Source organism: Hevea brasiliensis, chromosome 3 (genome assembly GCF_030052815.1).
Source record: "Hevea brasiliensis isolate MT/VB/25A 57/8 chromosome 3, ASM3005281v1, whole genome shotgun sequence".
In the NCBI taxonomy this organism is placed as follows: Eukaryota; Viridiplantae; Streptophyta; class Magnoliopsida; order Malpighiales; family Euphorbiaceae; genus Hevea; species Hevea brasiliensis.
Window position 1 is genome coordinate 11364758 of NC_079495.1, and position 68285 is coordinate 11433042.

The 68285-nt window shown below is 32.1% G+C and overlaps 3 protein-coding genes and 1 long non-coding RNA gene across 4 annotated transcripts; 3 read left to right on the forward strand and 1 right to left on the reverse strand.

The window, feature by feature from the left end:
- The first annotated feature begins 6696 nt into the window (after positions 1 to 6696).
- Positions 6697 to 28736, forward strand: LOC110654608 (ribosomal RNA-processing protein 12). Its single transcript, XM_058143866.1, has 18 exons — positions 6697 to 7299; positions 7413 to 7959; positions 9080 to 9331; positions 10409 to 10500; positions 10821 to 11031; positions 12692 to 12873; positions 13018 to 13245; positions 14678 to 14859; positions 15578 to 15671; positions 15770 to 15826; positions 15920 to 16054; positions 16746 to 16814; positions 17398 to 17511; positions 18445 to 18606; positions 18693 to 18821; positions 18975 to 19076; positions 27621 to 27700; positions 27886 to 28736. Exons 1-18 carry the CDS (start codon positions 6781 to 6783, stop codon positions 28256 to 28258), a joined length of 3528 nt encoding a protein of 1175 aa, XP_057999849.1. The 5' UTR covers positions 6697 to 6780; the 3' UTR covers positions 28259 to 28736.
- Positions 28737 to 34201: 5465 nt separating this feature from the next.
- LOC110645805 (AP2-like ethylene-responsive transcription factor At2g41710) lies at positions 34202 to 38389 on the forward strand. The gene is made up of 9 exons (XM_021799056.2): positions 34202 to 34573; positions 34804 to 34886; positions 34995 to 35003; positions 35096 to 35184; positions 35568 to 35641; positions 35714 to 35764; positions 36201 to 36262; positions 36473 to 37095; positions 38042 to 38389. The coding sequence occupies exons 1-9, from the start codon at positions 34335 to 34337 to the stop codon at positions 38093 to 38095; spliced, it is 1284 nt and encodes a 427-aa protein (XP_021654748.2). The 5' UTR covers positions 34202 to 34334; the 3' UTR covers positions 38096 to 38389.
- Positions 38390 to 38737: 348 nt separating this feature from the next.
- LOC131178627 (uncharacterized) lies at positions 38738 to 40577 on the forward strand. Its single transcript, XR_009147564.1, has 2 exons — positions 38738 to 39692; positions 39787 to 40577. It is a non-coding gene; the product is annotated as an uncharacterized LOC131178627 (long non-coding RNA).
- Positions 40578 to 48206: 7629 nt separating this feature from the next.
- LOC110645806 (pentatricopeptide repeat-containing protein At1g79540) lies at positions 48207 to 51268 on the reverse strand. The gene has a single exon (XM_021799057.2). The coding sequence runs from the start codon at positions 51038 to 51040 to the stop codon at positions 48668 to 48670; it is 2373 nt and encodes a 790-aa protein (XP_021654749.1). The 5' UTR covers positions 51041 to 51268; the 3' UTR covers positions 48207 to 48667.
- Between the last annotated feature and the right edge of the window lie 17017 nt (positions 51269 to 68285).

The following is a 68285-nucleotide window of genomic DNA, read 5'->3' on the forward strand; positions in this document are numbered from 1 at the left end:
GATATAATGAATAAATATATGAATTATGATAAAGGCAAAATTTATGTAGAAATGTATTTTAAAAATTTATACTTCTGTTAGGAATAGAATTGAAATGTTATTAATTATAATTGGAATTTGTCATGAAATAATGAAATCATAAAATATAATTTATTAATATTTAATGGTACTATGTGCCCATGTATTGTCTAGACACGTGTATCAGATTGGATAGATTGGCATGCCAATAGAGTATTGTTTTAGCAGTACTGCGTAAAGCTTTATGCCCGCACTCATGGCTTTATGCCCGCACTCATGGCTTTTATGCCCGATTATGTGTTATCATGGCTTTTTAGCCATATTGACTGCATATGTGGTTGACATTCCATGTCCCATGGTATGACGGCCCGAGGCACCGCGGTGTCCAGTGCCAACAACCCGTTATCCAGTTTAGTCAGCCTGTCATAGGTTACCTGGACAGTGTAAATTATTGAAATTATTTAAGAACATTAGTAATTAAAAATCTTAGAAAGTATTGAATGAAATGAGGAAGGAAGATTAGCAATGGAAACATAACTGAATCAAGTAGTACAAATGAAATTTTCAGAATTGTAAGAACCGAAAATACAATACTCCTAGAATTAATCTGTATATCGAATATTATTACTGTATAAACTCAGCACTTCCAAAGAGGGACAAAATAAAATATAAGATAGTTGATATTAGAAATATCATACTAAATTTAATTGATACCCGATGATCTAAATTATACTTTAGAATTATACTTCAGTCTTTCTTTATTTGTATATATTATTTTCTTATTATATTATTGCACCATTAAGCAGCAATGCTTAGCATGATGGATTATTTCCTTCGCGCAGGCGCTGAAGCTAAAACCCAGTGGACATTTGACTGGGATTTTTGGAGTCCAAATCTGCAGAAGTGTCAGAAGTGCTGAAGGTTGTCACCTCCTCAGCAATGCATGTAGATAGGACTCACAAAAGTTATTTTATGTATTTATAATTAGTTATTATGTTGAAATGTAAATTATGGAATTGTAATTAATTTGTATTTGTATATTATGTAAATTGTAAATTATGAACTTGTGTAATTAGTTTATAAATCATGTAAATTTATGTAATTTGAAAATTTTTACATATGAATTGAGTGTGAATGGAAATGTATGGAAATGATTATAAAATTGAAATATATGGATGAGATTAGAAATTTGAGATGATTATGAGAATGATTGATGATTAATTATGATTGTTAAATTTCAAGCAGGTGAATAGTGAAATATGCCAAATGATAATAGAAACAGGGAAAACTCCACTGGTTTCTCCTTAGAAAAATAATTGATATTAAAATATAACGAGAAAAAATTATTAAAAGAATAAACTAAAATAAGATAGGGAGTTCTAGCACCGAATGTAGCACCCATTGCTCGACTACACTGTAATCGGGTGAGGGGTGTTACATGACTCTTATATTTTTCAAGTCAGAAGGCATAGCTTTATCACAATAAGTGCCCTCCTCCATTATGAATGATGTTTTTTCCTCATCTTCTTTATCCATTGGGATTTGGTGATACCCTGACATAGCATTAAGAGAGGACAAATACTCAAAACCAGCCGTGGCATCCACAAGTTTATTAATATTTGAGAGGGGATAACTGTCCTTAGGACAGGCTTTGTTTAGGTTAGTGAAATCAATACACATGCAATATTTTCCATTGGCCTTTTTTATTAACACAGGATTGGCTAACCACTCTGGACAAATGACTTCTTTAGCAAATCCTGCTTCCACTAATTTTTCTACTTTTGAATGTTCTGGCCCCAAGGCCCTATTTTTCTATTTCACTGGCTTAGCCTTTGGATCAACATTGAGCTTGTGAGTCATGACTTCTGGATCTATTCCAGGCAAGTCCAAGGGTTTCCATGCAAATTCTTTAGTGTTGTCTTAGATCAAGCCTTTTACCACCCCCTTTGCCTTGTTAGACAAGTTGGCATTGAGGTAAAATAGTTTCTCAGGGTTTGTTCCATTTTCATGCAATGGAAAGGCTTTAAGTGGCTTTGTTGGTTCAATTCTTTATTCTTTTCCTTCATCTCGTACTTCTAGTACCTTGGTTCTAACATCCTCTTCCTTGTGAGCCCCCCTGTGGCCAGGTAGATTGCTTAAGCTTCTTCCTGCCTTCCTCTTACTGTGGTAATTCCTTGCTTTGTTGGGAACTTCATCATAAGATATTTGATGCTGGTGGCAACTTCGAAGTCATATAATTTCGGTTGCCCAAGGATTGCATTATATAACATAGGTAATTTAATAATTAAAAACGTTGCATACTATGTGCGAGCCAGGGGAGCATACCCTAGAGTTAAAGGTAATCGGATCTTTCCTTCCACGGGAACGGGGAATTCTCCTATTCCCTTAATAAGAGCTTAGCTTCAGGTCAAATGTTCATCCTTAATGTTCATCAGTTGCAAAACTCGGTGTGACAAGAGATTGACTTTGCTGCCATTGTCAATCAATACCTTTTGTACTTTGAAATTATGGATTATCGCTTCAATGACCAGGGCATCCTCATGAGGTGCTTCCATTCCTCAATTGTCTTCGATAGAAAAGGTCACTACTGCCTTTGGCTCTTGCTTGACTTGCATTACTTTAAATACCCTAATTCTTTGTTGGGCTTTTCTTTTTAGTCCTATTTTCTCATAAGTCGATGGCCCCCCAACTATCATGTGTATGGTCCCACTAGACCTATTATTCACGAGCATGGGCTGAGTGTCTCTTTTCCCTTTTTCTTTTCTTTTGGATGGGGCCTCTTCTTTTCTGACAAATCTTTTCATGTGCCCTTTCTTGATCAGTCGCTCTATTTCCTAGATCAATTGGTGGCAGTCGTTAGTATCATGCCCCTTAGACCTGTGGAAGAAGCATTACTTGGTTTGATCTCAGTCCTAGGGCTTTGATTTCATTTCTCTGGGCCATTTCACAAACTCTTGATCCTGCAAAGCCATTGGTACTTTAGCCTTTATTGCATTTAATGGGTCCGCCTTCGTTGATTGTGGGAACCCATCTCTCTTACTCTGATCTTTGGATGTATGATGGTGCTCTAGAGCTTCTCTGCTTCTTTTGGGTTACTATGGGAGTTAGCATCACCCGAGCCCTTCCTATGCTCCCTATAATGCCTTTCTCGATCTTCCTTTACGAATTTGCTAATAGCTACAACATCATCTTGGTAAATGTATCTCTCAGCTCTTTACATTAACTCTGCCAATGTTATTGGGGATTTCCTGCACAAGCTTCCAAAGAATTTTGACTACTAATTCCTTTATGTATGGCTTTTACTGCTTTAGACCCATCAAGATTGAGTATTTATAAGGCTTCGGAGTTGAACTAGGCTACATACTCCCGTATTGCCTCATCCCTTCTTTGTTTTATAGACTCTAAATAACTGGTTTTGCTCAAGGCTGGTACACTGGCTATAAACTTGCCTATAAATGTGTTAGCTAAATTAGGAAAAGATTTAATTGCTCTCTGTTCAAGGTTGTGCAACCAGTTCTGAGCTACTCCTGTCAAGGTGGTCGGAAACACATTGCATAGCAATGCGTCTTAGTGAGTTTGCAACTCCATGAAGGTTTTATAGTTGATGATGTGGTCCCTGGGATTTCCCACACCATCGTAGGGAGTCATGGTGGGCATCATGAATTTCTTGGGGATGACTTCTCGTTGGATCTCCATGGAAAAAGGGCATGTAGTCTTTAGGTGCATATTGTCAGACCCACCCTATTTTGGTTTTGAATTCTACTAGCACTTACTCTAGTAGCTTTTATAGCCTTTCATCAATATTGCCTTCCTCAACCATATCTCTTTTGACCATTCTAGCTCCTTTGGCGAGGCTTCTTTCCCTGTGGAAGCTGCGATAGTCCATCTATGCTTCTTCTTCCTCTTTTATAGTGCGGGTGTCTTCCATGAGCTAGGTGGGATCCATTGAAGAATAGCGTCTCCTTCGAGACTTCCATCTTAAATTATTTGATTTAGGACAGTTTGGCTTCTTATTCTCGCAAGCGGCTCCTCATTTTCTCCCACTCATTTCCTATGCTTGCTTTACTTGAGTAAGCATTGGCATAGTTAGCTTCTTCAAGTGGTGCTCGTATGTCAGATGTCGGGATGTAAAGAGGGATTAACCCTTTCTGTTGCATTGTTTGATTCAGCCAGGCGTTCATTTGGGATATCTGAAGAGACATTACCTAAAGATCATTATTGGTTAGGTGGGAAGCGTGGGGTTAGAGGTGGAAGTTACGTTGGCATTATTGACAGGGGGGTTCCAAATAAAGAGGCCCAAAAGCCTGGGATGGCAAATAGGCATTGGGTTGAGGGGGGAGGATTTGCTGGGTTGGCATTTTATTCTGTCATCATTTGGTAAGGAAAAGGGTTTTTTTGGTCTGCCATGTGGATCCCAATGGGTAAGTAGTTGCTGGGATTTTTTTTTTTTGAGAACTTTGGCAAAGCTTGCTTGGTTCCCACAGATGGCACCAATTTGATAATTCTCAGTTAGGCAAGCTTATGAGATGACAACACGTGTATGGGTTAATACGAATTGTCAGGTGAACTTGGGCTTAACTTTTCTACCTTACTATTGTTGGGTCTAAGAGAGGTTTTCTCGAGGATGGTTCAGTTGGGACATAATATGAGCTTGGAAGGAGATTTGATCTGCCTATGGGAGGAAGATCCATATTTATAGAGCTAGGAAACCAATGTTTACTCGATACGTGCAAAATGCGTGCAAATGGGTTGTCCCAATCACTGATGACTAGGTCATGGTTAAATCAAGTTATCTGATGAATCATGATGACTCTGACCATCTCCAGCTATGATAGAAAGGGTTAGTTAGTCAGTTAGAACTTACGAGTGGTTCATACGATTAGTTTTCCTTTCAAGGGTGGGTCTTCTGACTCCCTATCTTGGAAATGCTCTGACTCAAACCAGTTGGTAGGAGCATGAAATACTCGGATTCTTGCCTAGCTTCCATGCTCATATTTCCCTAAGTCATAATAACTATTTCCCTAGTCCGTTCTAATCATTATTTTGCTATTTAGTTGGCTGGGTGGTATCTTAATCATCTGTCCTAGGATTTTCTTAATAGATGTATCATGGCAATACTATTACCCCTTAGGGACTGCACTAGTGACTCTTCCAACGTTTTGCCAATACAATCCGATTGGCTCCATTGGAGCATGATTAGAGAAAGTGTCCTATTCAATCTAGGTATTGGGACTAAATTACTCCAAGACAACTTGGTAATGATTCGATTAGACCTAAATGATCGAAGCCGACCCCTTATGTATCTGGGTAGCATATTGAGAGTCTGAGGTCATTTTATATGAGTTCTGGAGCTCTCTTTCTATCTCACATTGGTCAAGTATCCTTAACACTTTGGTCTTCAGAGTCACATACATATATATCCCATTGTAGAGGCTATATACGTGTCTTTCATCCAAAGACCTATTCTAATTATAATGTATCAACGTATTTAAAAGATCAATACTTGCTCCATTCATTGATAGATTTGAGGTAGATAAATATCACTATTTCTAAATTAAGCGAAGTTGAAATTGCATTGTTGGAGATTTTTCTTTTAACAGACTATTATTGAACTAATCCATCCTTAGCTTCCTAGAGCTCATACTTATAGGCTTCAATGGAAATAATTTAAATTTTTGCGAGCTTCTTTCGAAAGTTGAAATATTTTTTTAATAAAATAAAATTTCAATTTAAACATGAAACAATTATTATTTTTTAGCCAATCAAATAGATTAAAAAAATAATTGTGAATAATATAACCAATAAAGTATATTTTCGAAAATCTCAATGTGACGTCCTTCATAATTTTATATATATTATAGATAAATAGATTATAGTTTATAGATAGATAAATATATATTATAAATTATTTATATTTTTTATTTTTTACTTATTAATTTCTTATTCTAATTAATTACTTATTATATAATTTTATATTTAATTGAATTTAAATATAAGTAGAATTAAGAATTTTAAATTTATAAGAATTATAAAATTAAGAATTTTAAATATATATAAATATTAAAATTAATTTAAATATTAAAAATATAATTATAATTAATTTAAAAATTAAAGGACATTTTTAGCAAAACTAATATTTCTTCCCTTCCCAGATTTATTTATAGTATAGATAAAGGCAATATTATATTTTTAAGTGTTTTTAATTACTAATTTGGATAAAAAAATTATTTCATTAAAACTTTGTTTGGGAAAAAATATTTGAAAAAGAAAAAAAAATTCAATTTTCAAACAATAATATTATTTTTGACATAATTTTTTTTAAATTAATTTTTTTTAAAAAAATTGAATTGTTTTACCTATTAATTTTTAAATATAATATTAATGAAAAAATAATTAAATTAAATTCTCTTAAAATTTTAATTTTCATAATGAAAAATATAGTTTATGGACGGATTCATTTAGATTTAACACAAATAGACTGACTTTGAGCAGAGAGATTCAAACTTGGGTTTAATATATTTTTAGTTACTCAACCATACACCATACCGGATTAGGCTCGCAGGCAAAGGGATTGATTTGTTAATTATGTTAAACTACAATGACTAAATTGTAATTTAATAACTTTTTCAAATTTTTGCTAAAAAAAATAAAACTAGTAATTTGCCGTTGAAGTCCCTCCCCATACCTTAAACCCTGCTCATTGTATCCCCAACAGCTTTCTTAAAACCCTGAACTCCTCAAAGAGAAAAAGGAAACACTGCCATGGAGACAAACCTTGACAGCCACTTAGCAGAAGAACCTGGACATGAACCAGAAATTTCATTCAAAGATGACTCCGATATCTGCCAACAACTATTATCCCGCTATTCCACCTCTAAAGCCCCGCACCACCGCCACCTCCTCGCCACCGCCGCCGCCATCCGCTCCATTCTCTCCGCTGAGGCCCTCCCCCGAAGTCCTACGGCGTACTTCGTTGCTGCGATCGATAACCTCTCCAATTCCGAAAACCTAGATTCCACAGCGTTTGCGGCGCTCTTGTCGTTTGTTTCGATCGTGGTGCCCTTGATTCCGAGCAAGGGGATTAAGGGCGATAAGGCGAGCGAGGCAGTGAAAGTTTTGGTGGGAGTGGCGGAGAGAGATGGGTTAGGAGCGGCAAGTGTGAGTGGCTTGGTCAAGTGTTTGGGGGTTTTGATTGTTGGGTTTTGTGATTTGGAGGATTGGGGCTCTGTTAAGGAAGGGTTTGAAACTGTGCTTAAATTCTCCATTGATAAGCGGCCTAAGGTACATACATTGCGTTAACTAATACAATTATCAAGGAATAGAGTGATTAATTGACAATGGGTGTGATTTGTTAGCTTTATTGGAAAATTTAGTTCTCTTGTTCCTTGCTTCAGGTCAGGAGGAGTGCTCAAGATTGCCTTGAGAAGGTTTTTAAGTCTCTTCGGTCTTCCCCTGTTATCAAGGAGTCGAGCAAATTGGTTCTGTCGATGCTCAAAAGTTACATGCCTATGGCACTTACAATGAGTGAGTTGAAGATTATTGAGGGGTCTAAAGATGAAACATTATCAAAACCTGGACATCTAGAGGGTCTCCATATACTGAATTTGCTGAAGCTTACTGTTCCATATCTCTCTGTCAAAATCAGTTCAAAAGTTCTGTCCGAAATACTTCAGCTCATGCATTCTCAGTTCACAGCACTTACAAGGCATATTTTTAAAATTTTTGAAGCATTTTTTGAGACTTCTGGAGAGCAAGTTATCGGCCCACAAATGGAAAACATTATAAAATCTCTTTCTCTATATGTGTCTTTTGGAGAGAAGAACCCAATGGACACTGTCATTTTTGGAGCAACTTTGTCAAAAATTGCTTTGGATAAACTTGATGCTGGAGGATCGAGATTGTGGGTAAGGAATGTACCTAAAGTTTGTGGTTCCATGGCAGGTATGCTTCTTGTTATTTTATTAAATCTAGATGTCTCTCTTTGCTTGTGTTTGTTTGTGTGCTTAAATATAATTCTTGTGAGATTGATTTGTTAATTGTCTTGCATTGTATTTTGTGCTTAATGGTGGGTCTCATATCATCTATTTTTTAAATATTACGTCATTTTCCTTTAATTTTGACCAACTCAACCCCGCCACCCCACACCCCAACACACACGCACCAAAAAAAAAAAAAACGTAATGCCTTAAGGAGTTGCTAGATTTACCATGCAATTTGTTTTAAATAGAGTTGAATGGTGAAAAATGATCCATATAGCCAACACCAACTAATTTGGGATTGAGGCTTAGTTGTTGTTGTTGAAGGTGCTTAATTTATTTTCAAAATAGTGTGCACTTGTTATTAGTAATTTTTACATGGTTCCAAATATTTTGTGTTTTTGTTGTTAATTTTTGGCGGGAGTTCAAATTCCATAATGTATCACCTTGACCATTCATGTTACCATCTGTTAAAAATCAAGGAGTTCCTTTTCAATTATATTTGCACAGACCATAGGGATTTAGTGGCATATCAAATTCCATAATGTATCACCTTGACCATTCTATGTTACCATCTGTTAAAAATCAAGAAGTTCCTTTTCTATGATATTTGCACAGACCATAGGGATTTAGTGGCATATTAATAACTTGATCAACATATCATTTGCAATCATTTCAATCTGCAATATTTGATCCTTAAAATCATGAAAATACTTCTTAAATTTAGTTTCATGTGAATTTACTCATATTTTTATAGATTTTAATTTTGTGTTAAGTGCCACTATTTCTTAAAAATGATGAAATAAGCATTTTAGGATTTAGCAGCTGTAAAGCGCAGACAGAAGTGTTTGATGGTAATTTTGATGTGATATTGCCCAATGAGCAACATGTAAAAGACAATGCTGCATTTAATCTTATTCTTTTTTCAGTTTCCTTTCATCTAGTCCCAGGTTTATGAGTTTTTTTTTTTTTTATGCAATGGAAATTTGTTGGCAATGATGATTTCTCCTGGTTTTGTACGCAAGATTGACATTTTGGCCATGCAATTTTAGACCCTCTGATTCATCATAATCATTCTGACATAGGTCTTTTGACTTGGGAGACTACCACTGCATCACAGGCTTCATGCATCATTAAAGAGATAATCAAACATTTTATGGATCAGAAAAAGCTCTTGCTTGATGAAAGCCAGTCATTTGAAGATGTAAGTCAAGAAAGCGAAGAAGCAGATATGATAAAATCGACATGTGCTATCTTTGAGAATACTCTGAGCTCATATGATGGAATTCCGAATGAGCATCTTTTGGAAGTCATATCTGCTTTATTCCTGAAGCTTCGTACGTGAAATTTGTTCTTTTGCTGATAGAATTTTTAAATGATTTTATTTTCTAATTTTATGACACAATTATGCTTGCTTCAAAGTTTCAAACTGCCTGACAATGTCTTAATGTCTTAGTAGTATTTTACAAAGAGGTGAACTTATATAATGCTGAGTATCTGGTGTGCACTATAAATTTCTTTATACTCTTCTGGGGTCTGAAATTTGTCAATTTTTAACTCTTAGATGGCCATTTTGCAATATTTGTGTGCTAGTGTGATTATGGAAGTGTCAGATTGCCAAAATTTGGGTTTAGTTAGAGATTATCTTCAGGCTGGTTATTATTTTATCATGTTTTTTGTTTTCTCTTTTAAACTATTTATGATGTGTTTTTAGTGTTCCTTTCTAAGTTATGGCACACATCATCAACTTGAGAGATGCCATGCATGTTCTTTTCATCTCTTGTAATGCTATAAAAATTTTGTTATGTTAAAACAGCAAAACAAAGAAATAATTTATAAAATGAGGGACCAACATTATTAGGTTCAAGTTCCCCTGAGTGCCATTTTTGAACCAAAATGTCCAAAGCTACATCCTCCTGCCCTGGTATTGTGAGTCCTTTGGAGATATATGGTTCAAATAAAAGCATTTGATTTTTGGATTCTATTTGATTGCTACTCGATTGCCTTTTCATGGTAATGATAGGAGATAAATCAAATGAGGTTTCTTCTTTTGAAGTTGATTTCTGGTATGACTGTATGATTAGATCATAACCAGAAGGAAATCCTAAAATAAGCCTCGACTTCATCAGTCCTCATTTTGAGCTTGCGATCCCCATGTGCCCTCTTGAAACCATCATTTCTGCTTCTACATGCCCATTTAAATGTAATGCAATGAAGTTTTTATCCATGTATTCTCCATTATTTACTTTATATTAAATTCTTAAATTTGGATTTGTGGAAAGAGATTTGACACATTCTGTTTTTCTTTTTTTTCTTTTTTTATTTTTTGGAGAGGGGGTGGGTGATGGGGGTTGGAGAGGGGAGGAGGTGGGGGGCTTAGAACCTCTGATACTTATTTGTATATTTTGTTGTAGGAGAGGGCTCATTTATCTTCATGAAGAATCTTGTTCTCAAGCTTGCCAACTTGATGAATCTTGTCAGCCAGCAGAAATCTGACACAGAACATGTAAGTGTTTGTAGTATTTGTTGGGAGCTACTACTCATAAGCCAAAGCTATCTCAAACATTACTTAAATCATTGTTGTGAAATGAAACTCATATCAGCTTTGAGTTGTTTGAAAGATGTTTAACATAATCATGTCATGTCACATTGATAGAGTATGTAGTAAGAGGAATCATGGTAAATGTGAGAAGCTTTATAATGTTTTCCTTTTCAATGTAGAGTTGGTCTATGTAGATATGTGTATTTATTTTGAGTGGATAGTATATAATATCCTCCAAATATCGTCTTCTGACTTGATTACTGTCCTTTTATTAAACTTTGCAGCTTCAGAATTGCATTGGATCTGCTGTAGTTGCCATGGGGCCGGAGAGAATCCTTACACTCATACCCATCTCTGTTCATGTTGATAACTTTACTTGTTCCAATGCCTGGTTGGTACCCATATTGAGGAAACACATTGTTGGAGCATCACTAGGGTATTACATGGAGCATATTGTGCCTCTTGCAAAATCCTTCTTGAAAGCCAGTCGTAAAGGTATATCCTGATATGTGAATATAGTTACTGGATTTGAATTAGGTGATAATTGTTGCTAGAAATCAAATTTACGAAGATTATATGCTAGGAACATAGATAGAAATGTATGTCTCTGTGTTCATACCATAGTTGTGAATCAAGAATTGAATTGAATAGAGAGATGTGGTAAACATTTTCAAAACAAATTAAAAATAATATATTTTCGTGCAAAAAAACTAAAATATATTAGTATATTTTAGTAAATATGGAATAATAATGTGGTTTGTAATTTAGTATAAAGTAATTTATTCTTATATAAATTAAACAATAAATGTTAAATACATAATTTATATAATTAATATTTACAAGTATTAAATAAATCATATAATATAATTATAACCATTGATTAATGAGTGGAAAATTTTATAATATATTTTTTAGAATAAAAATATTCTGTGGTATGTCTTTTTTACAATATAATAGTATATTACAGATGCTAGTGCAAAGTGTGAAGGGTGGGAAACTCCAGTAAAGTTGATCAAGAATAAAATAATATTAAAATTTTTGTGGCAAGAGAAAAAGGAACTAGCTGTAAGCAGTAGCTAACCTGTCAAACTTTAACACAGTAAAACAATAAAAGTAGAGAAACAGAGATGAGGAAAAGAAACACAGCAAATACCTTTTGAGATTTGGGTGGGTTGCGACTCACAAGCACACACATCGGTCTGATGTATCCCAAAAAGAAAAAAGAAATGCAACATTGGAGTGGGTTGCAATTCACAATCACACACTCCAGTAGCGCAACAATTTCTTCTGGGCAAGTGGAATAGGAGTAGAAGAAAAGACATGCACTCATCTTTTGTTTGCTTTAAGTCTAGGAAGTAAAAAAGTTGGAGGTTTTAGGTCTTCATAGTTATTTTGAGATTTTTTTTAACCTAATGGGTCTTGTATCCTTAAACCAAGAAAATCATTGGAATCAACTGATTTGCATCGATTCTATTGATTCACTATCGATTCGGACGATTTGGCGCCGATTCATATGTTTCTTCGATTCACCCCCTAGATTCGAATCATTGGAGGGGAGAATCAAACTGATTATTTGAATCGCAAATTGTACAATTTTAACAACACTGGTGCATACATGCTTGTGCATGCCACCTGCACTACCTACTTGCCACTTGCTAAATGTAGACAAGATCAGCCTTTTTACATAGTTGTGGTTTGTAAAGACACAATGTTTAGTGAGGAATTCTGGAGGCCTAGAAGCTTTGGTGAGGTTTGTTTTTCTACAAGCACACTTCTCATGTAATTTAATTGTTATCTGTGACAGAAGGTCAGGTGGCATCAAATTATCCAATCATCTCTACCACATGTCGATTTCTTGATTAGATACTGAAGAGTTTGATGCTTTTGTGATTTGGTCTGGTCTGAAATATCCATATGAATTAATGCAATGATTAGTTGGTGATCTGTAAACTATAGCTGATAGGTGTTTGGCATGTAATCGTATCTGGGCATATAACTTATTTGGATCTTAATTAGTCCAATGAGTTGTTTGAATGATAAAGCATTTTCAGTGGATCTTTCTGGTTTTTGTTCTACAATGATTTGCAGCGACATGAAGTTTGCCAATGTTAGTAATTTATTTAGTTCATTTATTTCATTTCTCTCTTTGGTCCAGTTAAAAAGTCAGCAGTTGGTGAAGATCTGCAGGCTTATGCCCATGGCCTTTGGGGATTGCTCCCTGCCTTTTGTCACTATCCTGTTGACACTCACAGAAAGTTTGGGTCTTTGGCTGAACTTCTTATCACCTTTCTGAAGGAAGACCCTTTCATGCATCAAAATGTTGCTGTAGCCTTACAGGTAATCATTCATTCCATTTCTGGTCAGAAGGACCAGGGCATTTATTTGTTGTCCTCCTAGTTCTGGCTAATTGTTTATCACTGTTATCATTTATTAAGCATTTCCTCATTTGCATTCGCTTTTTTTTTTTTTAATTTTTTTTAGGTTCTTGTCAGTCAAAATAGAAGTGCAATTATCTCTAGAAATAATGCTAGAGAATCTCATAGCAATGCAGTGAAGGATACTCTTTTGGAGTTTAGAAGCATTCCCACTTATTCAAAGAAAACTGCAACCAAAAACATCAAGGCTTTGGCATCATGTTCCACCGAGCTGCTTCAGGCTCTAGTGAACCTATTTGTCAATTCTCTACCTGAGAAGCGCTTATATATAAAGGTTTTGTTCATATTGTACTCTTTTTCTGAACTGTTTAGCAGTTTTAAGTTTTGACATTTTGATAGATATATTTTGCTCTCTTTCTTTTGTGCATATCAATGTTGTTTGACAAAGATTTCTACTACTTTCTTCTGTATATTGTGGTCTACAAATTACTTAGGCCTCCTGTATTTGACAGGGTATGTTCTTATTTGGAGTTTTGGACTGAGAATCCAACCTAATCTTACAGAGGTATATTTTGGCAGTAATTGGGTTGGGTTGCACTGCTCTCCCTTGGAAATAGTCTCAGTTAATTTGATTTTGGTTTGTGCCAAGTGAGACAAAAGCTTGATCCATTTACTAATTGGAGCTGGATGGAGATGGCCAAGTTGTAACCTGATATGGGCATGGCTGCCCCAGGTTTTAGGTGAACTTTATTATTTGTTTTGCTTAAAGAAGTGATACCTGTCATTGCTTCTTTCAAGGAAATTGTGTGTGACACTGCAGCTTTCTCATATCAGCTGTAGATTGTTCAACAATCGCTTATTATTAAAACTTAGAACTATGTGTGTAGATGCACTGGGTGCTTAAGCCTATTTTTCATAAGACCCCAGTGATTGCAATTTTACTTTTCAAATCTCTTGTTTCACAACTCAACTCAACTCAACTCAACTAAGCCTTTATCCCAAAAATTTGGGGTCGGCTATATGGATTCGCTTTCTCCACTCTAAACGATTTTGGGTTAAATCCTCAGAAATGTGTAATGCTTCTAGGTCATGTTGTACTACTCTCCTCCAAGTCAATTTAGGTCTACCCTTTTTTTTTCTTTCTATCCTCTAACCTAATGTGCTCTACTTGTCTAACTGGAGCCTCTGTATGTCTACGCTTCACATGACCAAACCACCTCAATCTCCCTTCTCTCAACTTATCTTCAATTGGCACCACTCCTACCTTTTCTCTAATACTCTCATTACGGACTTTATCTAGTCTAGTATGGCCACTCATCCACCTTAACATTCTCATCTCTGCAACTCTTATCTTAGACGCATACGACTCTTTCAGTGCCCAACACTCACTACCATATAACATAGCCGGTCGTATGGCTGTACGGTAAAATTTTCCTTTCAACTTATTGGGAATCTTGCGATCACATAAAACTCCCGTGGCACGTCTCCACTTCAACCATCCGGCTTTAATCCTATGACTAACATACTCCTCACATCCCCCATCTCAAATCTCTTGTTTCACATGAGGATTAAATCCCTTAAGGGTGCAACTTTCTCTTTGGTGAATGTTTCCTTTAACTATCTCAAGCATGTTTCTCTTTTGGATTGTTGAGTTGTGAGGTTGGTTGATGGTGCTCTTATATACTCATACTATTCTCTTCTGGTTGATGTGATACAAATTATCAGTAAGGTGTAAGATTTTTTTTTTCCCTATCTCATCTTCTCAGGATGCTATTGGATGCTTGGCTTCTATTACTGATTCTTCTATCACCAAGAAAATTTTTATGTCATTGCTGGAGAGGTTTCAACTTGCGAATGGCAGAGGTGAATTTGCACAGCTGACAAGCTGTGGAGATGAATTGATTGACACAGAAGAAGGCAGTGTTGTGAAGAAGAAAGTTGTAAAGAGGTAAACTGGAAAGTTTTATTCTGTCATACTCAAGCAACCCCAACCATAATAAAATAAAATAAAATAAAGAAAACACAACTGTAGGATGTCTAGGGGAAAATTAAACAAAGTAAAACGACTAACCTAACATAACAGGAGTAGAATCTAGGGATCATTCTTCTCAAGATAGCCTTGCATTTTCTTGTGTCAGAATTGCAAAACAGAACTCAGGATGCATAATTGCTTGAACTTTATTCACTGATAAACTAATTATTAAGTGTTACAAACATTGATGTTTATATACTCAAATAACTCCAAACCTTAATTGGTTGGACTCCTAATCCATCTGAGATTTGGATTCCTGTATAGAAACAAAGGTCCTTCTTAATTTGACCACTAGTGACTAGACTTCTAATAAAACTAAAGATATGAACAAACTGAATATAAGCCCTGACTTAATTCCATTCTGAAGGCAAGCTGTTGCTTTTTGTGGTGCAGTACAAAATTAATATTGAACTTTAGGTTGGTGACCACTTAATTAATAGTAAGTTTTGGTTTCTCTCTCTTATAGGGTCTTCAATTAAAGTGCTGATTTACCCTTGCTTAACTAGGAATCACATCATTATCTACTGTTTTTTGGCTCTCTCTTACTTAAGAAGCACCAATATTTAACCAAATCTGCTTATAAACTACGGAAAAAAGTGTCAGGAGTCCCTTGATAAGTTTATCAAATGTACAGGTGTGTGATAATGGAGCTAGCAGCTTCTTTTGTTGAAGGAGCCAAGGAGGATCTAATCAATCTGTTATATAATTATGTTGTCCAAGTCTTTAAGGTAGATTTAACCTTGACATCATCACTTTTTTTCTTGGAGATTCTTTTGGTGCAGATTAATGCATTCTAAAGAATCACTTATGAATGCTTTGTATTTAGGAAACTGATGTGACTGGTCAATGTGGAGCATATCACACTTTGAGCAGAATTTTGGAGGTTTGTGCTCGCATCTTGTTACACTCAAATTGTTACTTATAAAAGCTGCTATATTTGGGACTTTCCAACTCTCTCCTATGTGTTTCCCTGCAGGAACATGCCTGGTTTTGTTGTTCTCAATTTGTTGAGCTGATAGAGTTGTTACTTGGCCTGAAGCCTCCAACTGATATTGCATCTCTAAGGAATCGATTTGCTTGTTTCCACATTCTCATGGTTCACACATTAGAGGTGAGGATCCTCTCTTTTTCTCCTCTTTTTCTTTCATTTCTTTTTGTACTCAGTCGAGAGTCCCTAGGGAGGGCCACTGCCTGCTATATGCTGTGTATACAAAGGAGATCAGAAACAAAAATAAGAAATGAACTTGCTATAAATCTTCTTCTGCAAATAAATAGGAACTTTTCCATGTTAAGCTATAAAAGTTTATTGTTGCAAAAATAGCAGTAGGAATAAGTACAAAAGTGCAGATGAGACCTGCAAATAATGAAATAAATAAAGCACTCATAGTCATGTGTTTCAACTGGATCTATCTAATTGTAGAGTGAGAGTAATACACTATCAACTAAAATGAAGACTGGTAAACTCTTGACACAAAATCCTACTACAGCCACTTGCTGCTGTTCTTTCTCTCACAAGAATGACTCTAATCTCTAGAAAAGGGCTTTGCTGTTAGTAGTTAGTTTCAATGCAAGACATCTTCACAACAGTTGTAATGGTTTGTTTATACAAACTTTATTTTTCATGTTTTCCTTTTTTTAATAAGTAATTAGAAGGAAATTATGATTGCCACAAGACATGATGAAACATGAAATGAGGTTTTCTAATTGGTATGTGGCTATGAATAAACTAGGCCTAATAATATTATGTCAAAGAATAAATGGAGGTTTGAATTTCTATTAATTTCTTTAAATATTTTGTGCAGATAAGCTCGGAGGAGGATAATACAAAGGCTTTTCTTATGCTCAATGAGATCATACTGACTTTAAAGGATGTATGTGCTCCAAAAAAGGAATCCTATGATTATTGTTTCTTTTATTTCCTATTTCCAGTTAGAAATAAGGAGTCAATGCACTGATAGACTGCGTGTGTTGAGTGATTTATTTTCAGGAGTTTGTTATGATAGTTTTCCAAATTTAACAGTAATCTCTTCATGCATTTTGTTTTTATGTTTTAGCCTTCCATGTCAAAAACTTACTCTTGGCGTGTGAAAATAAATGATGCCCACTTGTCCACGATGTTCGTTGCTTTAATTTTTCTCATAAAAGATATAATTTGGTTGGTATGTTTATAGCTCATTTTTTCTTAATGATTTTTTTTTATGCTACACCTAAATTGATATTCAGGTTCACTCGTGCTGTTGCTTGCAATTTTAGATAAACAAATTTAGATCATTTGGTAGTAACAAGTGTGAATTGTAAATTTGTAAGCGTCTGATATTTTTGTCGTTATAGGGTGTGCAATCACCAAATATCATTCTTTTACAAAATATGGTTCACAAGTGAAATTAATTATTGAGCCCACCATACTAGTAATTGATTAGATGATAATGTGCTGTTTTATTCTTTAATATGTAGGCAAAGGATGAAGCTAGAAAAGTGGCTTATGATACAATCCTCATGATAAGTTCTGCCTTCAGAAACTCATCAGATGCGGGTTCTGGTGAAGCTTATCACAAACTGATCAGCATGGTTAGCGTCTAACTTATGTTGCTTTATTAGTATTGTTGTGAAAAACTTCATTATCTTTTTGCTCCTTTTCTACATTATTAATATTGTTATGTGAAAACTTCATTAGATTTTGGCTTCTCTTCTACACTTTATGGTATTTATCCATATTGCTTGTAAAGGCTTGATATTAGCTGGTGGGGCATCAAATGTTGGGAGTAATAGTTTTGGAAAACTATGGAGACTGGAATTTTCTTATCGTTGATGACCATGATTGAGGTTTTCTTCTAAGGAAAAATTGGGAGGAAAGTGTCTCAAAAGAGTCCAAGACAATTATTCCAATTTAACCAGAAAACAACCAAGCTTCCTTTGGTGTAAGCGTGAGAATGTTTCAGCAAATAGTCTAATATTGCACTTCATTTGGTCTTTTCTGCAAGTTGTATTTCTGATTTTAGGCAAGCATGATCCAAATGTGCATGCTAATCTCTTTTAGCGCACAGTTGCACTAAATTGATTGATTAATTGATAAAAATAATAATTAGGCAAAAAATGGCTGGGGATCTCTCTGCCCAAATCTTTTTTCTTCGTCAGCATGGAAAGGTATGCATTTCCTCAATTACTATAAAAAAAAAAAAAAAAAAAAACCAATGTGGCACCCTATTGTCCTGTTTAATTTATCCACACAATGGCACTTTAAAACTAAATGCAATTTGCTGTTGACTTGTTAAAGTAACAAAAATATTTTGGGACGTCCAATGGAGGAAAACACGGATTAACAACCTAGGATTGATAGACTACTTGATTTAATTGAAATCTAAATTTTATCATATGATGTTGTTGATCTACTGATTTTTTTCTTATGGGATTGCTGTAATTTCAGTGATGATATGAACTTTTACATTGTTATGGAGCTAGAGACTACAGCTGTAGCTGCTTTCTAATGATCTTAATTTGCAGATAATGGGTTATCTTTCGGGTCCGTCTCCTCACATAAAGAGTGGAGCAGTTTCTGCACTGTCTCTACTGGTGTACAATGATGTAGACATCTGTCTTAAGATCCCTGATCTTGTTCCCTCCCTGTTATCTCTGCTGCAAAGCAAAGCTGTGGAAGTCACAAAAGTAAGTATTTGTTTCCTCTCTATGAAATTAATATTCTTTCCTGTTGCTCTTAATGCAAGTGAACTGATTAATACTGCATTTAACAGGCTATTTTGGGTTTTGTGAAAGTACTAGTGTCATCCTTGCAAGCTAAAGACCTGCAAAATCTTCTATCAGACATCACCAGTGGAGTTCTCTTGTGGTCATCTATCTCTAGATTTCATTTTAGATCTAAGGCATGTGTGACTTTGGTTCTGTGTTTTCACTTACAACAATAAAAATAAAAATAAAAACTCTCTTGATGGTTAATATTGGTCCTACACATATATTTATGTCTTTGTTCATGTCTTTAAAGGTTTTCATGCATGTGAATGTTTATTTGTCTACAGGTGACAGTCATAATGGAGATCATGATGCGGAAGTGTGGTTCTGCTGCAGTTGAGTTAGTTACACCGGACAAGTACAAGGGTTTTGTCAAGACTGTTTTGCAGGTCCTTTCCCCTTATCTTTTCTGCTCTTTCTTTGTAATTGTTGCCTAATCAATTTTGAGTTCATTTTTAATTTCTGGAACATTCATATTTCATTTTAACTTGCCTTGTGTAATATAGTTCCTAAGATTTTTTTAACCTGAAACAGTCAGGCCTTGTAGTATAGCAAACAAGATGTTCTTTTATAGGTTGTGTTCCCATGAATTGCTGGAGCATTGTTTGTGGAGACAATTGACAAAATAATCTATAAGCTATATATTGGTTGATTTAAATGATTATAGCGTTCTCTTTTTTCTTCTCTGTGATGTCTATTTTCTGAATCCAATTTTCTATTAATTCTCAGTTGTCAATATCAATAACAATAAGCTTTCTGGTAAAATACCCAAATCACGTAGGTACATGTAGACTAATAATGAACCCTACTTCTCCTAGGATTAGACATCCCAAAATAGAAAAACAACAAACCAACACTAACTAGGAAAATACTAAACCTAATGGAATTCTTTAAATTTTTCTCAATAACAATAGAATTCTTAAATAATAGAAATACTACTTCATAATTAAATTTCCTAAATAATAGAAACTTACTTATTAATTTTAAGATGAAAAATTAAATCAAAATGAATTTTAAATTTAATTTTCTTTGACTGCATAATTTTCCCTAGTTGAGAAAACTTTACCTCAAGTTTTTTATTGTACTATCTTCTTAGATGGTTGCAATGAGGTCAACACAAAGAACTCCATCTTTCCTTACATCCTTGGAAACAGTGTTATCAAGGCGAAAGGTGACACAAAGGCAATATGGTACTCTATGGCCTTAGGCGAGAGGCGAGAGGCGAGGCGAGGGCTTTTTTGAAGCAAGACGCTATAAATTTAATTGCTTAAATTTTATAGAAAGAAAAAAAGGGGTAGACCTAAATTGACTTGGAGGAGAGTAGTACAACATGACCTAGAAGCATTACACATTTCTGAGGATTTAATCCAAAATCGTTTAGAGTGGAGAAAACGAATCCATATACCCGACCCCAAATTTTTGAAATAAAGGCTTAGTTGAGTTGAGTATATATATATATATATATATATATATATTCATACTTTTAAATAGTTGATAGGTAAAAAAGCATATTAAAAAGAAAAAAAAAACATTATTTACACTGTCTATATCTAAAATAAGAGAAATTGAAAGTAGTGCATACCTGTATTTCCAGTTTAAGTATAAGATAAGTAAAAAGTAAAACAGTAAACTAATTAACAACAAATTAACAATGCTCATATAAATTAAACAATTAATTAATAAGAACAAAAAGTAAAATCATCAAATTAATAATAAATTAATAATACCATATAAAATAAACAACTAATTAACAACTAATGTCTAATTAACAAGATAAAAGTAAAACTAATTTCTAATTAACAAGACAAAAGTAAAACTAATTAATCTAATAACAATAATAAGAAGTAAAAAGTAAAGTAATTAACAACAAATTAATAATGTCCATATAAATTGCACAATTACTTACCAAGAACAAAAAGAAAATAATCAAATTAACAATAAATTAATAATACCCATATAAAATAAACAACTACTATCTAATTAACAAGAAAAAAGCAAAATTAATCAAACTAAAACTAATTAACAAGAATAACAAATAAAAGGTAAACTAATTAATAACAAATTAACAATACCTGTATAAATTAAACAATTAATTAACAATAATAAAAAGTAAAAAAATCAAATTAACAATAAATTAATAATACCTATATAAAATAAATAATTAATTAACAACTAATGTCTAATTAACAAGGCAAAAAGTAAAACTAATCAAATTAACAAGAATAACAAATAAAAATTAAACTAATTACCAACAAATAACAATACCCATATTAATGAATCAACTAATTAAACAAGAATACAAAGTAAAACAATCAATTTAGCAATACCCATAAAATTTAAATAATTAATTAACAAGAATAAAAAATAAAATAATTAAATTAACAACAAATAAATAATTAATTAATAATAACTAATTAATAATGAGGAGAGGGGAAAAAAAAAGAAAAAATAAAAGGGGATTGCTGGAAGAAGAAGGAGAGGAGAGGAGAGGAGAGGGAAAAAAAAAAAAACAAGTGGTCTACGTAGCAAGGAAAGAAGAATAAGTGGAGAGGGAGAAAGCCAAGGAGAAAAAGACGTGAGAGAGAGAGATCGGAGAGAGGAAAGAAGAAGAAGAAGATAAGAGAGAGAGAGAGAGAGAGAGAGAGGGCATACCTGTTCTGTCTCGGTCGCGAGCGTGAGGTAGAGGAAGCGAGTAGCTCCTGTTGTCTTCGTGGTGCAGCTCTTTTGTTGGCATCAGATAAGTGGTAGGTTTATTAGGTTTTTCATTTGAAAAAAAAAAAAAACTTATTGTTGCTTTGCTGAAGCGTCGCCGGCCTGAGGAGTCGCCTTCGCAAAGCCCAGCCAGGCGTTCCAGTCGAGGCGACAGAGGGGCACCTGGCCTCGCCTAGCGCCTTGCTCGCCTTTGATAACACTGCTTGGAACCATCTTATAAGAATCAATTTTGGCTTTAATCTTTGATTTTCATCGCGCAAAATCCCACTGAAAACACAATTTGTATTTGTGATCATGCTTCAAATTTTTCCTTCCTAAATGGATGTCAAAATTGAAATCAAGATAGTTGGCAAGGTTTGGTTTTGTCAAAAATTGCTGATGTGATAGCCTTAGGTGATGTGGTAGTACATCGCCAGTGGTCTAGCTATTGTTTGGGTTTGGTGGTGGCGGTTTGGTGATTTGATGATCAAATAGTGGTGGATGATGGGTGGCAGTAGCAATTGCTTAGGCAACAAGAAAGACTAATTGCAAGAAATATTCTAAGAGGAAAAAAAAATCCATATTTTTAGAAAAATTTCACAAAAGTGGTGTTTGTGTGGCAAATTGGTGTGCAGATGTTGGTGGTTGGTTTATGGGTGGTAGTGAGGGCTAGAGAACATAGTTATTAAAGGCACAAGGCACAAGACACAAGACACACTAAGGCACCAATTGGTACTAGAGCCTAGGTACAAGGCACAAGGTGCAAGCGCGTACGTGAGTGAGGCGAGGCATAAAAAATTTAAAAAATAAAACATAAGATAATTGACTATATCAATATCGTTTAATATTTAACGGCCAAATAGACAAGTAACAACATTTTTGCAATCCACATAAATAAAACTAGATTATTATAGATACAAATGTAGTATTTTTCAAATTCTAACTAGTAAATAAATGTGAATAACAAATAATCCATTAGAATTCAAATAAGATAAAAGCTGAGAAAGCTTCGTTTAAAGCCCTTGCCCTCAGTAGTACTAAACAATAAGCACAGAGCCATAGATAAAAGGCCTAATACCCAAAAGAAATGAAGGAAGCACTATCAAGACAGCATATGCAGCAAGATTAACTCCCCAGACCTGAGCATGTAAAGCCATGGGTTGCTACAATCACAGTCTTTATTCAAAAAAGCGCAATGGGTACTAACAAAATAGCGAATTCAGATTGTGGATATGAATTCAGAAGTAAAGAACTAAGAAGAAAAAGAGAGGAGGAAACAAGCAGGAGCAACTAACCAAATGTAGGCAGAGACCCATGTCTTCTTCTTCTTCCTCCTCCACATAGTTATTAAAGGCTCAAGGCGAATCCAGTGTTATCAAAGGCGAGCAAGGCGCCCAGGCGAGGCGAGGTGCCCCTCTATCGCCTCGACTGGAACGCCTGGCTAGGCTTTGGAGTGGCGACGCCTCTGGCCGGCGAGGCAAGAGGCGACACCTCATCAAAGCAACGGTAAGTTTTTTTTTTAAATGAAAAAACTAATAAACCTACCACTCACCTGACACCAACAAAAGAGCCGCACCATGAAGACAGCAGCCCCGCTCTCTTCCTCGACCTCACGCTTGCGACAGAGACAGAACAGGACTAATAGGTAGGCCCTCTCTCTCTCTCTCTTATCTTCTTCTTCTTCTTCTTCTTCTTCTTCTTTCCTCTCCGATCTCTCTCTCTCACGTCATCGTCTTCTTCTTTCCTCTCTCCAATCTCTCTCTCTCACGTCGTCGTCTTCTTCTTTGCTCTCTCCGATCTCTCTCTCTCACGTCTTTTGCTCCTTGGCTTTCTCCCTCTCCACTTATTCTGCTTTCCTTGCGTAGACCACCTGTTTTTTATTTTTTCTTTTTTTTTTCCCCTCTCCTCTCCTTCTTTCAGTAGTCCCTTTTTATTTTATTTTTTCCCCCTCCCCTCCTTATTATTATTTATTTATTGTTAATTTAATTATTTTATTTTTTATTTTTGTTAATTAATTATTTAAATTTTATGGGTATTGCTAAATTGATTATTTTACTTTGTATTCTTGTTTAATTAGTTGATTAATTAACATGGGTATTGTTGATTTGTTGGTAATTAGTTTAATTTTTATTTGTTATTCTTGTTAATTTGATTAGTTTTACTTTTTGCCTTGTTAATTAGACATTAGTTGTTAATTAATTATTTATTTTATATAGGTATTATTAATTTATTGTTAATTTGATTTTTTTACTTTTTATTATTGTTAATTAATTGTTTAATTTATATGGGTATTGTTAATTTGTTATTAATTAGTTTACTTTTTACTTGTTATTCTTATTAATTAGTTTAGTTTGATTAATTTTGCTTTTTTCTTGTTAATTAGATATTAGTTGTTTATTTTATATGGCTATTATTAATTTATTGTTAATTTGATTATTTTCTTTTTGTTCTTGGTAAGTAATTGTGTAATTTATATGGACATTATTAATTTGTTGTTAATTAGTTTACTTTTTACTTCTTATTATTGTTAATTTTTTTTTCTTTTTAATATGCTTTTTTACTTATCAACTATTTAAAAGTATGAATTTATATATATATATATATATATATATATATATATATATATATATATATACAATTTAAGCAATTAAGGTTATAGCGCCTTACTTCAAAAAGGCCATCGCTTCGCCTTTCCATAGAGTACTTTATCGCCTTAGTGTCGCCTTTCGCCTTGATAACAATGGGCGAATCAAAGCACTTGGGCGCAAGGCGCAGGGACGCGTTCGAGCGAGGCAAGGCACATAAATTAAAAAAAAAAATCGTTTAAATTAAAAAAAATGTAAATATACACATGATATTTGTGCACATAAATAATTTATTATAACATAAACCCAATTTACCTAATCGCAACATACAACCCAATTTATAATAACATAATCCCAATTATAATAACACATTAATAATTTATAATACAACATACAAGATACAACCACTGTTATCAAGGCGCGCCCCAATGAGGCAAGGCGCAGCCCCAGGCGCCTCGGGGCAGCTGAGGCGCACCACCTCACTGAGGCGCACCGAGACGCGCCCCAATGAGGCAAGGCGCAGCCCCAGGCGCCTCGAGGCAGCTGAGGCGCACCACCTCACTGAGGTGCGCCCCAATGAGGCAAGGCGCATGATAAAAGGGTAGGTTGCTAGGTTTTTTTTTTTTTTTTAAGCTTGTCCAGCAGCCAACAGCCAGCAAAAAAGAAAAAAGAAGAAGAAGAAGAAGAAGAAGAGGAGTGAAGGGAGAGATCAAACAAACCTAGTATGTATTTTTTCTTCTTCTTCTTCTTCTTCTTCTTCTTCTTCTCCTCCTCTCACTCTCCTCTGCTCTCTTCCCCTGTGCTGCATTTTTTTCTTTTTTGTTTCAGTGTTTCTTTTTTTTTTTTTTTGCTGCCAATGCCATGCTTTCTCTCTCTCTCTCTCTCTCTCTCTCCCTTTCTTGTGCTGGGTATTCTTTTTCTGCTTCTCTTTTTTTTTTTTTGGATTGCCATACTCTCTCTCTCTCTCTCTCTCTCTCTCTCCCCTGTAGTGTTTCTGCACTGCACTTTCTGTTTCTGTTTCTCTTTTTTTTTTTGGACTGCCATGCTCTCTCTCTCTCCCCTATAGTGTTTCTGCATTGCACTCTCTGTTTCTGCTTCTCTTTTTTTTTTTTTTTTGGACTGCCATGCTCTCTCTCTCTCTCTCTCTCTCTCTCTCTCTCTCTCTCTCTCTTGCAGTGTTTTTGGACTGCACTTTCTTTTCTGCATTTTTTTTTTGCTGCTATGCTCTCTCTCTCTCTCTCTTGGAAGATGAGTATGAGAAGGATAATGAAGATGATGAAGAAGATGATGAGGATTTTGATATTTCTATTGATGTGGATTGAACAGTTAATAGTTTACTAGTTTATTAAACTTTAATTTTTAGTAGTTTTTTTTTTATCTCTTTTAGATTATAAACTAATTATTACTAGCATATTTGTTAGTTATTATTATATAGTTTTATGTTACTTGAGGTGTGATAGCATAATTATAATTTTTTTTATTTTTAATATATATTTTTTTATATTTTGCCTAATCGCAACATACGCTTATAATGCACATTAATAATTTATAATACAACATACAACATAATCCCAATTATAATAACACATTAATAATTTATAATACAACATACAAGATACAACCCAATTGAATCAAACATAAAACTAAAATCTAATAAGAAATTTAACCCAGAAAGCTAATAAAAGAAATTTAGAGTAACAATATGACATCATACTTTCACAATAAAGAGTAAACAAATTAAGAAATTTGGACAAAAAAAAAAAATTAAAAGCAAACCAGCATATGAGTAGAAGAGGAGCTGGAGATCAAAGGTTAGCTTCTTTTTCTTCTTTTCTTTTGTTTTCCTCACCTTTCCTTTTGTGATTGGCGACTGGGTTTAAAACCAAGAAAAAAAAAACTCCGAATTTTTCTTATATACTTGCTTGGCATCAAGATTTTAAATCATGGTCGCGGTTGCAAGTAATGGAAATGGCTTGTCACTACACAAATTTTTTTGAAAAATTTGCTAAGTTCATGAAATGCATACATATTGAAAGATATAATTAAAACTAAGATATACAATTACATAACAAATATAAACATATCTAATAAAGTCATTAAGTTCATTATTTTTATACATCATTAATATATCCATTGTTTTTATGTAGTATGAACTAATTTATACATAAATATATTTATTAAATTCTTTGATATTATTTTTTAATTATTTATGTATTTACCCAAAAATGATTGGAAAAAATTCTAGGAATTACAGAAAATAAACAATAACTCACTTTTTGATACTTTTGAACTCAAAACTTTGTATAAGATTGAAGTTGAAGAACTTCACTTCAGTAGATTTGATTGTGGATGTGGAGAAAAAAAAAAAAGAGAGAGAGAGCTTGTAGCTCAACCGATTGCAACTAATGGGGCCGGTATCTTTCCCTAGCTCGGCCCCAACTGTAAGGAATCCCCTTTTTTTTTGAAACAGGAGAGAGAATGATGAGTTTGAGAATTGAGAGAAAATGGCTGACATTTGAGACTTGAGAGAAAGTTGAGACTTTGAATGACAACAAATGACTATTGAATGGCAAGTGAAAACTGAAAATAAAGAGAGAGAGAGAATTTATGCCCTTTAACATAATAATTGAATAAGCTAAAGAAGAAAGAATCCCTCTGCAGCAAATCAATTTCACTTTCACATGAATGGAGCCAGCCATGGAGGTGAAGTAGAGGTGAAATAGAGCTGGAAATGCAAAGTAGGTTAGGTAACGGCGTTATGTAACGGCCAGTAACGATTACGCAATGGCTGTGGCAGCTACAATTTTTAAAACCTGTTACGCAACGACAGGTGTAACGGTCACGCAGCCCAAAAAACCTATAAATAACAGCCATTACATAATTTAATGGCTGTTTTTTGAAACCATGCTTGTCATCACATGGGGGCGCGTGGGTGTGGCTGAGTGCCTTTCACTGCCTGAGGCTCAGACATGCCTTTGATAACACTGTTCCTCTAAAGGTGATACAAATTAGAAGGCACCTCTTCCCCCTCCTCTCTCTTCCTTCCTTCCTTTTCTGCCTTATAATTAGGGCTGATTGGGCTTGACCTTGGTGCGCTTGGTATGGATCGCCCACCTTTTGGTTGGTGAGGTACTAGGAGAGTTATTGTCGCGTCTTGCACCTAGGGCACATCTATGCTAGAGAAAATGCAAGAAGGATGGCATGCAAAGTATACATACACACACACACACACACACACACACACACACATATATATATATATATATATAACCAACAACAACAACAAAGAAAAGCCTAGATCACAGGTAATATGGATCAAAAAGTGCTCTGCTGCCAAATTCATGTAGAACACAAAGAACACTCCAAATGGAAGAGAAACAAATCTCATATTTTCTATTAATTTTCAATTGTCAATATCGATAATAGTAAGTTCTCTTGGAAATTACCTAAACTAAGTCGGTATTTATATATTAATAAAAGATACTAATATTAGTAGTAATTATTTAAATTACAGGAATTGCATTGTTGGATATATTCCACATGGATTATTAATATTGTTTAATTTTGAAAGGCTTCTATATGCGTAAAATTTTTAGGTCTACCTTCTTAGTCACTTATAATGCAAATGTTACTTGATTCCATGCCCATCTTGTGCAGAATCGTCATCATAAGTCTACTTCCAAGGAAGCTGGATCAAGTGATATGGAAACAATGCCTGCAGATTCATCTGGGAAGAGGTCTGATAAATCTGTCCATTTGTTTTACTTCTCTTTGGATACTTCCCACTGCACAGGGTTATGCCTTATTTGTTCTTTTAGTTCATCTTTTACTTGCAGACCTCCCCCTTGTCCTTCTCCCGCTTAAAAGAAAGAAGGGGGGAAAAGACTGATAATATGTTTTAATTGAACTTGTGTCATTCTAGGATGAATAAGCAGAACAAAGAATCAGGTTCTGTGGCTAAGGAGAATGGTTCAGTGCATCATAGGAAGAGAAAGAGAGAAAATAAGGAAAATTGGAGCCCTCCTTCCTCGAGGGAGCCTCATATACCAAGCGGTGATGGCCGTGTACCTAAAGGAAGTAAGAAAGCTAGGCACTCTGAATATCAAAAATCAACAAAGGGTCAGTCAGCAGAAAATAAGAAGAGGAGGAAGTTTGTTAAAGAGTTCACAAGTGGTGGGAACAAAAAGATGAAATGGAGGAACACAAGCAAGAAAGGTGAAACAGCATTTAATAGACCTGCGACTACCTCCAAAGTACACAAACACAATAAATTTGGGAAGAAACAAAAAAACTAGTGATTCATACGGCACTCCATGTACCTGGATCTGCTTCAAATTGTACAAATGCAGTAAGGAGTTTGGAAAGAAGCAGAACGTGAGACTGACCTATCGTGAAATGAAGACAGCCAGTTGCTTATACATCTTTGAAATGAATTTTGTGAAGTCTCACCTGAAACTGCCGTATGGCCAGAGAGTTTCTTTCGGGGAGAAGTATTTGAAGTTCAGTTTAAGCTTATGTTTTTGTCAGAGAGCTCTGTATTTGTAGAATCATGGACATGAAATATCAGCAACAGTCGTCTCCTTGAAACAAAATGAGGACTGCAGGGTTTTTCGAATTTCCAAAGCAGCAGTTGGCTATATGTATGATTGTTTACGAATCAAATACACTGGACTGAAATCTTATTGATGTCGACAATTCTTTTCAATGATATATGATGCAGTTTGCACAATCTTGGGAAATGATTAGAGAGACTGTTTGCTTTGCTGGGCTGCATTGTGTTCCAATTAAACAAGCAATCTTGGGGTAATATTTTTACACTAGCAGGTGAAATAAGCTTGGAGATGTCCTTTTGCATAATATTGAGACCATCTACTGAGCAAAATGCTTAAGTTGATAAACTACTTGTTTTGGTTTGCTTAATTAGAGAATAGAATTGCTTGTGCTATTAGTTGCTGCCATTGCATCTCTGAGACTTGGCTCTGATCATATCATGGGATATATATCTATTATTAAGAATTTTTTTTTTCTTTTTTGTGGTGTGGATTAAAACTGAACATTTGTGAATTGAAGTTAACTAATGATACAGCGTGAAGCTTGAATAGAAGCAAATTCCATGCACACAAGTGAAAATAAGGAGAGAAATTTTTACTGAATTTTTATTAATAACAATTTGTCTCCCAAATTACATGTAAATAAGAGTATTTATAGATATTAATCTCCTAAACCTAATAGAAATGTAAAACTACTAAATAAGAATTTTAGATAAATTAAAATACAATAAGAAGATATAAATTGAATAAGAAAACTAAATCATAAATAAAGTAGGAAAACATTAATAAGTCCTAAGTAAAGTAAGAGACTTCCTTATTAATTCTAATATAATCTCTACAACTATTGGAATTCTTTACAAGACATCCTAGATAAATTAGGACTACTAGAAATTAAAATTAGTTAAAAAAAAAATAAGCTTTGCCTTGTTGTCTAGGCCCTGCATTATACTCCCCCACTTGAAAAAAAAAAACTCATCCTCAAGTTGAAATAATTTGCAACAATCCAACCACATGGCCAAAATAACTCCAGCACCATTCTTTCCCACTTGGAATGATTCCTTCCTCGAATTTTAAAGTTGAAAAGAATAAAGAACTTCTTTGGAAAAGTACACCATGTAGCCTTCTTTGATGAGGTAAAAAATGGAGATTCAAACGAGATTGAATTGATCAACTTCGCCCTCAACTTCACCCTCGTCTTTTTCTCTATAAGAACACCTGGACAAATAAAATCAAAGGAAACACTAGAAAGTAAGGAGTTAGAAAAGTTTTCGATCTCCAATGCCTGATTTCCTCCAAACTCCAATATTGGCTCCATGTGTTGCTTTTCCTCAACTTCCATGGAAGTTTCCAAGTCTTGATATTTCACATTTTCAAAAATATATTCTTGAAACTTTTCTTGCTTATCTTCATCAGTCTTATCTAGAACAGTTGGCCTAATGATTTCCAATTGAAGCTCCCCATCCTCAACCATAGCAAAAGAAATCCAACTAAAGTTTCAGGTTCCAATTCTTCAAATTTAGGCTCATCCACATCAAGTTGCATTGTTGAATCTTGAAGCTTCTTTTATTCTTCACTTTCTTGTTTCACAACCACTTAGGGCTTTGATTGGATGTCTCCTTGATAATATCAGTTTTGCTAGAATAAAATATGTTCATAATCCGAAGCAGAAATTCTTGTTCCAACAAGTATTTTATGATGAACCACGTACGAACTTGTCCCCTTCCTTCTCTTGCTCTCCTAGATTGCAATTGTTCCCACCAAGCAGAAGCACCTCCTTTCAATTGACAAACCATCAATTTGACTGTCCACATGATCAAAGAATTGGTCCACCTTTGCAATCCAATCTAAGAATTCTTCTATGTTGAGATCACCATAAAAATAAGGAATATCAAATTTCAATCGATTTTCCATTTCAACATTCCCATACGCGCCTTTTCTCCTATAACATTGTTGATGCCTATCGAACTTGATTGATTCTAAGTCATCTTTCTCCTCCGAATCATCATAGTAGACATATTGTCTGTGCAAAAATTGGTTGATAAATAGAGTTACCACGAGTTACACCATCTCCTAACCTTCTTTTGTCAACCCAATTCCTGTTTGTTTTAGTTCCCAAAGCACCAAGATGATCTACAATTTCTTCGAGGCATCTCTCGGTATGCTTGAATCTGAAATCCATTTGTCGCTTCGGATGTTGCTCCCATCATTGCAACATTTCGTCCCTAGTTCCCTGATCAAGGTTAGCCATCTTGATTGGGGCAATTCCCTGATCTTATACCACTTGACGCAACGTGAAGCTCAAATAGAAACACACTCCATATACAAGAGTGAAAAAAATAAAGAAAATTCTATGCAGTATTTTTATTGATAACCATATGTCTCTCAAAATTATATATAAATAAGGGTATTTATAGTATTTTTAGACTCCTAAACCTAATAGGAATATGAAATTAAATAGGAAATTTAGATAAACTAAAATACAATAGGAAATATAAACTAAATAGGAAAACTAAATCCTAAATAAAGTAGGAAAACATTAATAAGTCCTAAATAGAGTAAGAGACTTCCTAATTAATTCTAATATAATATCTACGGTTGCTGGAAGTTTTCACAAGACTTCCTAGATAAATTAGGACTGTTAGAAATTAAAATTAATTAAAAAAAAATGTTTTACCTTGTTGTCCAAGCCCCGCATCAAATAATTTTATTAATACAAATCACAAGGCTTTGTTTTATCTCAAAAAATGATAAGTTGTGTTCTCTTTATAGGGATAGAAAATTTTTAGATAAATTTTTCTAGCAATTACTCAATTTTATTAATTGTTTCAATAAAATCACATATTTTTAAATTATAAAATATTTATCTCCTTGTTGAGTCAAATTAGAAAACCAATGGAAAGAATAAAATTTATCTCTATGCTGCTTATTACACAAAAATTAAAAAAAATAAATTTAATCCGACCTGACAAAGATGTAAATTTTATTTTTTATGGTTTAAAGCCATACAAGACACTACATAGGAGTTTTACGAGAGTTTACCGGATTCTAGTATGAGTAGCTGCTAATAAAAAAAGTTAAAAATAAATGATTTTATTTAAATAAATTAAAATATAATGATCAAAATAAAAAAATTAATAAAATTGAGTAACTACAAGTAAAATTTGTCTAAAATTTTTGTTGTTACTCTCCCTCGTGCCTTTTTTTTTAATAAAAATGTTAATATATTTTTTTTTCCATTTATGTCAATGTATTAGTGTGGTTTCAAGTTAAAAAAAAAAATCTTTAACAATGAATTGATTTTTTTTTTTAAATATGGAGATTTTGATCTATTTTTATTATGAAATATCAATTTACATACTAATATCTTGCAAATAATAAATTTTATATTAAAATTCGTAATGAGTGTTAACTTTTGTTATTTTAATAATTTAATAACTAAATACATAAGTAAAATTAAAATTACGAATGTAATTAAGCAAATATAGTATAAACTTGTACGATATTAAATTTAATCTCAACTTGAATATAAAAACTTAAAACTCAACTTAATTTAGTTAAATTTAATTTTTTAGAGCTAAAACTCGGGATATTCTAAATATTTGAATTTAATTAAATAATTATAAATAAAATTTTAAATTTTGAATATAGATTTAAATAATTTCAATTACAATTAAGTTAAAAATTGATTATATTTTTAACCATATATTATATAAAAAAATAAAATGTAATTTTAAGTAAATTCAATTAAATTGATGAATATTTTGGGAAAATAAATTTAACATTTGACCTTTACTGGAAAAAATTTAGTTACCGTTTCGATTTTTTAAAAAGTCACACTTCATGTAAAATTTTAAAACGTTAAATTAAGCGATTTTTACTGTTCTAGTTGATATCAAAATTAATGGAAAAATTAAATTAATTAAGAGTGTCGGTAGACTTTTTTTTTTTTTTATAAAAGTGAGAAATTAATTTATGTATTAGATTTTTTTTAAATTTATTAAACTATAAAAATTTAAAAATATATGAAATATTTTTAAAATTAAAAATCAATTAAACCAGTGTTATTAAATTCGGCTCTAAGATTGATGTGGTAAAATGACTGAATGAATGGGTCAATTATTTAACTAATAGATTATTGGTTTAACTAATTGGTTATTAAAAATTAATTAAATATATAAATTAATTAAAATTAATTAAATATAACACCTATTAATATAAATAATATAATTAATTAAATTTTAGTTATTTAAAATAAAACTTTATCATTTATTAAGTTATATTTAATAAATTTTAATAACGTTTTTAAATTTTATATAAAAATACTCAAGTAATATAATATATAAAAATTTTTATAAATATACAATTCTTTTTTTAATATTTATGAAATATTAAGTATATATTAAAAAAATAAATATATTAAAATATAAAACACATAGCCAACTCAATTTATTTTAATTTTAAAAATTTTTTATAATGTTTTGAGTTGAATTTTCTACATCAAAAATTAAAAAATAAAAAAAATTTATTAAATAATTAAACCAGCTGGGTTACACCGAGTCACACCTATTCATTGGTTTAACTATCAGGTTTATTAAATCACTTTCTTATCTGATTCAATTAAAAACCCAAATCGATTTGAGAGTCAGTTCATTGGTTCAATCAATCAGTTCAACTCGAATTTAATAATTATATATTAAACTATTTTTTCATACAACTTAAAAATTAATTTATATATATATAAATTAAGCATTTACCTTTAGTTAAAACTCCACGATCTAACTAATTATTATTATTAAAAAAATAATGCTCTTTTAAATTAAAAAAATCAATTATAAATGAGTTACAAAAAGATTTTGTATCTTTTAAGTGAGGTTAAGTGTTTGATTTGAAAGAAAAAAAACTCTGTTGAGAGCATTTTACTCTCATAATAGACATTCTCAATGCGATGAGGATTAGGTCCAATCATAAGCTAGAAAATACTTGTAATTTACTAAAAAAAATAGAAATATGTGATTACTTGCATCGAATATGTATCTGTTTAGTATTGCATTTGAATATTTGAAACTACTTTTTTAAATAAAATTATTATTTTAGATGTTGTTAAAAAAAAATTTTAAAAAATTATTTTATTATTTTAATATTTTTATAATTAAAATTTATTAAATTATATTTTAATACTCTATAATTAATATATTTAATAAAAAAAATTTTAAATAACAATTTCAGTAATAATGTCAAATATATCCTAACTCCTCCCACAATCCTCTCGCCTTCCAAATGGTTAGAATTTATCAGAAAAGATATCATACTTTCTAGTTCCTATCAAGCACACATTGCGTCCCACCCACCACCAACATCTATGAGACCAAAAAGCTTACCTAAATGCATCAATGTGTAAGTACACTAACCCTACATTGGAGGGCCCTACAAATGGCATTAATTACTGTAACGATGTCGTTTTCCCGTCTCACCCGGCCCCCTCCCCCGTCCTAACCGGACTAGCCGCAGACAGCTTTGACACACAATCTTTCAAAGCATTCTAAATGACAATACTACCCTCACTCCCATCCTAGCCGTTACAACCCCTTTTCACCCTTAACGACCCCACAAGCCCATTCCGTCATTCCAAAACCCATCGAGGGCATTTACGTCATTCTATCTAAAACCCCACAAAGAAACCTGCTCTCCTCTCATTCACTCTGCTCAACAGTTGCTCCAAAGCTTTTGATTACTCTTCTCTGCTTCTGTAATTCTCTATTCTTAGTACTTTCTCTCTCTCTCTCTCTCTCTCTCTCTAGGGTTGGGATTCTGTGTTTCCACCATGGCTTCCTCTTCTTCGGATCCTGGGTTCAAACCGGAAGTTGGTAGTGGCAGTGGCAGTGGCAGTGGCGGTGGCGGTGGAGAGAGTTCGGAAGCTATGATCGCAAATGATCAGCTATTACTGTACAGAGGAATAAAGAAACCAAAGAAAGAGAGAGGCTGCACTGCCAAAGAACGCATCAGTAAGATGCCTCCTTGTACTGCCGGAAAACGCAGCTCCATTTACCGTGGAGTCACCAGGTACACTTAATTTTGCTGCTTTTTGGTTTAATTTAATTAAGCTTTTCACTGATTAATCCAGAATTTCAATCTATTGAAAAATTAAATCAAATTAAATTAAAACCCAAGTGATCTTTCCTAAATTTTACTTAGTTTTTGTCTAATTTCGATGCTAATTACAATAAACAGTGGATTTGATTCAAAGGTTTCTATACAGACACTAACACTGTAGCTTAATTTGAATTTCTTAGGCATAGATGGACTGGTCGATATGAAGCTCACCTTTGGGATAAAAGTACATGGAACCAGAATCAGAATAAGAAGGGAAAGCAAGGTCTTTCTCTCTCTCTCTCTCTCTCTCTTTCTCTCTCATGTGTTATACTGTCTGAAACTGACTTTTTATTACTGTGCATGGAATGGCTGCTGCAATTCGATGTGCCAGTATACTTGGGTAAGTTGCTTGCTTGATAATATCTATTTCTTTGGATATTCTTCTTCCTGTGTTAGTTCATATTTGTTACATTGAGATATATGTGCTTACAGGGGCTTATGATGATGAGGAGGCTGCAGCTAGAGCATATGATCTTGCTGCCTTAAAGTATTGGGGACCTGGGACACTCATTAATTTTCCAGTTAGATACTCAACTTGAACCTTCTCTGTTTGTCAACAACAGTTCATCCATATATTTTTTTTATATTTCTGTATATATAACAGTATAAGTAAGGAGCTATGTTCTGCATGTGTTAGTTTGATCTGTATACTATGGATTCATTTCATGTATAGTTTATGCATGAGCTTCCCACACACACACACACACACACACACACATGCCTCTACCTTACTAAGTAGCAAATGTTCATAATATGCACATTCTTGTTTAGTTCTATACTTGATAGAAAAAAATTTCTATAATTAATTATTTTACAGTATTTTATTTTCTTTTATTTCAATTACTTTTTTCTTTTTTATTGCTGTGGATTTTTTTTTTGGGAATAAAATAATTGTGTGGTGCAGGTTACTGATTATACCAGAGACCTTGAAGAAATGCAGAATGTGTCAAGAGAGGAATACCTGGCTTCTCTTCGGAGGTATGAATCTACTCTGAAAAGTATACTCTAAACTATGCCCATGCTGCTTTTAATGGTAGATATTTTTTGCAGAAAGAGTAGTGGCTTTTCAAGAGGAATTTCTAAATACCGTGGGCTTTCCAGGTATGCTCTGTCCATGATGCTAAAAGCACACATGCTATCCTTTCAGGTTCCAGAGGATTAAATGGTACATCTTTTTATTTCTAGGAGTTATAAGTTCATGAGGAGACATGATTAGTGCATTAATGGTTTATTGTTTTAACTTCATCTGGAATGCCTTAATGACTTATTCTATACTTTCTCAAAGCCTTGACAAACCACTTGATGTTGCTTATTTTCCAAATGTTACTATGTATGAAACATCCCTAGTTAAGGATTAGCGATATCCGCCTCAAAGATGAATCTTGGACAAATTTTAATGGAATGTAATTTATGTTTTAGTTTGTCTTTGCCTTGAAGCTTTCTCTATGTACTATGGTTGTCTTGTGATGTATGTATTAATTATTATTGATGTTTTATATCTGTATTTTGTTCTATACTTCTGGCTATCGCCAAGCAGTCGATGGGATTCGTCATTTGGCCGCATGCCCGGATCTGAATATTTCAGTAGCATAAATTATGGTAAGGTCCAAAGTTCTAATTTCAAGAAACCTCTTTGATCAGCAACGAAGAAAATTGAGCTATGTTAAAGAATTTTGTCAAGTCGTATTATTTACAAGAATATTAACTTTTGGGAATTGAAGGCTTCTATATATGCCTTATTTCGCCCACCTATTTTCCTACAGAACCAGTTCCATTTATCTAATGGTGATATCTCATTATAAAGTGCAGGTGATGACCCAGCAGCAGAAAGTGATTATGTTGGGAGTCTTTGTTTCGAAAGAAAGATTGATCTAACAAGTTACATCAAATGGTGGGGGTCTAATAAAACTCGTCAAGCAGAGTCTATCTCAAAGTCATCAGAAGAAATCAAACATGGTTACGTTGAAGATATTGGTGAACTTAAAACATCAGAATGTGCCATCCAGCCTACTGAGCCTTACCAGATGCCTCGTTTGGGCATGCCTGTTGATGGAAAAAAGCATAAAGGCTCCGCAATCTCTGCCTTGAGCATTTTGTCACAATCAGCTGCATACAAGAACTTGCAAGAGAAGGCTTCAAAAAAGCAAGAAAATAATACTGATAATGATGAAAATGAAAACAAAAATACCAATAAGACGGACTATGGTAAAGCAGTGGAGAAGCCCACAACTCATGATGGCAGTAATGAAAGACTTGGGGCTGCATTAGGAATGAGTGGGGGGTTGTCTCTTCAGAGAAATGTCTACCAACTGACTCCTTTCTTGTCTGCTCCACTTCTAACCAACTACAATACCGTTGATCCCTTAGTAGACCCCATCCTTTGGACATCTCTTGTTCCTGTTCTTCCCACTGGACTTTCTCGTAATTCTGAGGTAGATTGATTTTTCAATCACATCATTTCTTTCTTTTATTTAGTTGTTTTTTCTTTTGGCCTCTATTTTCTCTCTCTCACACATGCTAACACATGCATAAAACATAGCATGAGGCAGGATCAAGATTTTATTAAGTTCAGAAAACATTGTCATGTGTGACTCGACTCTATCAATTGTTTCTTAGATTGTTATGCAAATATTTTTGAATTTAACTGTTTTGATTGAATTTGATTCAATTATGAGTTGAGCTATCTGTACCTCTGTAAAGAAACATTATCTACAAAATTTTGGAATTTAAGATGCAAGTTCTTTTGGCACATTATATATTGGCTAGCCGTTTATATGCAACCCAAGTGCGAAATGAGCTGATACCATTTTGATGAAATTTCAACACATTATATATTGGCTAGCCGTTTATATGCAACCCAAGTGCGAAATGAGCTGATACCATTTTGATGAAATTTCAACACAGATATTTAATAATAAAAGCAAGAATTTAATATTGTATTCTATGAATTGGTTTTAAATTTCAGGTAGCTGCTTTCTTTTAAGAATTTGATCCCAAATAGTGCTTTACTTTTGTGATACTGTGGGAAGGAGATTTTTTTTTTTTTTTTTTTTTTTTTGAAAAGCATGAGGGTATGGCAATATCCATATCTATTTCAGTAGCAGGAATTTAACAAAGAATAAAGGATGAACTGCTGATATTTATTGTTCCTTCATTGTGGCTTGCTGCTATTATCCCACCAGGCCACTGTCCATTTTCATGTAGAATTTCAATGATGGTAGGGAAAATAATTAAATTAGGACTCTGCCGTAGAATACACAAACAAAACCTCTTCCTACACAAACAAAACCTCTTCCCTGATGTGTGTGTGTGTGTGTGTGTGTGTGTGTGTGCAATTTCAAAAAAAAAATCATTTGTATTCTTCTCATTGTGATGCAGGTCACAAAGACAGAGACCAGTTCAACTTATACTTTCTTTCGGCCAGAGGAGTGACTGCATTTCTGTGTTGGTTCTGTAATTTATTTGAAAGCAGATATTTTAGAGGTTTGCTAATGGATCATGAAAAATGAAAGGAAAAATGTACTGATAGGTCTTTTGTTTTATTATTTTTTGCTTTTAAGGGGCTCTTTTACAGGTTAATATTACATCTGCTTCAGAGAATATACAATATATACAAAGGAGAATATCTATGTGTATGTATATTAATCACATGTAGAGGTTTCAACACATCCTGATGTATTATTTCCTGATATTCCAGATTATGTATGTTAATGTCAAATTTGTGTCTGAGAGTTGGATGGTAGAAATTTATGTTAGAACAGGAGAAAACATGACTTCCTTTCAGGTGGATTGTACATACTAATAAAATCCTCTATTCTCGGAGAACAAATTTCTTTTTGTTACATCAGATATTCTCATCTTTGTTGTACTTTAGCTGGGTCTTGGCTCCATGGAGAGTAATTTGATTGATCTTCAATCTATTTCCTTTTTTTTTAATCTTTAATTTTTAATTTTATTTTTGTAATGGAATTTGGACTTGGGAAGTTGGTATCCAGAAAGGAACATTACCTATTATGAAATTGAAGATGAAATATCTACACTACTAGCTAGTCATTAACTATCATGCCTGCCGCCCATTCAGAAGACTGGAGGTGATAGAAGGCGGGTCTGAGTGAACAGGTGATGGTGCTGTTTTAGTGGGCATGAAACTAGGCATCTCTTCAGGTAGTTGTGGTAATTGTGCTTCAACTTTAAGGACCTGAGGAGCTTCTCTTGCCGACGGTCTTTGTTTATCAATTGGAAGAGCACACCACAATCCAAGAATCAATATGCGTTCCATCTCTTGCCCATCAAAATCCATATCTAATCTCTCATCGGCTGCATCAAGAATCTTCCCAGCTCCATAGAGCTCCCAAACCCACTCCACGAGACCCATATGAGAGTCCTCATATTTACATTTCCTCTTTCCAGTAGCAACTTCCAAGACCTCAATTCCAAAGCTATATTTATCTGATGCTTCACTAGCCTTGCCTAGATGGTAATATTCAGGTGCTATATAGCCAAAAGTGCCACCAACCTTTGTGGTTTGATGCCTTAAATTAGGGTCTCAAATCATAGATACCCCAAAATCAGCAAGCTTGGCATTGAAATTGAAGTCTAGCATCACATTAGCTGACTTGATATCTCTATGCAATAAACGTCGCCCTGATTCTTCATGAAGTTACAGCAAAGCAAATGCCAATTTAAGAAATATGTTCGATCTCACATTCCATGGAAGATGCGTGCCATTTCCGAAAAGATGTTTGTCTAGGCTTCTTTATGCATGTAATCATAGACAATTAAGTATTCATCTTGCTCATAACTCCAACCGATCAACAGAACAACGCTCGTGCAATCCATCAGGCTCATGATTTTCAGTTCTGTTGTGAAAACTTCTCTTGCATACTTGTGTCTGCTGCAGATTCTATTGACGGTAAACTATCTTATCAGAATTGCTAAGGTACCCTCTGTAGACACTTGCAGTACCTCCTCTTCCCAACATATTTTCACTTGAAAAGTTCTCCGTAGCTTAAGCTAGTTCTCGGTTAAGGTAACTTCTTACACAAAATATCACTTGCAAAATCCTCACTCGTATGAGAGATTCTGTTTGTTGATTTGCTTGTGTTCATCTTGTGTATCTCTAGGAGTAATGCGGATGCACTAGCTGCAGTCATGAGGACACAAATCACAACAATAAATTTCCGATTAGCATTTCCATGCTTATATTTCAAAAGTGAACCTAAACGGCTTTCTAAATAAAAATTATTCAAAGCCATTTCAATTTTTTTTGTATCCATCAAATTTTGACTCCAGGTGATCACTATCCCCATCCATTGCACCTCCATGCTTCATGTTGCTACAGTAGAAGCATTCATTGACAACTGAAGTAATCAGAACTTTTTTCCGGTCATTACCATGCTGCCACACCCCACGCAGGTATGTTATATTAGCTAAGGTGGACATCCGAACAAAAGCTGCTTCCACTTGTATCAACTCAGAACTAATATTCCAAGAAACTTGATCATAGCTGGAGTTCGGATTGTAGCTTGCTATGGTACATGTTCTTTCGTCAGCGTTTATGTCCCTTGTGATGGCCTCACTCTTAACAGCTTTGGATATGCACTTGAGGGTATCAAGCATGGTGACCCTAGCAAGAGGATTATCCTTGCAGGTGAGAGTGCCTCCACAGGAAAAATTGCTGCCTTGTCAAAGGGGACTAGACATGTTTGACAAAAATGGATCGACTGTGGGAAGAAGAACGAGAAAGACTGACAATCCGAAAAGAAAGAAGACAGCATTAGGATGCATGGACAAAAGAATGAGTTGAACAGACAATTGGATTCTCAGTAATGCAGAATCAAAGTGCAGTGGTGAGTGTTGTTTTTGTACTTCATATACTAATAGTAGGAAGAATATGATTATTAGTTATTTATTACACCAAGAGAGCTATTATTCCTTAAATTAGCGAACATAACAAGGAAGAACATAGAAACAAGGCATTGTTTGATAAGACATCCCGATTCTTTAGCATATCCATTGACAGAAAACAACAATAAACATGATAAAAATATGTCAATTTGGTACAGAATATCAGCAACTTAGTGAGTTTCTACGTTTTGTTTAAAGCTTAGTTAGTTTGTCCCTTCACTTGGCATTCAAGTACCCCTGTCAAAGAGAAAAACTTGCGCACAGGTTTGACACTTAGGAAACTTGAAATTTTCAAATCAGCAATGAAATCAATGAAAATTTTGGATATAGGACAAGTCTAATCCTTGACCTGTTTTCGCATTTGATACTCTCACCCGACTCCTAGTAACATATCTATTTAACTATTTGTCCAAAATATTGGATACCCTTCACCTCTCTTGCCTCAATGATTGTTACACAAACTGCAGTGCAGTGGATACAGACCAGAACACCAGCTTGCAATAAGATGCATACATTATTTGCATTCTAAGAAAGCCTCAATATGAACTGCACACAAAAACTAAGCTGCAGACAAGGTGAATAATTCAACCATGTCACGAATAGGCTAATAATTTACTAAGCATTTCATTTCAAGACTGGATGTGATTGAGGGTGGCTTTGAATCAGAAAATGGAGGAGAATTAGGCCAATCATTTGGAAGATCTGGCAGTGGCTCTTCAAACTTAAGAATTCGAATTACTTGCCTTATTGTATGCCTCTGCTTTTCAACTGGGTGAGCACACCACAATCCGACTCCCAATAAAGTGAAAACCTCTTCCTCATCGAACTCCATATTCAATTTTTCATCAGCAGCAACAACAATCTGCCCAGCTCCATAAAGATCCCTCACCCGCTCCACTAGGCTGAGATGGGACTCCTCATCCTTAAGATTTCTTCTCCCAGTAGCAATCTCAAAAACCATAAATGTCTGATTCTTTACCTACCATGCCTTGCTGAACATATTCAAGTGCTATATGGTCTGAAGTGCACACAATCTCCTTGGCTTGAAGGCCTGAATTGGGTTTAGAACCTTAGCAACCCCAAAATCACCAAGTTTAGCATTGAAATTCATGTCTAGCATCACATTGGCAGACTTGATATCTCACTGCACTATATATTGCTCTGACTCTTCACGAATGTAAAGCAATGCAGATGCCAGATCAAGAGTTATATTGTACCTTACCTTCCATGTAGATGCATGCCATTTTGAAAAAGATGCCTGTCCAGACTTCCATTACACATATATTTCTTGGTATGACAACTTCCTATTCAACAAATATCTTTCAAAATCTTCACTTACACATGAGTTGTTATTGGCTGATTCGCTTCTTTTTGTCCTTTCTTTCACTAGAAGCATTGCATAAGCTGCAGCCATTAGAATTATAGAAAATATAGCAGCCCTCTTCCAGTTGATCTTTCCATACTTATTCTCGACTTGGTAAGTAACAAACAAGCAACTAGCAATTTCTGCAGTCAGAACAATGGAATTTGAGTCAGCACCACTTAGCCACTCCAGGCTGAGTTGTCTTCTGTTGGAACCATTGAACGTCCGTTGAGCAAATGAATCAACATATGCCACCCCAAAACTTGTATCCCAATCAAAACCAAAGAAGTAGGTACCAGAGTTGACACCAAATATATGCTGCGACATGAGTCGTTTAGCTCTCTCTCTACAGTCTTTAGGAAACCACCCTCATCTTTGATAGCTTCAAATATGCATTTAGCCATGTCTAGCACATCAACATAGCAGGAGAACTATTAAACTTGGGAATGCCATTGTACGAGACATTGGTTGGAACTGTACCCATATATTTGAAAGAAAAATGAGTGAACAAAAGGCAAAAGAAAGAACAACATATACACCCCAAGAAAAGAGAAACAGTTACTTAAACACATGGAAGAACTTGACAAGTTAACCCTAGAAATTGTTCTCAACTAACGAAAAGATTAAAGTTTTTGAACAATATAAATAATTGCAGTTTTGGACTTTTTTTAAAACTGACAACCATAACAAAGAACAAAGAGATGAGGTTTATTGTGAAATCCTCTAAGGAGATGATCAATTAAAAAGAAAAAAATATATATATATATATATTTCCATATAATGTAAAACATCTTCATTGCATAAAACATATAGTTAACAAACAAAGTTAGCACAAGATACAAGACAAACAATGTTGGCACCAGAAGACAAAGAAAATGTAACACAATTTCCATAATACTAGATTATGTTATTTATTAGTTGTTGAAGTGAGATATATAGTTCTCTAATTGTGTTTAGGGATATTATAATCATTACAAGCTGTAATATTTGAAGTAATATTGTTAAAAAAGGAACACAATTCTAAAATACACACAATCGCATAGTCAAATCACATAGTATAGAAAAGAAGGGAAGAATAATACAAAAATTTATGTGATTTGACTGTAAGATCTAATAAAATCAGAGAAAAAAAGTTCAGCATGATGAAAAAAAGCAAGATACAATAACTCATAACTCTCAAACCCCCAATGTGTTTTTCGAATATCTCACAAATATTTATACTGCTCCATAATCAGATCACAACACGAAATTTTTTGATCTGATCACAATTTGGGTCTATAAAGACATATCCAAAATTTACGCCATAATAATAGATATGTTTGTTTTTGTTAAAAGTAAATGGATGTTCTCAACCTATAATTACAAAACTGTTACCGAGTAGTAATTGAAGCTAGTTCTTGTGGAAAAATTTTCCAATGAAGTTCTCATTTAGACGGTGGTTGTCATTAGGAGCTTTTTGTTTTCTCTTCTGCATAGCCTACCACTGCATATTAACTGCTTCTATTCCTAGGACCTGAATTGCAGCACATAGCATCCACTTCACTATTGACCAGCAGCATTTGATCTCCTGCAGTATAACCCTTCATATTCCAACAGTGGTAGGAAAAGAATAGGATATATTTTAACAAACTATCCCTCAACCTATGCGATTCTAATATCACAGCCTTTCAACTTAAAAAGTAACATAAAACTTTCTTAACTTTTAAATTTTGCATGATAATTTTACAAATAGTATTAGAGAGGAGAGAGGAATGCTGACTAAGCACTATGTTAAATTTGTCCATGTTAACATTTACCGGAAAATCGATGTTTGAAGATAAAAGGGATTTTTATTGTGTAAAATTTAAAAGTTAGAATTTTATTATGTAAAATTTAAAAGTTAATTTTTAAGTTGAGATACTATGATGATACAATCTTGTAAATTCAAAGACAGTTATAAAATTCATCTGGATAGAATATGATGCTTGAAAAAGTGTGTTCCTTCTAGGGACTAAGGGTCTGTTTAGCATTACTGTTGAAACTGCTATTGAGAAAATCATTTTTTTAAATATACTAATTAGAGAGTGTTAAAAAATAATTAAAAATTAAATTTGATCAATTTTAGTCATAAGAACACTAAAATAATAAAACAACTTTTTTCAAACTACTTTTCTCAACAGTATCTAAAATGGTGCTTTTATTCAGAAAAGCAATTTCAGACTCTAAAACTCAATGCCAAAAAGGGCTTAAGGCGGTGAATTTAGATAACTGTAACAAATATAGCTCGGGCCTTCAAAAAGTTTGATGGAAGCTCTTTATATTTGATTGCAGTTTGATCGAAACAACATGAATTTAGATAACTTTCCATATGACAAGAAACAAATCTAACAAGAAGGTTAGGAGGAAGAATCAAAAGATCCTAATATGCACAATGGGATAATGAAATTATTAAGATTTAGACCCTTTTCTGTGCTCCCATTCCCATTGATAACAATTTACTTCAAATTGATCCAGAATTTGCATCACCATCACAAGCACACATTTGCAGAAAAACAACAATAAAATCTTGGAAATAAAAGGTTAGATATTTTCATTTTAAGATAGCCGGGAACATAATTGCACATAAAGAATAAGCTGCAGAACAGGTGAATAAATCAACCATGACAGGAATAATTTTAATTAGCAATAGAATAGGATGACAATTTGCCAGGCATTTCTAACTCCCAATTTCTATACTGGATGTAATTGAGGGTTGCTTTGAATTACAAGGTGGAGTTAGTGCAATATCTTGCAAATTAGGCCACTCAATTGGAAGATCTGGCAATGGAGCTTCAAAGTTGAGAACCTGAATAACTTGCCTTGTTCTAGGCCTCTGCTTGTCAATTGGGTGAGCACACCACAATCCAACTATCAATAAAGTTTCCATCTCTTGATTATCAAAATGCATATTTAATCTCCCATCAGCTGCATCCCAGCTCCATAAAGCACCCAAACCCACTCAACTAGGCTGAGATGGGATTCCTCATCCTTATGTTTTCTTCTCCCAGTAGCAATCCCAAAAGCCACAACTCCAAAGCCATAAATATCTGATTCTTTACCAAGCCTGCCTTGATGAAAATATTCAGGAGCTATATAGCCAAAAGTCCCCACAACTTTCGTGGTTTGAAGGCCTAAATTTGGTTCTAGAACCATAGCTACCCCAAAAATCACCAAGCTTAACATTGAAATTCAAGTCCAGCATCACATTAGCAGACTTGATATCTCGGTGCACTATCCATTTCTCCGACTGTTTATGAATATAAAGTATCGCAGATGCCAAATCAAGAGCTATATTATACCTCATCTTCCATGGGAGATGCATACCTTCTTGAAAAAGATACTTGTCTAGACTTCCATTAAGCATATATTCAAAGACTAGTCAAAGCTTACCTCGATCATTGCTCCAGCCAATCAATGGCACAATCTTATTGCATTCCAACTGGCTCATGATCTTCAACTCATTGTTGAAGACTTATTTGTGCTCCAAGCAGATTCTCTTAACGGCTACTAAACGACTAGAATTGCACAGATACCCTTGGTAAACACGTCCAGCACCTCCTTGTCCCAACATTCTTTCACTTGAAAAGTTATTTGCAGCAGAAGCTATTTCATGGTAAGGCAACTTCCTATTCAACAAATCTCTTGAAAATTCTTTACTAACACGAGCACTGTTGTTCATTGACTCACTTCTGATGCCCTTTCGTGTCAATAGAAACATTGCAAAAACTATTGTCATTAGAATAATAGACAATACAGTACCTGCCTTCCAGTTGGTCTTTCCATGGTTAAATTCCTCCACAAACAAGCAAGTGACAATTTCGGTAGGCATGATAATGAAATTCGGGTTATTACCATGCGGCCAGAACACACTAAGGTGTGTTTTGTTTGCACTTGACATCCTTTGAACAGATGCATTCACATATGCCAACCCATTTTTTGTATGCCAATCAAAACTGAGTTCGTAGGAAGTAAAGTTGACAGCTAATCTATGATGAAGGATTCGTACAGCTTTATTTAGGGGGACCCGGTAATCAGATTCATCGCTGATAGCTTCAAGTATGCATGCAGTCATGTCCAATACATTTTCATAAGCAAGGGAAGAAGCGTAGGTGGGATTTCTATTGAAGGTGACGTTGCTTCCCCCTGAACTGGAACCAGAAATTTCATAGGAAAATGGATGAACAAAGGGTAGGAAAAAGAAAAAGGTGAACATCCCAATAAACAGAAAAAAGTAAATGAAGACATGGAAAAAGAACCGGACAAGTTGGATAGAGAAACAGTTTTAAGCCTAGAGAAAGTAATGAGAATTCTAAAGACGTTCTTTAGTACAACACAACCTGGTTTTAGAGCTATATATACATACACAGTTTCGGCTGCAAGATGGTCTGAAACAGCTGTGCCAAAAATTGAGAAAGAAGATAAATAATCAATGGGATTGACTTGCATGATGTGGACTCATACTATGATCAATAAAAGAATGATTTTCCTTAACAAGGTCAAACATTTCCTAGCATTGATAACTGCCATAGAGATAAAACCAAAAACATAGGACAAACATTAAGAAAAAAGTTAGATAATTAACGATAAGCAATGAAGGATGAGTTCTATGAACACGTGGTGGCACGTTGCAGAGCTATTGAGTGTTTATTATACAGCCCCTTCCAAATTTATCATACACGTTGAAGCATGGTTAACAATCTCAAGCAATAGGTCTAGAAGAAGGGAATCAAGGAGGTATGTTCATTGCATAGAACTGAGAAATGTATGCAGGCAATATAATTATATCTTTTGATTTCCTTTCCTCCTTTTTTTTCCTGTTTTTATTGCACTAAGAGTTCCACTGAGTCTTACAATGGTCAAACACTACAAGATTTACACCTATTGATGACGCCAAAAACAGTCCCAAGTATCGAAGTTCTTTTCGAAGATGGAAAAGAGAGTTCAATTTTAAGCTGCCAGGTATGATGCAGAAAAGGACAACTGATTAAACCAATTCACAGATGCCCAAATTCAACCCATTCACAGATTCCCAAATTGCATCATTAGAGAGAGAGAGAGAGAGAGAGAGAGAGAGAGTTGCAAAATAAAGAGAGAAAAGCCAAATGTTGTCCCCAATATACTACAAGCTGAGATGGATCAAAAGCAGGCTTTTGACCATAAGGTGGTTCCACTTGAAGGAGAAGTTGGCACCCATAATTGCTGATTTTGATTCTAAGTTGAAAGGCTGGCAAAAGTACCACCTGTAATATTGTCCGGCAGTAACTGAAGATTAAAATCTCGGTGTCTCACTTCAAAACCCTAATTGTGGCATTCAAGGTAAAGCAGAATGAATAATGATAGATAGTATGCATGACAAAATTTTATCACAATCAAACTGAGGTAAACAGCAGAAAGAATTGACCATATAACGTTTGCTAAGTGCCAACATTAGCAAGCATCTCCAAAATTACATGACTGATCTCATCAGATGTTAGAGATGACATAAAAACTTTAAAAAAATTGATGCAAAATAATACGGAATCTTTGGTTGCCCTGATACAGAAACCACAGGACAAACAGTTATCATTTAATTCATAGAAGATGATTCAGAACTTCAATCAAGTACCCCACAAATGAAGCATGCACAACAAAATTTTTACTTTTACATCCTACGTTGCTTATTATTGCTCAAACATAGTAGTAACCATAAAACTTGCAAAACTTGTAACTGTGATTGTATGCACTATGCACAGTAGCATCTAAAAATATGCATATGCATGCGCCGCTCACATACACGGTTGAGTGTATATAAGAGGGTGGATATGTGCATGCATACATATACATGTGAAAAACAGGGAAATATTTCAATATGCAACCAAATTGCAAATTTTGGACAGTGAGACCTGAGTTTCCAGTTACAACCATAACCAGGACACCTATCGTGAATAATAACTATAAGCCTCACTCTCATTAAGTTTTGACCACCACATCGACTTCACCTATATGATCAAAACAGAATAATTTAGAATAACACAAATAGCACTTACCAAAAATGCACACACAACTCAACTAAACTAAGTATTTATCCCAAAAATTTAGGATTGACTATATGGATTCGCTTTCTCCACTCCAAACGATTTTGAATTAAATACTCAAAACAACTTCAGTTTCATTCAAATTAGTTTTTTTTTTCCTCTCTTTTTCTTCAAACAAGTAATAATCTTACAATAAATTTCAGTATACATTATACAAGTTACAAAATTTTTGGGATGGATAGAAAACCAAGTACCATCCACTTTCTTGATGATTGGTTATTACATCCAATGAATTCTGAAAAAAGTCTAGGTCCACTAAGATAACCGGTAAAGAATACAAGGTCAAAGCCCTGATTTACAATAATTGCAATAACTACCTGGATGGAAACAAAACAATGTAAAAGCATGCACATGAAATTGTAATTTTTATTGACATTATCAAACTCAAATGAATTTCAATCCCAGCCTTGGTGGAATCAGAGCCACCAGTCCTCTCCCCTTCATCCTTTTAGTCTCAAGCTGCATTTTTTCCATTTCTTCACAGTAATGCTCTAGCAGTTGCCAAAGTTCATTTATAGCCATTTTCAGCTTCTGTGTCATTTTCTATCAAAACCTGAGATCTAATAAAGACTTAAAAAGGTCCCAAGTCAACCTACATTTCCATGGAGCATGATTTTAGCAAAAGTTGAATACTTTAGCAGCTTACTCTTTCTCGTGCCTATGATGTACTGTATCACTATGTAGAAGGAATTTCGTAGTTGGGCGGAGGTGAGCATCCAAATTATATCCCAGTGACTCCATCCTGCTCAAAAGATCAAATGCATGATCCCTTTTATCCTCAGAACGAAGCAGCAACTTAAGTAGTAGGTTACAAATTCGGGGCATCAAAATGTAACCTTTCTCAATTGTGTAAAGAAACATTTCCACTGCAAGGTCAAGATTTCCTTCTCTGCATAATCCACGTATTAACTTCACACAACTTGGAGGGGTGACAACAACTTTGCACTCCTGAAGAATGAAAAATATATTTAAAGCCTCTTCCACTCTTCCTGCCTGGCACAGTCCAATTAGCCAGATGCTATACGGTGCCAACTCAAAATCATTTAACTTAAAGTCCATCTCAAGTAACTTTCGAACTGCCTTCTCCACCTCTCCCTTCTCAAAATATTCCTCTATTATTTTAACTACTTCATTGTCTCGGCCAGAAACATTCTGCAGATATTGCAACCAAATATTAAAAGCTAAAGATACCTTCTTTCTCCTGCATGACCAAGTCATAAGTGATTTATAAACTGCCGTAGTTGGTGTACACCCACTCTTAAACATCTGATCGAGTACCCTAAAGGCATCCTCTTCTCTTTTAATGCTTAGAAGCCCATTTATAAGAGTTCCATATGTTACAGAATCTGGCGACAGCCCCTTGAGTTGAAGCTCCTTTACAAGCTTAAAAGCACCATTAATGTTGCCTGCCTTGCAAAAACCATTGATCAGAATGTTATAAGTATTGATGTTAGGTGCAAACCCACTATCAGCAAGTTGCATGAGAATTTTGTATGCCTTGAGAATCAATCCTGAGACACACAATTGCTCCACCATGGTTTGTAGACCTCCAGTGTCAAGAACCCGATCTGCTCCCTGAGAAAGACGAAGAAACAATGAAGGATTTCTCCCTATCTCCATCTTGTAAAATAAAAGTTGAGCTTCCTCAAGCTTTCCCGCCTTACAAAGTCCATCAATAAGAGCATTGAATGTAATCACAGAAGGATAACATCCAAGCTTCTCCATCTCATTGAACATTTGTTGTGCATCCCCAACCAGCCCTTTCCTGCACATACCACAAATGAGAATGGTATAAGTGCAGGTATTAGGAAAGGAATCATGGTTCGAAATCTCAAGACGAAGTGATTTTGCCTCATCCAGAAGACCCATGTCACAAAAACCTTTGATCAAAGCATTATAACAATGACTATCAGGAACCACACCTCTTTCAGTCATCTCACTCAGCAACTTCAGTGCATCCTTAACTTTGCCCGCTTTCAGTAACCCCTTCATCATTATAGTGTACAAGATAACATCGACCTTGATATTATCCTCAATCATTTGCCTGTACCACAATTGCGCATCTTCAAATTTCCTTGCTCTAAACAACCCATCAATCAAACAACTATATCCCTCTTTGTTAAGCACATAACCGTCCTTTTTAAAAAACTTTAAAAGAGCCATTGCCTCATCAACTCTACCTAACTTACAGAACCCATCAAGCAAAGCATTATAAGTAACAAAATCAGGTCTGCATCCACTATCTTTCATCGTATTAAACAACCTATAAGCATCATCAGTCCTCTGAGCTTGACACAACCCTGAAATGATTATTGTATATGTAACCTTATTTGGCGAAATTCCTCTTTGTGTCATTTCATCGAGCATTTGAAGTGCATTATGGGTTTTCCCACTCTTACACAGCACATCTATTAACATGCTATATGTATAACTATTTGGTAAGCAATTGATCTTCAACATTCTATTATAAATCCCTAAAGCTAACAAAAAAACCTCTTTACGCACTATGACACTCAAAATCGTATTACAAGTAAAAATATCAGGCTCACAGTCAACATCTTTCATCCTTTCAAAAGCTTCCACGGCCTTCTCAACCATACCCATCTTCGCATATGCTTGAATCAACACTGTAAATGCAGCAGCGGATATCGAAAGATCACATTTTTTTATATCATTGAGAACTTGCCAATACAATTCAAGCCCATTATCTTTAATGAGCATGTCAAGGATTACAGTGTGAAATAGCCACGAGCGAAAACGCTTGTACTTGGATGCCCAGATAAAGAAACGAAACCCCAATTGAGGACTTGGCGGATTTTTTATTATAGAGGTGACAAGGCCAGGGGATAGGAATGGAACCATAGGTTCTAGAGCTGGTTCCATGGGGTCGACAGTGGCAACGATGGGGAGAACGTCACTCGAAGTAGCTATTTTTTCTGTACACGAGGTGCGAATATGCTGAATCCATGGTGGCTTGGGATGAGAGATTTGGCGCAGCACGGAGTGAAGTTTCATGATCGTGACATTGATTTGGATTTCAAACTTATGGGATCTTCGGTCGATTGACGGTTAGGGTTTTAGATGGGTTTTTGCAAGCAGCGGATGAGGTGGCGTTTATGTTTGGTTGGCGAGAAAAGGAACGAAAGTGAAAATTGAAAGGCAACGCGTACAATGTATTTTTGCACTCCTTTTTTTTTTTTTTTTTTTTGTGAACTGTGGTGTTTTTGCCGGCGTTAGATGTGATCATTCTTAGGTAGGAATGGCAATAGGTAAACTATTGCGAAAATCAACCTAATCCAACCTATTTAAATTTTAGCTTTGATTAATATTTTTAAAATTTAAATTTATTTTAAATTTTATTAATATTTAATTATTTATTATTTAAATTCATCTAAACACAATTATTGATATTTAAAATCTTTTAATTTTATATATTTTAATTAATAATATATATATAATTATTTTTATTAATAATTTATATTTCAAAATTTTAATAATTTTATAAATATTTTAATTTCATTTTATTTATACTAAAATATATATATATTTCTAAATACTATTATAAAAAATATATATTTATATATTTAATTAAATATTTATATAAATGAATTTAGATAATAAATTTTTAATCTGTCAAACTTAATCTCGACCCATCACAAGTATTATTTTTTAAATCTGAATTCATTTCAAATTCAATTATATACTATCCAAATTCATCCTGTTAAAGTTCGATCAAATTGAATATTTACTAAAATTTAACCTATTGTCTTCCCTATTCTTAGATTGATAAATAAGATGGTGAGACCCTTCTTTTATTGTATTTTAATTGAGGATAAATTGCTTAATATTCCTTTTTATCTTTTCTAAATTATAGGTTATTTCATTTGTGAAATATTTATTAGTTTAGTATCTTTTATGTTATATTTCCTAGTAGGTAATGTAATAAAATATACTTACTTATATAATAAAATTAAAGGTATAGTGTGATATAATCAACATTATATTTTTATATTTATTTAAAAATAAAAATAATATAATGTAATAATTTTTTTATTTTAATATTAAATTTATTTATACTATTTAATAATTATTATAGTGGTTGGTAGTCAAGTAATAATGGTATTTAAGAAATCATGGTAGTGAAAATGTTGATTGTTACATGGTGACAATGTTGATTATTAGGTGGTGATAATGACAATTATAACGGTGACAAGGTTACAAGGTGAAAATGGTAGTGGTGGCGGTGGCAAATTTAAGATGGTGGCAACGATAATAATTAAGTGATGATTGTGGTGGTAATGGTGATAATAATAAAAATAGATAAAAAAAATTAAAATAAATAATAATTACATTTATTTGTGAATAATAATTATTACGTTAATATTTTAAATGTAATTAATTATATTATGTAATTCATATCCTATCACATCAATTTTTTTTTATTGCCAAATCACATTGTCAAATATGTAATACAAGCACGATTGCATTATAATTTTAATCACATCATATAAAATATTATTTTTGTTTCCATAATAATTTAGTAACGTGAGTTATTTAATTTTAATAAAATAATATGAATAGAAGGCATATTAGAAAATGACTGTGCAAAATTTTTACTTTAACTATGTTAATTACATTTTCCTAATAAGTTAATTTTTATGAAAAGGATGGAATAATATTTAATTTCAAGTATAAAAACATTACAATATAGTCTATTTTTTTACGAGAAATAAATTAATCATCGAGATATGTTTTCATCAATAAAATAGTTATTTTATTAAAATTCACCATTAATAAATTAAAAATTATAATAGTTTAGTCCATCAATTTTACTTTTTTAACAATTTAATTCTTATAATTTTAATATTTATAATAATTTAATTTCTTGAACTTAGATTGAATATTTTAATTATGGTTAAGTTTAACCATTTTTATAAATAAAAACATATATAAAAATTAACCTATTTTTCATAAAAAATATAAGAAAATTAAATTATTGTCACGACCCAACCTATGAGCTAGACCGGCCCTAGGACCTGGGCCGGCATAAAGCCTCCGAGCCCTATAGTAAGCTCTACTATTCCTCAACCATGACTAGGCCGACCATTTAGACCCAATATACATATAAATTAATTTAAATTAAAATGTTGTAATTTTATTTCAGGCCAACTTAGCCCAGTAATTATCAGAATCTAAAATTAGGGGAGCCCAGCTCAACCCTATTACATTATTTACAAACTAATTAAAACTTATAAATTTTTTTTCATTTGTTAATACAAAAACTTAAATTTATGCAACCCCTAACAGGCTTAATGCTACTACTAGTACATACGGAATTCTAAATTATAAATTTAGACAATAATAATACAGTTAAGTAATTTTCTCCATAACCTGCGAGGAAAGGAATAGGTTATTCTGAAAAAGGTCTCATCCTGTAACATGGAAAAATATGATGAACAGGAATGAGCGTTCGACTCAGAGAATAAAATATCAATATTAACCATAATCTCTATAACTATCTAAAGCTAATGCACCCTATAGAGTAAAATGTAACATCGTCAATATTTTCACATCATAACAGTAAAAAAATAATTTGGAGCACTTACACACCCGATAATGTCAAACCATAAATATATGAGAGCTGATTCCCTATACAGCCCTCTTAATCCAACCTCTGCCAGCGAAAAACTCAAGTCGGACTTTTGTTTAATAAACCAATACGGGGTCCCAACGAAGAACTCAAGCCGTGTCTACCCCGAAGGACCGGGTCCCAGTGAAGATCTCAAGCTGTGTCTACCCGTCCTGTCCATATCCAACGCTATACCACACGCACGCCAATGCACGCACACTGCTCCAAATTACCACAAACACATCCATGGCACTTTAACAGTTGTGAATGCAACATAAAACATGCCTAGAGTTTAACTACATAGATATATATACATAAAAGTGATGCATGGGCATGCTTGAACATATAATAATATCGAAATTACAATTAAAATTAATATTTTACTCACAGTACACCGAGGATTATTGTGGCTATTGGATGGAGGAGAATAGCTGATCTTGATCACCTAATAATTATATTATAAATTTATTAGTACTAAGTCAAAATAAAACTCTAAAGGGACAACAGACAACCTAATTCATGCCGAAAATCCAACAGAGTTTCCCCTATACTTAGGACCTACTCAACCTGCAAAAGGCTTCAAAATACACTTCTATATTTGCCAATCACACAATCACAACTCAATCACCTCACAAGGCCCCTCCTGGCCCACCCAAACAGTCAACAACCACAATTTGAAAAATTATAATTTAGCCCATATAACTAGCTCTTTTTCAAAAGCTACCCAAACGAGCTCTAAAAATTCTAAAATTTTGCCCCGCGGTCCTTAATAATATTATAAAGCCATTGCAAAATGAATTATAATTTTATGATCATCCACGCATATTTTATGAATTTTATTCTAAATTAGTATTAGTCGAAAATGAGCAACTAAGAGTTCGGGTTTACCTATGCCAATTCTGACACCTGGGACGTGTCCAGAATGTCTGAAAATGCTAAGATTGACTGTAATATCGATCACGTTATGAGACGGGCTGCTGGGTAGCCGGATCTGACTGAAAATGCGGTTCCGACGCCGGTGAGCTATCCTCGATCCGATTGCACCTACATTTAAGTCTAAATTGTGTTAATAATTATTATAAAATTATTTTTAAATTTTGGAAATAAAAAAAGTTCGAAAATCTCACCAAGCGATCTGAACTATCCGATTGTCGCCTTTTTCAAACGGTGTCCGATCGGAGCGAGACCAGTCCTATCTTGAAGATCTCGTCGTCCTGAGTCTATCGGTGGTCTCGGATTTCCGATTCGACGGTCGGATCGCCGGAAAAGTGGCCGGAAAGCCACTGCCGTCACTTTCTCTCTCCTCTTTCTTTCTTTTCGTTTCTTGCCGAAAAAACTCTATTAAAACTGGCGAGTCTTGGTCGGACAAGGAACCCAGTGCTGCCAGAAGCTCGTTGCCGGCGTCCCCTGTCTTCCCGTCGTCGGAGATGGCCGGAAACGGGATTGGATGGTTCTCTCCCCATCGCACTGGTTCCTCTCTTTTCTCTCTTCATTCCAGCTGCTGGAGGAGTTTTGGCCGGCTTCCATGGCTGCTGGAGGTCGACTAGTCAACGCTGGAGTGGTCACCGGTAGGGGGGTCCCTCACCGGCAAGGAGAAAAACGAGAGGAAGGAGGGAGAGTCGGGGAGAAAGAGAAGGGAGCTGAGGGGGGGGGGGTGGGTCTGCTGCGTTTTTTTTTTTCTGTTTTTTTTTTTTAACTTCTAATTACACTATTAGTCCCTTAGGTTTCTTGAGTTTTTCACTTAAGTCTAAATTTTTAATTCTTTGAAATTTTAGCTTTCAATTTAAAACAATAATAATAATAATAATAATAATAATAATAATAATAATAATAATATATGAAAAACAAAATGATACCTATTTAACAAAAATTATCATTGCGAAAATATTAATTTAAATTCATGAATAAAATATCAATAGATTATCAGGTCAATAAAAGAAAAAATAAAATATATTTTATTAGAAAAATTAGATTGTTACAATTATAATTTTATCATTTTCATAGACTAAATTACAAATATACCCTTTAATTAATTGAGCCCCATCTAATACTAAAGTCATACTCCTACTGATTAATTTGATTACAATTCCTTATTTATTTTTAATATATTTAAATTTATTTTCAATAATAATTTATTCCCTTCGTAGGGAGTGCTACGTGTTCTTTTTCTTTTCTTTTTTTCTCTGTGATTATATTTTCTTTTTGGTGAGTGTTGCTTTCATATATTCTTATTGAAAAGTTTCTATTAATTTTAAATTATTATTATTTATCTATTTTACTGAATAAATTATTATTATTTATCTATTGTTTAAATTTGAGTCAAAATTGGTCAAAAGGACAACAATGATAGAAGATATTTAAAATTATTTAGCCAAAATTACTAAAATTTAAAGGATAAAGTTATTAAAAAAAATTGGGAAAATTTATGATTTTCAGTTAAGTCTTTTAAAAATTAATTAAAAAGTTATTCAAAGGAGAATTATCTTCAATATTAAGAGAACCGTCCCGTTATTATTGATAAATTTTGAGTGAATAAATTTCTAAATTTATCATTATTAATAGATGGAGTTATTGTAATATTTTCTCTCATTTATTAGAATTATTTTTTTTAATAATTATTGAGATATATTTTTAAAAAAGGGTATTCTACGGGATGTATATATTTATTTTAATAGAATATCTAAATTTGAATGTCATTTAATTTGACTAAAAAAAAATAACATTGTATTGAAGAGTAGAGCACACAATTCTCTTATTAGTCAATTTACATGCTCTATCAATACTATCGATTTTTTTAAATTTTTTATATTATTTTTTATATGAGTGGCTAGTTTTATTTATGTAAAATATAATATATTAGATTCGTACTTTTCTTTTATAGTCTATTTATAATTAATGAAATATTTTTCTATTTCTATCAAAATAAAATGTTCAATTTCTTCCTAGCCTTTCAAAAATTTTAAATAGAATTCCATTCAAACCCTTTTGAATTACCTCCAGGGACAACAAATTATTTTATATGATCTCAAATTCTTTAAAAACCTCAAATCCTATATATAATAATTGGATAAGGCAGGGTTGAGTATTTAAAATTTTGTTTATTTTACAAAAAATATTTTTAATATCTTTTAACATTTAAAATATTTTAAAAAATAAATTAATAGAAAATATTTTCTTAGTAAAGAGAAATTTAAGCTATTTTGAAAAAAAAAATAACTCCTTCTTTTTAAAATAAATCATTTTTCTTATTTTAACAGTTTTATTAAAATGTAAAAATACGTATAATATATATCAATAATTTAATTGCCTAAAGGAAACATTTAGATTATTGTATAATACAATATAATGCAACTATGTACATTTTTTTTTAATTAATACTCCATATTTCCTAAATTTCCAATCTACTGTTTAAAATAAAAAAATAAATTGCTAAAATCTATAATATTTTAAAAACATTATCAATTTAAATTTCATCTCCTAAGAACAATAATTGTGCAAGTGTATAATTTTATGAAAAATTTTATAAATTCACATTTTACACATGTATATTGTTACAAAAAATAACACAAAAATAATTAAAAATTAATAAAAATTTTATTTTTATTTATATGAAATATCGAACCTTAATAAACACCCTATAAAAAGAAATTATCAATTTTAATTATGGAATCAAATGAAAATAAAAAAGTATATTGAAATTATTAGCCTTGATAGACTGAAATATTTACTTAATTATGAATTTGAATCATAAAATAGGACAAGATAACATTTTGAAGAATAATTGCACTTGAATATTAAAAAAAAAAAAAGAAAGAATTTAATGTGGGTTAAGGACAACATTAATCTAATTAGGGGCAGCATTAATTCATATAAAAATAACTTCACAGGAATTCTTTTGGGTTAGGGGAGCTATGGCCCTTTATTCATAATTTAAAAAAAAAAAATAGCCTAGTATATTCATAATACACTTTATTCACTTTTGTTTTAAGAAAAGAACATAATAATTCTTAATATCTCATAATTTTAAACAAAATTATACATATTCAAAATATAATATTAACATTAATAATTATTATTAAATTTATATTTCAAATTTTTTATGTGGATTATTTTTGTAAAAGGGGATAAAATTATATAAATAAATTAAAAAGTGGAATTATATGTAAATAATAAATATAAATTTATTGTTTTCTAAATAAATAAGATAGAAAATTAGATTTATTATAAAAATAATATAATTAAAATATAATTTTTTAAATACATAAATATTATTATAAAATTTTTAATTAATTCATATATCATGTATAGTTTATATAATTAATGTTAAAAATAAAATGTTTATTTATTTTATGAGTTATCTAAATGGTGTTAGATTGATACAAGCATTTGATGACACATTCAAATAGTATTATATATACAAGTAATGTTGTTATGAGTTGTTCAATTAAAAACAAATACTTTTTATTTTTTTTTAAATAATTAAACTATAGAAACATTATGATAAAAACAAAAATAAAGATAATCCAATATATGGAAATAAAAACTACATAATTATTACATTCTTCAAAAAAATAAAATAAAATTTTTATATGCTATGAGTTATCATAAGTTTTATGTTTAGATATTTTTAATTTCATCTAAAATTTTTAATTATTTCATTTTATTTAATGTTGTAAAATTAATATTAATTTTATCCAATAGACTTGAATTTGTCATAATTGAAATAAATTATTAATATTTTATTAATCATTTCAATAAAGTTATTTTTAAATTTTTATAAATAAAAATGGTTTTTAAAAAATAAGAAAATATTGTTATGCTGATAATGCTAATTAAAATTGTTTTTACGATTATTTTATTGTTTTATTTTTTTTATTACATTAGACTTTATTAATTTATTTAATGATAATGGTTATTAAAATAAATTTTCTTTTATATAAATAAAATATTGAAAAAAAATTAAAATTAAACTGTTATTTAAAATTTTTAAAGAAAAAATATTGACCAGATATATGTTTTTTTAATAATAATAATAATAATTACTAAATAAAAAATATAAATAATAATAAAATTATTCTCTCAATAAAATAGATATTTCATATTTAAATTTAAATAGAAAATATTATTTATATTTTTTAATAATAAGATAATATTAAAATTATTAAACATAAAAATAAGTTGTAATTTAAATATATCAAAATAATATTAGATAATGCAAACACATAAATAATATTAAAAAAAAATCCTAGTAAACCTATAACCTAAATTACAATAGGATTATAATAAGATTTCTCATACAAGTAGAATTATTTTTCGAATAGAATTAAAATTTTTATTTATATTATTAATATTATTTTATATTTATAATAAAAAATTCAAAATATTATAGTCCATTCAAAAGTTCACCACCCATTCCTCTATATATATGTAGAGAAATAATTTGAACATATAAAGTAGAAGGTTGGTGTGTAGCAGACAAGAGAAGTAGGGCTTGATGGTTACAAATTGCAGATATCCTTTCCTTTTCCCATAAGGAATATTCCGTTTTGGGAGTGCCATGCTTCTTCCTTTTCCTATAAGGAATATTCTGTTTTGGGAGCGCCAAGCTTCTAAGAATAATTCTGGCATCATTCTCTATCATTTGCCTCCAAATGTTACGTGCAAGCATTGCCCTAGCTACCATTATCATAAAGCCCACGCAACTCCAATGATTTATTTCTAACCCTAATTAATTAAAGAAGTAAAATTAATTAATAACATACTTTTTTGTATTACTTAGGTTAACCTCAGTCTCTAAATCAACCATGTAATTCTCTTTAATTATCTAATACTAAGATTTACTTTAAATTTGTACCTAATTACAAAAATCAACTCTAATAATGTAATGTATGATTATTTAATAACTTTTATAGATTAAAAAAAATTATTTCAAAGAAAATTAATAAAATCTTAGATTTTTTATTTTGTAAAAAATAACTTAAATATGAAAAATATTTTTATAAAATAAAATATTTTTAATATTAAATTAATTTTATATATTTAAATTATGTATTTATAATTATTTTTATATTTTAATAAAATTATTAAGTAAAATGATTTTTTCTTTTAATTTAATTAAAAAAGTATTTTTCATTTATTTATTTGCATAACTATCTAAAAATAATAAAAAAAATATAAAAATATTTTATAAGAAATTATTTTTTTAGAAATAAATAGAGCTTTTGAAATAAAAAAAAATATAATAATAATAATTAAATTTTGATTTTAAATTTTTATTATTAATATTATTAATTTATTATATTTTTATATAATATAAAGTTCGCTCAACGATCTGATGAAATGTGACCCCACCAAACAAGCATTGGTCGGTGAAAAGCAAAAGGAAGGAATATGTGGGCCGAGGAGTGGGACCCACCGTAAGAAACTTCTTTCTGGTTGCCGTGCCCAATCTTGCCCGAAGCAGCCCCTGGGCCGTGCCCGGACGCTGATTCGCATCACATCTCATCTACCATGGATTGCATCTGAACTGAATGCACTTTTAGGGGCATCATATCTCGTCCACGATACGATAAATTCATCAGTCGAATTTCTCCTCCCACCAGGCTTCGGCGTTGGGGTCTACGCCCTCTTGTTTACGATGGTGGCTTTCCGCCACTGACTTCAAAGTTGGAAACTTGTGAAAATTATATTTTATTTTCGTATTTACAGGATTAATTTAATTTCTATATTTAATTTGTAATTCGGATTATAAAATTAATAAAATATTTAATTTAATTTTAAAAATAAATATTATTCAACTATTTATATTTGAAAATATAAAAAAATAATAAAAATAAAAATATTTAATTTCTCTTATTTAATAAAAATAGTGTTTTTCACACATCTAAAGATAACATGATGTGGATAAGTTGTGTGTCATTGCCCACTATCATTGCTTTTATATTGTCATTATAAAACTATAAATGCATTTTTTTTATATTTTTCATAATATTATTTTCAGTATAGTTAAAAAAAAATTAATTATTTATACTGGCAATAATAGATTTATTATGAAAAATATACACCTTTTTATCTGATTAAGTATTAAAATTAAAAATTAATCTACTTATAAATTAAATTAAAATTTAAAGTAACTTTAAACACCTATTTTAATAATAATTAATTATTTTAATAACGGTTATCTGTTAAATATTATATATTAATTAATAGTTAATTATTTATATATTAATTTAAAATAAAAATATTTTATAAAAATAATTATAAAATTAGTTATTAAATATAAAAAAAACGGTATGATTTTTTGACCTTAATTAAAATGCTCTGTCAACTTTTAAAAATTAAGAGGGGTAACATTTTATAAATTATTTTCTCAATTTTTAAATATTATATTACTAAATAATATAAATAAAAAATACAATACTTTTATTAGATCAAAATATTAAATATTATCTAAAAAATTATTGTCAAATAGAGTCTAAATTATTATTTTAGTGTGGTGTTAATATTTTTTTTGTTAGGATGGAAATGGTTTTAGTACATCAAATTAAAAATTCAACTAATAGTTTGATTTGGTGATTTTTTTTTAAATATTTAAAATTAGGAAAAATTAAAGAATGGATCAATTTTGTAGCTAGATACAAAATTGCATAATTTAGGATATAATTATTAGATTCCTTTGACCATTGTTGACAAACCTATATGAGAAGGATTTTATTGAATTTTCAACTTCCTCCTGATCTAGGCTCTCTTTGACATTAAGATTTTGTGTTAAAAAAAATATTTTTTACAAAAAATATTATTTATACCATTAAAAAAATAATTTAGAAAAAATTATTTAATTATTCTGTAGTTCAAATTTAATTTTAAATTAATTTTTAATATTTTTCTAATTAACATATTTAAAAAAATATATTTTTTAATAATAATTTTAATGGTAATGTGAAATAGATCCTTATAATATAATAAAACTTTTTTTGAGAAATTATTTATTTGTGAATTTTTTAAAAAATAATTTATTTTTTATTATTTAATTATGATACTAAAAGTAAAGGGAAATTATTTGCTACTGTTTAGAATATATTAAGTAATATTTAAAAAAAAAGTAATATTATTTTTTTTAATTTGTAATATTTAAAAATATTTAGATTAGAAAAAACTTATTTTTATTATTTTATAATTAAGTATAAAAAATAAGATATGGTGGCTGCCACCAATTGTTGGTGGTAATTTCTTATCATAAGGGTCTACTAGTGATGGTTAAAGATACAAGCACAATATACATAGTCACTTGTGGTACGAGATTAATAAAGTAATTTTTAATCTCTTATTAATATTATTTAAATATTTAAAAAAATTAAATTAACTTATCATTTTATCAATATTTAGAGTTAAAATATTAATTTTAAAGGGATTAAATTAATAATTACATTTAGGATGTTTGATAGAAAGTTAAAAATTTAAAAGTTAAAATATTATCTTTATAAATTTTAATATTTAAAAAGAGTAATTATTAAATCACTTCAATTTTCTAAAATTAAAATTTAACCCCGGCAAATAATATAAATATTAATAGGATGAAAAATTAATTTAGTCTCTTTAAATATTTAAATAATATTAATAAGAGGTTAAAAATTATAAAAATAAGAATAATAATTACTATTTGTTAATCTCATATCAAACACTCTCTAAAATTAAAATTTATAAAAATAATATTTAACTATTTATTTTTTTTAACTTTCAACTAAACACACTGTATGATATTAATTACAACTAAAACTAGCCAAACTAAATAATATATGCAAAAGCAAAGTAAACAATGAAATATAATAACCCAAGCCAAGAGATAAATTTGAGAGCTATTGGTCCCAAAACCTCAACCTTGTCTAATTTTGCCACTAAACCAAGGTCCCATTGGCTAGAAGGGATTATTTGTGGCCCCAGAAATTCCCAACTAATTATCAAATTCAGAGAATTGCTTTTGGTACCTAATTTTCCCCTAATCATATCCCAATTCCTTGATTGGAATTTTGGCATTAGTTAGATAATGATGTTAACTTTCATTTAACATGATCCATCATATCAATTCAATTTTTTTAAGTTTGTCAATGTATACATTCATATGTTTGTAGACATTAAATTTTATTATCATGATTGCCCCATGACAATAGTGAATGACTAAATTTTATTATCTAGCACACTCGTATCTAGGGCTAATTCTAATTCTATTAGCTAGCTCTCATGACTAATGCAACCTTCCTTTGAATTTACGAGTTTATAAAAAAATCATAATCCACAACTCACAATATTATAATTGATATTGAATTATATTTTAATAAATTGATATGCTAATAGAGTTGAGTAAATTCAATATTTATTAATTAATAAACTATATAGCTAACAGGACCATTGTGGAAATATATATATTGATTTTTTTTTATAAGATATATGTTAAAAGTTGAACCTTGAAAATACTTATAAAAGTAAGCCACTCGAAAGATTAAATTCATATAATTTAAAAAGTAATAAAAATAATCTATTAATCAGTTTATTTCAAAATCTAAAATTAAATAATATATAATTTCATATCTTTCATTAAATGCAAAATTATATTAGTTGATATTAAAAATATAAAAAACTATATTATTACGCTATTATTAAGAAATATTTAGAAAAAAAAATTAATAATAATTAAAATATAATTTTTTTGATTATGATAAATATATAATTATTTAAAATTTTAATACAAATTTTAATTATATTAAATATAATTCATTAAAAATTTTATTATTAACAAAAAATTTATAATATAAATTTAAAAATGTAAAATATAAAAAATAAATTTAAAAATATATTATTAAAATAAAATAGGAAATACTTTATGCAATGTCACCATAAAAAAGTTAGATTCAGTAGTAACGATTTTTTACTACCAAATATAAAATTTTTTGTAATAAATTTATGATAATAGTATAAAAATTATTATATGTTACTAATATAAAATTATAATTATAAGTTTTTTACACTAAAATTGTGAATAATACAAAAAAAAAATATTAATAGCAATAATTATTATTATAAAAATTTTTTAACGATAGTAATAATTATTATAATTATTCATATTTTTATTATATATTAATTTTATAGATAATAAAATTAATATTATTATAAAATTTTTATTGCTAATTCTTATATTTATTGCAATGTATACAAATAAAACGACTAATTTTTAGTGAATTAGTGGGGTATTGACGCAGTGATAATTCTTTAATTAATCTAAAGGGAGTTGATAATGTATTTAATTTGAATTATATATGAATGTTTTTAATTTGTACAACTCAACTCAACTCAATTAAGCCTTTATTCCAAAAATTTGGAGTCGGTTATATGGATTCGCTTTCTCCACTCTAAACGATTTTGGGTTAAATCCTCAAAAATTTGTAATGCTTGTAGGTCACGTACTACTCTCCTCCAAGTCAATTTAGGTCTATCCATTTTTTTCTTTATATCTTCTAATCTAATGTGCTCTATTTGTCTAACCGGAGCCTCTGTATATCTACGCTTTACATGACCAAACCACCTCAATCTCCCTTCTCTCAACTTATCCTTAATTGGCACAACTCCTACCTTTGCTCTAATACTCTCATTACCGACTTTATTTAGTCTAGTATGGCCACTCATCCACCTTAACATTCTTATCTCTGCAACTCTTATCTTAGACGCATACGACTCCTTTAGTGCCCAACACTCACTACCATATAACATAGCAGGTCGTATGGCTGTACGGTAAAATTTTCCTTTTAAATTATTAGGAATCTTATGATCACATAAAACTCCCATGGCACATTTCCACTTCAACCATCCAGCTTTAATCCTATGACTAACATCCTCCTCACATCCCCCATCTACTTGAAGGATTGAGCCGAGATATTTAAAGTGATTACTTTGAGATAGTACCACTCCATCCAAACTAACTCCTTCCCTATCACCAGTTTGGCCTTCACTGAACTTACAATGCATGTATTCTGTCTTCGTTCTACTTAACTTAAAGCCCTTTGACTCTAGAGTACTTCTCCAAAGCTCTAGCTTTCTATTGACTCATTCTCGCTTCTCATTTATCAGAACAATATCATCCGCAAACATCATGCACCAAGGAATACTCTCTTGTATATGTTTCGTCAATTCACCTAAAACTAGTGTAAAAAGGTAAGGGCTTATAGCTGATCCTTGGTGTAATCCAATTGAGATCGGAAAATCTCTTGTGTCCCCTCCCACTGTGCGTACAATAGTAGTTGTTCATTCATACATATCTTTCAACACTTGTATGTACCTAATAGATACCCTCTTTTATTCTAACATACTCCATAAACATCTCTTGAAACACTATCATAAGCCTTCTGCAAAAAAAAAAAAAAAAAAACCATTTGTAGATCTTTCTCTACATCTCTATATTTCTCTATCAAGCTTTTAATGAGAAAGATCGCTTCCATAGTTGAACGACCGGGCATGAAGTTAAATTGATTGAGAGAGATAGAAGTATTATGATGTAGTCGATGCTTTACAACTCTCTCCCACAACTTTATAGTATGACTCATGAATTTAATTTTCCTATAGTTCGAGCAACTCTGTATATCTCCCTTATTTTTAAAAATAGGTACTAAAATACTCCTCTTACATTCAGCAAGCATTTTCTTTGAGTTTAGAATCTTATTAAATAATTTAGTTAACCATGCCACTCTCATATCTCCCAAACACTTCCACACTTCAATTAGTATTCCATCGGGTCCACAGGCTTTACCAACTTTCATTCTCTTAAATACTTTATTTACTTCTAAAGATCTAATTCTTTTAGTATAATTTACATAATTTTCTATTGTTCTATATTCTATATTCACGCTATTGCCATTTTGACTATTATTAAAGAGATCATTAAAATAATTTCTTCATCTTTTTTTAATATCCTCATCTTTCACCAATAATTTTTCTTCTTTATCCTTAATGCACCTAACTTGATTGAGATCTTGACATTTCCTTTCTCTCCTCCTTGTTAATCAATAAATATATTTCTCCCCTTCTTTAGTTCTAAGTTTCTCATATAACTTTTCAAAGGCTTGTGCTCTTGCTTGACTAACTGCCTTTTTTGCATATTTCTTTGCCATATTGTACTATTCATATGCCTCATTATTATCACATTTAGGTAATTTCTTATACCATTCTCTTTTTCTCTTCACTGCCTTTTGTACTTCCTCATTCCACCACCATTTCTCTTTTGAGGGTGGTCCATGTCCTTTAGACTCTCCAAGTACTTTTCTAGCTACTTCTCTAATCGTTGATGCCATCTGTATCCACATATCATTAGCCTCCGTATTCAGCTTCCATGCTTCAAACTCGATAAGCTCATTTTTGAACTTCACTTGCTTTACTCCTTTGAACTCCCACCACTTTGTTCGAGCTACACTATTTTTTTTTTACCTTACTTGAATTATTTCTAAACTTGACATCCAAGACCACTAACCGATGTTGACTTGTTAAAGCTTCTCCTGGAATGACCTTGCAATCCTTGCATAGAGCTCTATTTGTCTTCATAGTTAAGAGGAAGTTGATTTGGCTTCTACATTGCTCACTTTTGAAAGTCACTAAATGTGACTCTCTTTTTATAAAGTAGGTATTTGCTAGTATTAGGTCTTATGCCATAGCAAAATTCAAGATGCTTTTTCCCTCCTCATTTCGCCTGCCAAAACCAAAACCTCCATGAACATTCTTATAACATTGCCTATCACTTCTTACATGTCCATTCAAATCTCCACCAATGAAAACATTCTCTTTATTCGGTATGCTTTGCATTAAATCATCTATATCTTCTCAAAACCTTTGTTTACTCTCACTATCTAGTCCTATTCGTGGGGCAAAAGCACTAACTACATTTATTGTTTCTCCTTATAGTACTAGCTTTACTAGTATAATTCTATCTCCCACTCTTTTCACAGCTATTACAGCGTCTTTCAATGTCCTGTCTATGATTATGCCCACTCCGTTCTTATTTCTCTCATTTTCAGTAAACCACAGTTTGTACCATAAATTACCCACTTCCTTGCTTTTCTCTCCTACCCATTTAGTCTCCTGAATGCAAGCAATATTCACCATTCTCCTTTCCATGGTATCCACAAGCTCCATTAATTTTTCTGTAAGTGATCCAACATTTCAAGTACCAACCCTAATCCCCCTCCTATCCTATTCCTTCATAATTGGTCTCATTCTATAATATCTTATATTGTTTTCTATGTCTATTTTGTGTTTTATTACACTATCTGTTCTACTATCTATCCTATGGACTAATTTCTTTACCCAAACCGGTACATGATGTGGGAACCCTTGCTCACTTAACACCACATCCGGGTGCTTGCATGGCTCGTCGCTTTCGGTGAACGCCCTACACCCTTACATATTTCTCGCTACATCCAGTCTCTGATGTAGTGCGTCGTAAATAGAGAATGCCCTAACGTTTATATCATTTGAATTTATATTATAATGTGTGATGAAATTTTTATGTTGATTGTCATCTATCGCAACTCTTCTTTTTTATTCGGGTTTAGACCGACTAAGTGCAAACTACTTAAGCGGATTTGATATTTTTAATTTATAATTAATTTAAATTTGAATTATGCAATTATATATTATAAATAAATAAATTATCGAGCCCACCAAGCCGCCCTTGTTTATTTATTTATTTATTTTTCAATCCAGGCTGCCCATGATGACATTATCGCATTGTGACGTGGCAGACTTCCTTTTTATTTAGTATTAATATTATAATTTTTCCCTTTAAGATTTTTTTTTCTCTACCTAACATTCTTAGCATGGTGTGACACTTTACCAGGTTGTTTGAATCGAATTAAAAAAAAAATTTAATTAAATTAAAATTAAAAAGAATCTACATTATAGAAATTAAATTAAATTAAATTTATTTTATTATTTTAGTTTTAATTTTATTTTCAAACTCTTGCAGTTCTCAATATTCTTAAACTTTTCTCTATTATTTTTATTATAATTATAATTCAAAATTTTATTTCAAGAAATAACACTATAAATAAAAAAATAATAAAAAAATTATTTAATTTTATTTGTATGAGTGATTCATCCATCAAATAGTGTAATTTTCAGCCTATAGAGTAAATGGCTTTACAATCATGGATGATTTGGCTTTGTCAGGATTTAATTTTGTCTAAAAATTAGTGACATCTGTCTGATGGAGAAAAAAAAACTAGGGTTAAAATTGAGAAAATATATAAAAATTAAAATTAAAGAATTTTTATTCATTGATAATAAGACTTTTGTCTATATAATTAAAACAAAAATCTTTAAAATAACTCATTTTTCAAAGTTGTGAATTCAAGGGACAAATAAATTTCTATCATAAAGAGAGAAAACTAAACACCCATGAAAAAAAATCATGGATTTGAAACAATTCCTTACTAATTAGAAGATATTCTAAAACAAAACACCAAAAAAAAAAGACAAAAAGAAGGTAGCAATTAACCAAATAAGATTATTTCACTCTTCAAATCGAGAAATTATATTATATTTTTATAATTTTATAGAAATTATCTTATATGAAATGATAAACTAATAGTATAT

Bases quoted from the DNA above. Each gene is read 5' to 3' on its own strand.
- LOC110645806 (XM_021799057.2), bottom strand. From the start codon at position 51,040: ATGAAACTTCACTCCGTGCTGCGCCAAATCTCTCATCCCAAGCCACCA.
- LOC110654608 (XM_058143866.1), top strand. From the start codon at position 6,781: ATGGAGACAAACCTTGACAGCCACTTAGCAGAAGAACCTGGACATGAA. The intron at 15,672-15,769 runs GTAGATTTAACC...CTTTGTATTTAG, and splicing joins ATGTTGTCCAAGTCTTTAAG to GAAACTGATGTGACTGGTCA. The intron at 19,077-27,620 runs GTCCTTTCCCCT...CATCTTGTGCAG, and splicing joins TTGTCAAGACTGTTTTGCAG to AATCGTCATCATAAGTCTAC.
- LOC110645805 (XM_021799056.2), top strand. From the start codon at position 34,335: ATGGCTTCCTCTTCTTCGGATCCTGGGTTCAAACCGGAAGTTGGTAGT. The intron at 35,642-35,713 runs GTATGAATCTAC...TATTTTTTGCAG, and splicing joins TACCTGGCTTCTCTTCGGAG to AAAGAGTAGTGGCTTTTCAA. The intron at 35,765-36,200 runs GTATGCTCTGTC...ATCGCCAAGCAG, and splicing joins AAATACCGTGGGCTTTCCAG to TCGATGGGATTCGTCATTTG.